The sequence below is a fragment of the Elephas maximus genome, chromosome 21 (genome assembly GCF_024166365.1).
Source record: "Elephas maximus indicus isolate mEleMax1 chromosome 21, mEleMax1 primary haplotype, whole genome shotgun sequence".
Classification (NCBI taxonomy): domain Eukaryota; kingdom Metazoa; phylum Chordata; class Mammalia; order Proboscidea; family Elephantidae; genus Elephas; species Elephas maximus.
In genome coordinates this window covers 32,377,918-32,450,006 of record NC_064839.1, presented here as the reverse complement: position 1 = coordinate 32,450,006, position 72,089 = coordinate 32,377,918, and the positions used below count along the sequence as shown (strand labels likewise).

Genomic DNA, 72,089 nt, shown 5'->3' with positions numbered 1-72,089 from the left:
TTAATTTATGATTTGGGATCACATTTCAGTCAACTCTGCCAAGTCAAAGAGTGATTTGTGAGAACACATTCTGTTGATAATTTAGCAGAACAAAAATGACATTTGAATGAAGCTGCAGAAACTTTAGCTCTGAAGGGTCCCATGGGGGGCTTGTTCAATGCAACAATTGTTTATTTACTGATTACCCTTTGGGAAAGTGCAATGTCCCTCTCGGTTGGCTTACCTGCCCTTTTTAATCTCCTTTCCTTTGTTGCCTCAGGCCCTCAAATGCTCCTTAGTTCTCTCTGAAATAACCATAATAATAATGGTAGAGGTTAGCATTTATTGAGTGCTTATATAGAACAGGTAGGAGTCCCTGGATGTTGCAAACCTGTTAAGCACTGCACTGCTAGCTGAGAGATTGGTGTTCGAACACACTCAGAGGAGTCACGGAAGACAGGTGTGGCGACCTGCTTCCGAAAGCTCACAGCCTTGGAAACCTTACGGAGCAGCTCTATTCTGCACACATGGGATCATCATGAGTTGGAATAGACTCAACAGCAAGTAACATCAACAACATAGGCAGGCACTGTGCTTATATCCTTCATCTCATTTAATATAACATTTAATATCACCACCAGTTGCTGTCAAGTCAATTCCAACTCATGACGATCCCATGTGTGTCAGAGTAGAATTGCATTCCACAGGGTTTTCAAGGCTGTGAGCTTTTGGAAGCAGATCTCCAAGTCTTTCTTCTGAGGTACATCTGGATGGGCTAAAACTATCACTCTTTTGGTCAGTGCTCAAGAGTTTAACTGTTTGTACCACCCAGGGACTCCAACATCATGTAAGTGATTTAATACAACATTCTATAGTATGTGCGCTGGTGGTGCAGTGGTCAGCAATTTGAATCTACCAGCTGCTCCTTGGAAACCCTATGGGGCAGTTTTACTCTGTCCTATAGGGCCACTATGAGTCAGAGTCAACTTGATGGCAACATTTTTTTTTTTTTATAGTAGGTAGCCATTACTACTTTTACTTTATAGAAGAGAAAACTGAAGTTCTGAGAGGTTAACTGGCTTCCTCGAGGTTAGCTATGGTAGTGGAACCGGGATTTAACCCCACAGCTTTCATAATCGCAGAGATCACAGGAAGAGTTGTTGAGATTATAAGGCGAAGAGAAAGCGTGCCCTGTGAAGAACTGGAGGAGATTGGGGGCTTTTGCCCTGGAGAAGAAGCAGCATGAGGGCTGGCTCTGTCACTTACCAGTATGTGAGCTTGGACAAGTTCTGTGTAGTCCCATGGGACTGAAAGGCAGATTTCACTTCAATTCAATGAAGGAGTTTTCTGATAAAATGAACGAAGCCCTTCCAGTCGGGGAGAACAAGGCTGCACCATTATGTGTAAGGGGTTACCCTGGAGGTTGAATTACACAGTAGCCTAGACTCCTGACTTGGTCATCTAGTGCTGCTATAACAGAAATATCACAAGTGGATGGCTTTAACAAAGTAGGCTACAAGTCTAAATTCAGGATGTCAGCTCCAGGGGAAGGCTTTCTCTCTCTGTCGGCTCTGGAGGAAGGTCCTTGTCATCAGTCTTCCCTTGGTCTGGGAGCATCTCAGGTCCAAAGGACATGCTCTGCTCCCAGCACAGCTTTCCTGGTGGTAGGAGGTCCCCCTGTCTCTCTGCTTGCTTCTTTCTTATATCTCAGAGATTAGCTTAATCTTGTAGCTCTCATCAGTATAACTGCCCCTAATCCATCTCATTTTATCATAGTGATAGGACTTACAGCACATAGGGAAATCACATAAAATGGTGGACAATCACACAATACTGGCACTCGTGGCCCAGCTAAGTGGACAGATAATTTTGGGGTACACAATTCAATCCATGACAACTCCTTCCAACCCTTAAATGGTATGATTCTGTTACATGCCATCGTTCTATTTTTGAGGCCTCAAAATATTTGGATGCAATCATACCATTGTGCAGGAATTGATTTTTTTCACGTCTTAGACATCGTTTCCTCATGATGAGATTACAGTACTGCTGTTGCTGGCACCATTAATTGAGTTTATGGTGGTAGCTGAGGGGACTGGGTGATGGATTTAAAATCTATAGGGTTTTCCCGAAGAATCCTGCTAACCTTTGGTGTATTCCCCAAATTGAGCTCCATTCTCTCCCTTTCTTTTAGCATAAAAATTAAGAGCCTGAGCATCAGAATTTGATGAAACTGGCTTTAAATTCTGGCTCTGTCAGTTACCAGTATGTGAGCTTGGACAAGTCCTTTCATTTCTCTGGTCTTGTTTCCTTCCCTAGGAAATAAAGTTTGCAACGCCCATCCTATGGGGTTTCTGTGCAGATAAAATAACATGATGCAGACAAAGCATTTGGCATAGTGTTTGGCTCATAGCATCTTATCTATAAAATGTTACCTATTGTCATTATGATGATTGAATTCATGTCAGTCACTGTGAGAGACACTTCACATTATTACTCCTGTGCTCACAATATCCCCAGAGACCTAAATATTATCTCCATTTAAAGAAACAATCCACAGGCTCAGAGAAATTAAGGCACTAGCCCAAGGCCACACAGCTTAAAGAATGACCTTTAATCTTCATTTCTTCAGGTTCAGCCCCCATGCTCTATTCTACAGAGTGCGTCTTCCATGGTAATGCTGCGTGCTTGAGGCCAGTGATTTCTCACACATGGTACATGCTGTGGAATTGCCCAAAAATGCTCTTTTTTCTGCAAGGACCAGAACTGTCATCCCCATCTTTGTTTTCTCCATAGCAAATTCTGAGCATGTCCCTTTCCTGTGCTCTGGGGTCCAGTCTCTTTGCATGTAAATCAAGAGGCTTTGAACCGGATAGATTCTACAGTTCCTTTCTCATTGTATACTGATTCTAGAATAGCACTAGGCACATAGTAAAAAACAAACAAAGAGACCAAAAAAACCCCAAATCATCGTCATTGGGTTGATTCCCAATCGTGGTGACCCTGTGTGTTACGGAGGTCTGCTCCATAGGGTTTTCTTGGCTATAATCTTTAAGGAATCAGATTGTCAGGTTTTTCTCCCACAGAGCTACTGGGTGGGTTTGACCTATCAACCTTTAGGTTAGTAGTTGAGTGCAAACCATTTCTGCCACTCAGGGTCCTAGGCACATAGTAGGTACCTCATAACTCTTCATAGCAGGACTGTGGGTCCAGTTCTAGTGGACTATGCGTTCACTTGGGTGAGGCAAGTGAGGCACCCAGGTCACAAAATTTAATGAGGCACGTACTCTCAGCGTTGTGCTCATATAGTCAGCACCAGAGAGTAGGTGCCTCTTTAAATATGCCCCCCTAGGCACCTCTCCTTCATCTTAGTCCTGGCCATTCTTCCCAGGGTGAGTGAAAGAATGAATGACTCAGTGGTCAAAACCAGCTTCATTCTCTTTCAACTCCAGTGATGTGTACAATGATATTTTAAATAACAATTGGCTGGTACTTTGAATAGCTCTGCTCAAAAAGACAGGCTTGAAAAAGGCCATTTATTCATCTGGTTATCTATTTTAGACTTCTGGGCAAAACAGCAGGGGTACAAGATTGTAAAAAATAGAAGGCATATAAAAGGGAAAAGACGAAGCAACGGTAACAACTATTAGGCTAGCCAAGGAAATAATTCCGAATAATATAGTCATTATTTGTGCAAGTGTTCCTCCCCACCACCCCCCAAAAATAGAGCAGACCAATAGAATTTTCACACTTACTTCTTTGGTTTAATTGTTTATTTGTTTCAAAATGAAATCTAATTAAAAGATTATTTTCATATGCTTTAATCACACTGCAGCTAACTGTTGGAAAATTTGCAATTAATTGATGCAACAGTTGACATAAGAATGTATTTTTTTAAAAAATAACATCACTATTTGAATACACAGAGTGAAGCAATTAGTCCTTCATTAGTTTTGAGTTATTTCAAATGCTTCGAAATACTTGTGTGTTTAATGTTTAATCATCAAGGAAATATATCTGGCAACGGTGTTAGCTCCCACATCATGAATTAAATATGGCCCCTGGGGAGTGGGGAGAGTCAGGAAGTAAAATGGCAGCCTTCCTAGTCCTGGCTGTAGGCAAATTCCTCCTTTCCCTGGGCCTTGGCACAGAGAAGCCTGTTCCTAATTCATCTGGGCTTCTCTCTCACATGTCATTTCACAAGAGTGGCTATGCATGCTATAATTGCTGATGGTGGGGTGGAGCTGACCCAGAGGGACAGCGCTTGAGTCTAGAGCCCCCTACTGGAGCGGAGGAGTTGGAACAGGATATCTGCAGCCACAGAGGCCCTTGAGGGAGGACTATAAGTTGGCAGGCTGAATGCAATATCCTGAGTCTGATGACCAGCACTCTGGGCAGAGAAAAACATCACTTTAATTCAGGAATTTAGGTATAGGTGAGGAGGTATGTCTCCACAGGCAACAGAGCTTGGCAAGGGAGTGCTATTTGGCAACAAATCTTCAGCAGTACAAAGATGGCAAGAGGCTTATTGGCAGATATGTATTGAGAGTGGTTTTAGTCCACAGGTAGGAATCAAAGAGATCTGCCCAAACTGGCAGTGACAGGTTCCTTCCCAGGAGTGTCCTTATGTCCATCAGGCACAATACATATCTGAGCCATAGGTCACATTTCCCCTGGATCAGTGGAAAACACATCAGAGGGCTATAAGCTTTCATCCTCTGGAGGCACGACCACAGGTAATAAACCAACTTTTATATGTACTGAGTTCTATACATAGATTTTCTTATTTAATTCTCCTGGTAGCCTAGTGAAGTAGACATAAATATGATCTCTACTTTTTAGGTAAGGAAACTAAGACCTAGAGAGGGGAAGATACTTATTAAACTGGAGGTGTTGCTTATGCCTACCTAGTTGGTTTGTAGGTAAAATAACATAATACATGGTTATCCCTACTGTATGGAGTTTCTGGGTGGAGCAAATGGTTAAGCGTTTGACTATAAGTTAAAAGGTTGGCAGTTCAAACCCACACAAAGGCACCTCGGAAGACAGGCCTGGCAATCTGGTTCTGAAAGGTTACAGCCTTGAAAACCTTATGAAGCAGTTCTAGTCTGCACACATGGAGTCACCATAAGTCAGAACTGACTTGACAGCAACTAAGAACAACTAATGACAACAACACGCCTGTTGTACAGAGCCAAGTGTCTTATGCAGTTTAGCTGACTTGCCTAAGGGCACGTACCTAAGGGTAAGTGGCTGAACCAGTATTCGATTCCAGTCTTTCTGATTTCAAATTCACTCAAGTATCAGTGCACGGATGTGTGTTTTCACAAATGGGTCCATGCATTTGCAGACTCAGGTGGGTGGCGGTTTTGGTGCTCCATGCTGTCATGGGAGGCTCACTCGCCTCAGCAGTCAGGGCAGCAGATTTGTGGGAGCAATGTACCTTGGGGTCCCAGACCATGTTCTTGCTTGTTGGCAAAACCAACAAGGATTCTTCAACTCAGGAATTTCAAACTATCAGAAACTTGGGACTGGGTCAATGGCAGCAAAACTAATTCCAGACCTCTCATCTGCTGATAGGACTGGGGTTACTAATATACTGGAGATGAAGAATCTCGGGGAGTGCAGGGGGCAGTACTGGGAGAAGCTGGGAGTGACCATCTGCATTTCTAAAGCTTGTGTTGACCGCGAGCAGTGAAATGATGTCTTGAGGGTCTGTGTGCCTGTCTTTCAGGTCATACACCAAGGACTTAACTCCTCTGTTCCAAGGCCTCTCTGGGCTCCATCACCAGGGTAGACTCACATGTAAGGCATGGTCCCTGTCCACAGGGAGCTCAGAGTCCAGTGGGAGAGCCTGGCAGAGACAGAAGGTCCACGATGCAATGTAGTAGGTGACTAACCAGAGATGTGGCTTCAGGGCTGAAGAACAGGGAGTGGACAGAGCTATCTACACAGGGAGCCAGAGTAGGTATGCCAGAGGGAGTAAACAAACACCTGCTCTTGAATTTTCCAGGTGGGGAGAGGCATTTTACAAGCTGAGAAACCACTTGTGCCAAGAACAGGGTATAGGAAAGGGCTATGTGGATTTGGGGACCGGTGAGTATTTTAGCATAAGGAGAATTTAGGAAATAGGGGCAGAACAAGGGGCTGAGCTAGTGGGTTGAGATCTGATTGGGAAGCCCCTGGAATTCTACCCATCCCAGGGAGCCTGTATGGCCACCTATAGCCTGCCAGCTGGGAGCATATAGAAGTTTGTAAGCAGGGAAAGAAAAAGCAGTATATTTCTCAGGAGATCAGAGTTAGAACCCATTTGTGGGGTGGCAAAAGCCCAACCTAATGGACCAAGTTACTTCCTTTCTCTTTAATAGCCACTCACTTTTATTTATTTTCATATTTCTCTTCTCCCTCCTTGTTCACAAAAGAGGGAGAAGGCACATATTCTGCATTAACTCACACAAATAAACGCAATACAAAATGATTAAATAAGTAACTGGGAATGGGGTAGGGAATAGGCTCTGTAAGAACATAGGCTCTGTGAAGTTGAAAGTTAGCACTGAGATTCCCAGAGGGCCACAGCCAAGATGGAAACAGGGTCAAGTTCCCAGGCCATACTGGCCACATGAGACAACCAAACCTGTGTCGCTTACTTTTCCTGATACAAAAAAGGAAATGCTCTAATGGATTTGCCGAAAGGATTCCTTCAACAGACATTTCAGGACTTTTTTTTTTTTTTTTAATGTGGTCAATATATAGGTAACAAAACACTGACCATTTCAATAATCTTATATAATTCAGTGACATTAATTATGTTTATCCTGCTGCTCAACCATCACCATGAACCATTCCTGAATGTTTCTGTTACCCTCAACTGAAGCTCAGTGTCCCTAAGCACTGTGTCTTCTAGGAATTTCGATAGATTATTTCTTATGGGGTCCCGTAATGTGGGCTGATGGAATTCCACTGATGCTCACTTTAGCAACAGATATTCTAAGGGCAGCAGAGCAAAGTAATGTGACCAGGCTGACAGACTTCTGACCATCTGGGTTGATCAGAGAATGAAATTTGGGCTAAGGTCATGGCTTTTATTCTTTTAACGCATCAGCCTCCTTTTTTTAAAGGGTGATTTCTTATATGCAACCCCAATATCCCACATGTAACAGACGAGACGTGGCATTCTCTGGATTGGGGTAAAGGCAGGGAATCGGTTTCTAGGGAGCCTCCAGGACACCCCCAGGAATTCCAGAGCTCTGGGGAAGATAATCTGAAAGTCTGCTGGGGTAAAGGCATGAACAGCATCTCCTTCAGGCAATATTCCATAAATATTATTTCTCATACAGTGGGTTTTGACAAGGATTGGAAGGCCAAGTGCTTGGGTGGAGATTTGCCGGGCAGAGGTTCGGAGCTTCTGATTACAGGTGATTTCACAAACACTGACAATCCCTGAGCAGTAAAGGCTTGAACTCTGTAAGCTCACCTGGTCTCCAGTTCCAGGTCTCGGAGGATCCTGTCTTCCAGAATTCCAGGCCCTGAACGTGGGTTCATGGGCCACACAGCCCCAGCGTCGGCCCTGACAGGAAGCAGTCTCACATGGACAAAAGTCTCTTAGGGCCAGGTTTGTCTAGGTCTTTTTAATTGTTTCTTGATGTGCCTTAAGCTATCATGCTGAAATGTGGTTCCCATCTCTGTTTATCTAATGTCACTGGGGGAGGTGCTTGGAGAATTGTTATGACTAGACATCAACCTGCAAACACCCTTCTCTCAGCTATCTCTCAGCACATTCTAAAACGTCTCTCTAGCTGCTCAGCAAACAGCAAGGTCTTTGACAGCAGCAAAAAAGGACTGGCCTTGGGGAAAGCAACAGCTGGTAGGTTTCCTGTGAAGCTTGCTGGACTTCCTGGAGGTCCGGTTACAGTTCACGGACATTTACTGTGCACTTACTCCATGGGTGGGGGAAGATGTCCATGGGAAGATGGGAGATACGCACTCTTAGAGGGCTCATGGTCAGGTGGTTGAGGCTAGCACACCCACATGTATAATATTCTGATGTAAAGGAGAGCCTAGTGAATGCAATTCATGGGATATAAAGTTTGTGTTGGAAGAACAATGGGAAGATCCACTTTCCCCCCTTCTCCAACCTGTTTTCTACCCCAGAGGCTGACCTGCACGAACTGCATCAATGGGCTTCACTGCTTCCAACAGGGTCGAGCCGGTGGGGAGCCCCAGGAAGAGTTTGGAGAGAAGTCAAACAGTGTAAATAATCATTTTCACCATTGTCAGTGAACAATGCTGACAAACTGGTGTCGGCCAGCCTGAAACTCCTTGGACTCATAGTTAAAAGGCAACACTATTAATCAGCACATTTCAAACCTTGGCCAGGGGTCAGTGTCATACAAATACTTTAGCAAAAGAGCCCAGGCCAATTCTAGGTTTCTGGAATTAATTCTTACAGCCAAGAGTAAAGTTGGAGTGTGCTGTGAATTGAATTGTGTCCCCCCAAAATGTATGTTGCAAATCCTAGCCCCTATACATCTGGTGGCACAGTGGATAAGCACTCAGCTGCTAACTTTAGAGGTCAGTGATTTGAACCCACCAGACACTCCATGGGAGAAAAATGTGGCAGTCTGCTTCTGTAAAGATTACAGCCTTGGAAACCCTATGCGGCAGTTCTACTCTGTCCTATAGGGTCCTTGTGAGCTGGAACCAACTCAATGGTGACGGGTTTTATTCCTGTGGTTGGAATCCCATTTGGGAATGGGTTTTCTTAGTTATATTAATGAGGCAATGTTAGTGAAGGGTGTGTCTTAACTTGATCTTTTTTGAGATATAAAAGCAGTTTAAACAAGCAGAGATGGGGAAGACAGATGCCATGCTACATGAAGATCACCAAGCAGCCAAGGAACAGAAGCTGAAAAGAGACAAGGACCTCCTTCCAGAGCCCACAGAGAGAGAAATCCTTTCCCTAGAGCTGGCACCCCGAATTCAGACTTCTAGCCTCCTAAACTGTGAGAAAATAAATTTCTGTTTGTGAAAGCCACCCACTTGTGGTATTTCTGTTATAGCAGCACTAGATAACTAAGGCAGAGTATTTATCCCCCTAACTGCTAACCTGCCAGGTCATCTCTTGGATGACTGTGTCCTTTGATTGAGGACCACTGCACCTCCCAAGGAAGTAAACTCTCTTCTGCTCTCTCTCCCTGGTTTTTGGTAACAACTTCCTCCCCTCATCCCTTTGGTCATAGGGGCGATAACAACTCTACTGCTACCAACCCCCAGATTATATACTATCCCTTTTGTACCCTACTCCATACCTCCATACCCACCCACTTCAGAAATAAACCCTCTTCGAACCATCCTGTTTTCAGTGTGTAATCAGTCTTGTTGGGATCCAGACTGATTCAAGAAGTGACAGATCAATTCCAAAACCAGGAAAGGAACTTTTCAAGAGTTGACCTTAAAGGAAAAGAGAAAATGAGTAAGGGGAGAGTAGGGTCATGGCTCAGTGGTATCTGTCTGCTTGGTATCAGCAATTGTGCTAGAGGCTTAATCTACAGCAGACCATCTAACCTTCCCAACGGCCTGAAAGGCAAGAACACACCATTAAACAGACGAGGACACCAGGCTTGGGGAGATCATCTGAGAGCACACATTCCTGCAGGAAGATTGCAGTGCGATGGATTGCTTTTGTGTGGCCTTTCTTGCCATGGTCTTTAAACTCCCACCTGACTGATTAGGTGGGACTGGGCAAATAAGGTAATTGTGGCCCACAAAGTGGATTGGTCAGTTTTGCCATCCTGCTAGACTTAAAATGAGCCATCCCAGAGGTGGGAAAGAGAAGAACTCATTACCATGAAGGGTGATCCAGGAGCAGAGCATGTCCTTTGGACCTGGTATCCCTGCTCTGAGAAGCTCCTGAAACCAGGAAACCAAGAGGGAGAACTGTAACATCAAAGATGGCAAGAAGCAGTGGCAAAGAAACAGTGGTAAGAGAGACCTGCAGGAGAGAGCATGGTGGGCTTCCCAGCCCACAGAGTAAGAAAGCTGAGTGCCTTCAAGTAGGGGGCTTGCTGGTGGAGTAGGGTGCCTCTGGGCACTTGGAGTTAGGTTCGCCCAGCCACAAAGCTACAGCTGAGCCTTTGGACCAAAGTTACTGGTGGAGTGGGGTGTCTTGGGGGCACTTATCAGCAGAGCTAAAAGAACTTTGTAACACTTCCCTGATTAGGGCCGAGACCAAGGGCCAGAGAGAGGCCTGCCTATAGGCATGGCTGAGAAGAGGCTGTCCTTCCTCCCTGACAGAAGAATTGTATCCTGAGCCTTCCTGAACCTGACTTGCAACCTGTTACTTCCCTAATAAACCCCATAATCGTGAGTATTGTCTGTGAGTTCTGTGTGGCCACTGTAATGAATTATCAAACTCAGCAGAGAAGGAGAGAGTGCCATGGGAGTGATAGTTGGTGTCAGAATTGGTAAAAATGGCAGAGAGAGGAGGCATGTCTGATCCCTACCTCAAAAGAAGCAGCCTTGGGCTGTTGATCTTGATTCCCCTCCCTCCTTGTGAAGTTAGATGAGGTCAGATGCCTTCGACATGCCATTATTAGAGACGGGACTCTCAGTCAGCTTGGCCCATTATCTCTTGTTGCTTCTCCTCAAAGGCCTGAGTAAAAGCCCAAATAACAGTGAAGGGTAGAGGGGGCAGGTAGACCTGACAAATGAAGGGAGATGCCTTAGAGACAACTGAGAAGATTAGAGGTGACCTTGGTGAGTTCTGTGTCTTAGAAGCCTAGGTGGTAATTGTTGAGAGGCAATGCGCAGTGTGGAGTCAATCAGACAGGGGTTCAAGTCTGTCATGGATTGAATTGTGCCCCCACAAAATGTGTGTCAATTTGGCTAGTCCATGATTTCAAGTATTGTGTGATTGTCTACAATTTTGTCATCTGATGTGATTTTTCTGTGTTGTAAATCCTACCTCTATGATGTTAATGAGGTGGGAGTAGCAGCAGTTATGTTCATGACGCAGGACTCGACCTACAAGATTAGATTGTGTCTTAAGTCAACTCATTTGAGATAAAGAGAGAAGCAAGCAGAGGGACATGGGGACCTCATACCACCAAGAAACAGGTGAATAGCATGTCCTTTGGACCCAGGGTCCCCGCGCTGAGAAGCTTCTTGACTAGGGGATGATTGATGATGAGGAACTCCCTCCAGAGCTGACAGAGACAGAAAGCCTTCCCCTGGAGCTGACACCCTGAATTTGGATTTGTAGACTACTTTTTTTTTTTTTTTTTAGACTCACTGGGTAGACTGTGAGAAAAAAAAATTCTTTTTGTTAAAACCATTCACTTGTGGTATTCCTGTTATGGCAGTACTAGATAACTGATACTAAGCCCTAGAAATGTTTCTTAAGTAAAAAGTCATTCAAGCTTTCACAGCCTCAGATTCCTCAGCTATAAACTAGGGATAATGGTAGCATCTTCTTCAGGGGGCTGTGATGAGAATTAAATAAGTTATGTACAGATTTGGCACAGTCTCTGGCCCATATTTAGCACTCAACAAATATTGGTTATTATCATTGCTGACAAGCAAGAGGTAGCAAATGTTGTTGTTGAGGTATCTGGGAAGAGGAGTGATACGATCAATAAGATTTTATAACATGTGGAGTCTTAGACCAGAGTGTGACCAAGATTCAGAGCTGGAAGCACACTTGACTGATCCTTTTGTCTAAGTGCCCTAATTCTTAGATTAGGAAACTGAGGCCAGAGTGAAACCCTCCCCAAAAATAATTTCCATGGAGTTGATTCTGACTCACGGAAACTCCATGTGTGTCAGAGTGGAACTCTGCTCCATAGGGTTTTCAATGACTGCTTTTTTTTTGAAGTAGATTGCCAGGCCTTTCTTCTGAGGTGCCTCTGGGTGGACTCAAACTTCGAAACTCCAAACTTGCAGTTAGCAGCTAAGTGTGTTAACTGTTTGCACCACCCAGAGTGGAGAAGAACTAGGCAGAACCAGGACTTGAACTTGAATCCTCTGCTTTTCCATCTTAGGCTCCTTTCTCCAGAGCCTCCGATTAAAATCCTTCCACTGGTGGACAGGTAGAAATTGGATGAACCCCCAAGATTATCACCCTGGGATACCCTTTAAACTTGGAACTCAAACCACTCCCAGAGGTCACCTTTCAGCCAAAATACAGACTGGTCCATAAAACAGGTAATATCACTCACGAGTACTACGCACCTCTAAATAATCATCTAAATGAAACCAAACAGTAACATTTTCCCTAGACCAAACATGAGAAGGTAAAGGGGGACAGGGAAGCTAGATTAAGGGAAATAGAACAACCAGAATGGAAACAATAAGAGTGCTGATATAGTGTGAAAAATGTAACCAATGTCATTGAACACTATGTATAGAGATTGTTAAATGAGAACTTAATTTGTTGTATAAACATTCACCCAAAACACAATAAAATATTTAAAAAAAAAAGAATAAAAAATATCCTTCCATTGATTTTCTCACCTCCAGGGTGGTGATGACTCTCCAAGATTGTAAATGCCATTGTGAGGAATATTTAAGAAAATGGTGGCAATAAGTCATGTCAAATTCATTCTTGGTAGGGAAAGAACAAGTGTTGGTTTTGTGCTGGCTGAGCAACGTACCCAGAGTCACGCAGCTCATCAGATGTAGGAGAGAAGCAGGATTAATTAAGACACCGCATTTTCTGACCTCCAAGTTTATATCCTCCCTTCTCTAGCACACTCCTTCAATCGTTTCTTAGTCGAAATTAAGAACTGAGGCTTCAGATAGAGCCACTTGCTTCACACGCTTTTACTTCCTTGCTCCAAGAAACTCTATCTGCGTGGCTGTCAGTTGTTAAAAAATGCCAAGGGACAAGAAGCCAGCATTTGAAATGTTTCATCTGGAAATGCAAACTCACACAGAGACAAATAAGGGGACAATTAATTCTTGTTTGGGGCTGAAGCTAGAGGGTTATCTGTGTCATGTAGAATTTAACAGGATTATTGTAGGGTGAGAAAGTTCATCTGGAGGGGGAAAAAACAGAGCTATACGTATTTTAATGGAGATTAAAAAAATCTAACCTTGGAGTTGTCTGATGGTTGAAATAAACATCGGCACCCCCAACAATGACAACAATTGTAATATTAACAGAACACCGTTACCTCTGAATCATGTCTTGTTTGAAGCACTCCACGTCCATTATCTCACTGAATCCTTGCAGTACTGCAAAGGACAGATTGTTATTTCTGTTTGGGTGGTTAAAGACACCAGGGCCCAGGGGGTTGAAGAACTGAGGCAAAGTCACATAAGCAGTAAATGAAATTTCAACCTCAGTCTGTGAGAGTCCAAAGCCTCTGTCCTCTGTCTCATTTCTGTCTCCCCAAAATGCCCTGGAAGCAAAACTCCCCCACTCCTACCCCCAAAAAACCAGTTGTTGCTGAGTCGAGCCTGATTCATAGCAACCCCATGTGTGCAGAGTAGGGTTTTCAAGGCTGTGACCTTTCAGAAAATTGCCAGGCCCTTTTCCAAGGCACTTCTGGGTGGGTTCAAACTATCTTTCCATTAGTGGTTGAGTGCTTAACTGATGGCTCTACCCAGGGACTTCACCCCTGGGAGTACAGGTTGTTGTGTGCCATGGAGTCGATTCCGACTAGTAGCGACCCTGTAGGACAGAGTAGAACTGCCTCAGGGTTTCCTAGGCTGTAATCTTTACAGGAGTAGATCTCTGGGTCTTTTCTTCTACAGAGAGGCTGGTGAGTTCGAACTGTCAACTTGCCGGTTAGCCATTGAATGCTTAACGATTGTGCTACTAAGAGCACAGGTAGGCTCTATAAACCAGGAGCGATATTGCCGAGGGGGACACCTGAATGGGGCAATGGCCCAAGTCGAAGTCTGTGGATTAGTTCTAGGTCCAACATCAAGCATGTCATAAGAAAAGACATGCTGAGAAGGTGGAGAATTTTCATCTAGTATAATTGTAAAGGAAATAGGTTTGCTGTTGCCTTTAAAGTTGGAATTAATGCCTTCTGAAGCGTGGCATCTTTCACCTAGCAACTGTGGGCCATATTTCCTAATTCCTTTCCCTGCCACAGATGCTCAGTGAGAGTTGACCTCAATCTGGGTATGCTGAGCTATTGACTGACTGATTGATTAATTGACATATTTGAGGCTCTGTGGTTTGGGGCTTCCAACTCAGGTTGGGAATTGATTTTAATCTTCACAGGTTAAAAACAAAAGCTATCAAATCCCTTACAGGAGATGGCGATGAAACGCAATCTTATTAAAGAGAAGCTGACAATTTATCATCTCCCAACAGCTCGAGGCCCGATTTTGTGTGTATTCTTGCCAGAATCTTAGTGTCTTGTTCAATACCTAATTTATTTGGAGTTTATTGAGGGAGGAGCCTCTTCTGCAATTCTTGTCTCCAATTTTCCAAGAGTAGTTAAGCAGAAAAAGGAACTCATGTGAAAGCACTTGGTGACTGTAAAGAATTTAGCCTGTGTGGAAACCCTGGTGGCGTGGTGGTCAAGTGCGACGGCTGCTAACCAAGAGATGGGCAGCTTGAATCCGCCAGGTGCTCCTGGGAAACTCTATGGTACAGTTCTACTCTGTCCTCTAGGGTTGCTATGAGTCGGAATCGACTGGACAGCAGTGGGGTTTTGGTAAGAGGCTGTTAAGGAGCCCTGATGGCACAGTGGTTAAACTTTCGGCTGCTAACGGAAAGGTTGGTGGTTCAGACCCACCAGCTGCTCTGCAGTCTGCTTCCATAAAGATTACAACCTTGAAATCCCTACTCTGTCCTATAGGGCCACTGGGAATCGGCAATGATTGATGGCAATGGATTTGGTTTTTTAAGGGGCTGTTGTTGTTAGCCGACATCCGGTTGGCTCCTGACTCATGGCAACCTCATGTGTTAACAGAGTAGAACCGCTCCACAGTGTTTTCTTGGCTGTAATTGTTATGTAGATTTCCAGGCCTTTCTTCTGTGGCTCCACTGGGTGGGTTCGAACCGCCAACCTTTCAGTTAGCAGCTGATCGAAAATCACTTGAGACACCCAGGCTCTCATGTAAGAAGGGGCTACATCCTGGTTTTTCTGAACCTTGTGCTGTGACAATTTTCTCCCAAAACTAACTTCTTACATTCCTTTTTTTTTTTTTTTTAAATCACTCACTCCTTTGTTTAGTGTTGTCACCTTGATTTTAAAAGTTTTTCTTTTTCTCGCCCATTAAGTTCTGAAGGGTTGTTTTGCAAAACATACTTATTGTTTAATGCATTTCACCAGCTAATTAGACCCTCAAGCAACTCGCATCAGTTGAACACTCTGGCCAATGGAAATGCTCAGCCATCTGGCTTGATCAGGACTTCGCTGGTTCAGCATTCGTCACAGGAGAGGTGGGTCTCGGGGGAGGCTGCTGGGCATGGGGGTGGGCACATGGAGTTAGTTGGACCCACCTTACTTCTTATCATTCTGGTCACAGTGATGGGTTCCGGGAAGGACACAGGGTCCAAGTATGGCCCATCAGAGCTGTCCCTGGGCTTGGTATATGGGCACTGAGAGAGAGCTCTATTTCTGCCAGCCTGGCTAAGCTGGGGGGATATGAGTGAGTCTGCTGGTGCCCACCTGTGCAGTACACGTGAAGAGAACATGCTGAAAAGCTAAGGAGGGGGAAGCAAAGCTCACAAGTGGACAGAGAGCCACGTCATAGAGAGACGCCTTAGTTCCTCATTTCTGTGACTCTCTGAAATCCTTCCTTTCTCTAAGCTGGTTTAATTTGTGTTTCTGCCACTTCCGATCAAAATGCAGGTGGCTTTATTTCTACCAGTTTACAGAGAGGTCAGCTGAGGCTCAGAGAGGTTAAGACACTTGAAGGTCGCACAAGTGGTAATTGGTAAAGGCAGGTCTGCCTGTCTCAGAGCTGCGGGAGTTGCCGTCACCCAGTCTGATACACCCTCACTTCCTTACTGGGTAACATCTGTCTTCATCTTCAAGGCTCGGACCAGATCATCAGCTACCTCTCTGATGCCACATGAAGTCCTAAGGCGGAGGGATGGGAGCAGAAGCCAGGTTAGGCTGGGGCAGGATGAAGGGTGGGTGAGTGGGAATAAAATGGAGAGAGCAAGTACAGACAGTTCTTTTGAGATGTTAGATCTGAGATAATGACGTTTTATTTTACTATTATTATTTTTTAATATAGAAAGACTTGAGTGTATTTAAATATATATTGGAACACAGGAAAAGAGGTGATAGGCAGTAGTTTTGTCTCAGATGTTTGAGAAGACGGCAGGGGATGGGATTCAGAGCCCAGGGGGAGGATTTGGCCTCTATTTGGACGGGACAGGAGAGGAGGAGGCCAGGACCCGTGTGTGTTTAGAGTGGTGGTGTGTTAGGAAGGGTGAGTGCAGGCAGGCCCATTGGGTTGTTTCCATTTTCCCTGTGAAGTAGGCAGCTGGGTGATCTGATGAAATTGGGGAGGGGGCAGAGTTGGGTTTATATTATATCTTGGTCCACCAAAACCAAAACCAAACCAGTAGCCATCGGTAGATTCCAACTCATGGTGACACCCCACGTATGTCTGAGTAGAACTACACTCCACAGGGTTTTCAGTGGCTGTTGTGTTTTGGAAGTAAATCATCAGGGCTTTCTTTCTAGTCTGCCTTAGTCTGGAAGCTCCACTAAAACCTGTCCACCATGTGTCACCCTACTGGTATTTGCAATACCGGTGGCATAGCCTTCAGCATCACAGCAATGTGCAAGTCACGCCACCACAGTGTGACAAACTGATGATGGGGGATGAGGAAATGGAGGTTCAAAGAGGTAATTTCCTAACATATCACAGTACACACAGCCGTGAGTTTCGGTCCCTTTACCACTTCCCCAGCCCTGTCATATGCCACTCACCCCAACTTTACAGAGGGACACTGGCCTTCGTGTTCCTCCAGCTACTTGCCTTGGCACATGCTGGCTCCTCTTCTGGGAAGGCTCTCTCTCCATCCTCAGCACCAGCCTTGTGCCTTTTCCATTCTCATTCATCTTTCAGATCACAGTCCAACCATTGCTTCTTCAGGGGAAGTTTTCCTGGCCCCTCAGCCCCTACTTTTATAAGTTCTCTTTTATGTAGCCTGGTTTTTCTCTTTTATGTAAGTGATTAAAATAAAAAAAAATTTTTTTTTTTATTTTAATCACAGGCTGGGAGTCCCTGGGGGGTACAAATGGTTAATGTGCTCAACTGCTAACTGAAAGGTAGGAGGTTTGCGCCCACCCAGAGGTGCCTTGGAAGAAAGGCCTGGTGATCTCCTTCTGAAGAATCAGCCACTGAAAACCCTATGGAGCACAGTTCTATCCTTACATGGGGTTGCTGAGTTGGAATCGACTAAACAGCACCTGGTAATCGCAGGCTATGGAAATATATTTATCTGCATGATTATTTTATCTATGTCATTTTCCTCCACCACCCTTGCAAGTTTCTTGAAAGAAGGGTCTGGATCAGTTTTGCTCACCATGGTATTCCCAGAACTGGCACACGGTAGGTCCACAACTTTACTGAATAAATAAATGCCCAAATGAATGCTACCATTTGCAAGAAGCAGAGGCAAGGGCACTTTATTTTCTATTAAAAAAAAAGCTTATTGTAATTAAAAGCGCACAGACTTTGAACTTAAACAGATATGATTCGCATTCAGAGCCTTCTGTTCTCCAGTTATGGCGCTTTGGGCAAAATCAGATTGGCTGACCTTTTGAGCATCAGTTCACAGCTGTATAGTAGGATAATTACTTCCATGTCGATGATACCGTCTATTTGACCGACTGCGTCGGATACATTTTGCTCCCACAGTGATTCTTGTTAAAAGCTGACAATCAGACATGCAAAACAAGGGCTGTATATGAATTTTGCAAACGTACCATTTTGGGGAAACAGGAACCAAAACATTTGAGAGAAAAAAAGAAAAGGGGAGAGAGAGAGAGGAAGGGAGTGAGGGAGGGAGAGAGAGAAGAATGCTTGACACAAAACCATCTGCTGTTGAATTGATTCTAACTCATAGTGACCCCGTGCGTTTTCAAAGCACAGCTACACTGCATGGGGTTTTAAATGGCTCTGATCTTTTGAAAGTAGATTGCCAGAATTTTCTCCTGAGGAGCCCCTGGGTGGATTTGAACCACCAACCTTTCGGTTAGTAGCTGAGTGTTTAACTGTTTGTGCCAGTTAGGGACGCCTCCCTGAGGTTGCTGTTGATTCACTCCTTACTCGTGATGACCCCCATGAGTTACAGAGTAGACCTGCTCCAAAGGGTTTGCTTGGCTAGCAGATCACCAGGACTTTTCTTCTGCAGTACTGCTGGATGGGTTTGAACCTACAACCTTTAGGTTCATAGTCAACTGCAAACCACTTGCACCATCCAGAGACTCCTACCTGAATTATGTCCTTGTTGTTAGGTGCCACACTGAGTCATTTTCGATGCATAGTGACCTGAAGTGACAGAGAAGTGCCTCACAGGGTTTTCTTGGCTGTAATCTTTTATTTTATTTTTTTTAATTTAATTTTTTAAATTGTGCTTTAGGTGAAAGTTTACAGAACAAATTAGTTTCTTATTAAACAATTAATACACAAATTGTTTTGTGACATTGGTTGCCAACCCTGCAATGTGTCAACACTTTCCCCTTCGCTACCCTTGGGTTCCCTGTTCCCATTTGTCTAGTTTTCCTGTCCTTCCCTGCCTTGTTGTCTTTGCTTTTGGGCTGGTGTGCCCACTGAGTCTCACAGAGGCTGTAATCTTTGCAGAAGCAGATTCCCAAGTCTTTTTTCCCACAGAGCCACTGGGTTGTTTCAGCTAGCAGCCGAGTGCTTAACCACTAGCACTACCAGGGCTCCTTAAAAAAAAAAAAAAAAACAAAAAACCAAACCCTGTCCTCGAGTCAATTCTGACTCATAGTGACCATATAGGACATCCATAGGGTTTCTAAGGAGTGGCTGGTAGATCTGAACTGCCGACCATAATTCTTAAGCACTGCACCACCAGGGCTCCACCCTGACACACAAAACCAAAACAAACAAACAAAATAACCCGTTGCCGTAGAGCTGATTCCGACTCATAGCAAACCTATAGGACAGAGCAGAACTGCCCCAAAGGGTTTCCAAGGAGCACCTGGTGGATTTGAACTGCCAGCCTTTTGGTTAGCAGCTGTAGCTCTTAACCACTACACCACTAGAGTTTCCTCCTCCTGACACATAGTGGCTGCTTAATAAAGCCTTTCCCTCGGCTGCGCTGGATTTAATTTCGTCCTTAGCATATTGTGCTTGGGCCCTTGTAGCTGCACACAGAACCATTTCCCAATTAGAGATGCCTCGGTGGCAGCTTGCACCTGCTGCGGTCGATGAGCGCGCACTGTGTCTGAGCAGAGAGGGGAGGCCGGGAGGACCTGGGCCTCCCTGACCTGGGCCTCACCTTCCCCTTTCCTGATGCCACTCCAGCTGGGCACCTGGCCAAAGAAACCTAAGCATTTTCTCCCCTGTGCCCACACCTCTGTGATCCCATGTGGAGACGGGCTGCCTGCTGGAAATCTGGAGTAATTCCGGTTTATTAATTTGTGCCCCTGTAATTAAACAGGCACATTAATTAGCATTTCCACTCATGTGCTTTCCTTTTCCATGTAAGAGCTGAAGCTCAGAGTAATTATTTATATGATCTCTCAATTTGTTTTGGTTCCTGTTTTCCAAAAGTAAGACTTTTGCAAAATTCATATACAGCACTTGTTTTGCATGTCTGATTGTCAGCTCTTGACAAGAATCACTGTGGGAGCAAAATTCATCAGACAGGGTCTGCGTTCTGGGTGGTGAGTAATTCAGGGCACCTATTCCTTCTGACTACTTTGCAAGGCAATCCACAACCCCCATGTACTGCCAGGGGTTCTTATTGTACATGTGTGTGTGTCCTGCATTATTTTCTTGTACGTAATAGAGACATTTAAAAAATCTTGTTGGACTATTACTCAGCTTGGCTTGGGCACCACCACAACGAAATACCATTTTGTCTTCCTAGGCTTACCAGGTCTCTGGGTGATGCAAATGGTTTGCGTTCGACTACTAAACTAAAGGTTGGCACTTAGAACCCCCCAGTGAAAGATGCCATGAAAAAAAGACCTCGTGATCTGCTTCTGTAAAGACTATAGCCAAGAAAACCCTATGGAACAGTTCTACTCTCTAATGCAAAGGTTGCCATGAGTCAGTATCGACTCAATGGCAATGGGTTAGTATTGGCTTGGAATAATGGATCCTTGCTATGACATAACCTAAGTAGCATGGTAGGAATAGTTTCAGAGCTTGATTTGGGGGCCCTCCTTGTCCAATTCTCCCTTTCACGGTTGATGGGGATACTTCCTTCCATGGGTATTTGTGGAGCATTAGTAAGCAGCTACTGTCACTCATGAAGAGACAGGCTCTGACCCTTGTCCCTAAAGCTGTCATGGCTCGCCTGGGGAGACAAGGTAAAAATAATCAACCAGCCAACATGAGATACTCCAAACACACAAGAAAAGGAACATAGAAGAAGCCCAAGTATAGTGCTGCATCGATGGCATTTACAACAAAGGACACAGAGTCCAGAAACCAGTAGACAGGGAGTATGAGAGGGAAGAAAACAACTGAAAGGAAAAGGTAGAAGGGAAGAAGGAAACGAGCATTTGTGAAGTTTCTGTTACGTGTAGACTTTGTGGACAGTTTCTCTTTCCAACCACAGCATCCTGGCAGCTTTAGTGTCCAGCCCTCAGCCTAGCCCCCATTTTACAGATGGTGAAAGCAGAGGCCCAGGTATGATTGAGTGACTCACCTGAGATCAGTCACTAGAAGGTGTCACAGGCAGGAATCAAGCCCCAACGTGTCTGGTTCCAGAGCCTACACAGCCTCCACTGTTCCGTGCAGCTGCTCCCAAGATTATTAGCATGTACTTTGAAAGCTTAGAAGTATTCACCAGCAAATCACAATTTACTGACCATCCACTGTGTGCCAAGCTTTCTGCTATAGGGTCCACAATGCACACTGCAATGTGGGGAGAGCATGGATTCGGAGTCAGAATGATATAGTCAGAGGCCTTAGGATTATAGTAATAGTAGCTAAACATTTGTTGAGCACCGACTAGGTGCCAGCCTTGTTCAAAACGTTCTACATTCATGATCTCATTTGATCTTCACAGCTTCTACCTGGGATAGGTACCATGGTTATCCCCATTTTGTAGGTGAAGAAACTGAGGAACAAATGGAAAATGGTGAAGCGGGGTGGGGGTGGGGGCGGTGGGAAATGAATGTGAGTTAGTGCTGTCATCCTGGGCCTGGGCTGAGAAGAGGCCTGTAGGGACCAAGGGATACCATGAGCTCCTGGGGGCTCGTCCAGCCGGAAGACAAATGGAACTGTGGTGTCTATGATGGGCTATCATGAGGGCCAGTGGGTGTAGGTCCCAAGGGCCCTTGTGGGAGACCAAATCCAAACGATGCTCATTCCCAGCCAACCCCAGGCAGGCCAACAGGGCAAGTGAAGCCCAGCTACAAAGCAACAGGGTGATCAGCAGAATAGAGAGGTAATCAGGTTTTAGAATCAGGCCAAGCTTGGCTAAAACCTTGGCCCACCACTTACTTAATGTGTGATCTTGAACAGGTCACTTAACCTCCCTGAACCTCTCTCTTCTATAAATTATGGGCAATGTGACTTACCTGATAGAGTTGTAATGAAAATTCCCCACGATTGTACGGAAAAGAGCCCAGAGCAGCATGGCACATGGTGGGTACTCCATAAATATTTGAGGAAGGGTGAAAAGGAAGGAAGGAATCCAGCTGAGGAATTCATGGATACCTCAAGGAGGAGATGGCATTTGAATTGGGCTTTAAAACACAGGGAGGGTTTATCTGGCTTTTATGTGATGAGCAAAGGCTGCAGATAAGTCTGGGATGGGCCTGTTCCAGGTTCCCTTTAGGGCAGGCAACATGGCCCAGAACGTTCTGGGAGGTTCTAGATGGCCTCAAGGAGATGAGAAGCGGCATGCCCCACAAGGTCTATACTTGGGTGTATTCTTTCCTGGGACTATGGTAACAAAGTACCACAAATTCGTTAGCTTAAAACAGCAAGAACATATTGTCTTACAGTTCTGGGAGCTGCAAGTCTGAATTCAAGGTGTTGTCAGAGCCATCCCCTCTCTGAAGGCTCTAGGGGGAAGATCCTTCCCTGCCTCTTGCAGCTTTTGGTAGATTGTGGTGATCCTTGGCATTCCTTGGCTTGTAGAAGCATCGTTCCGATCTCTGCCTCTGTCTTCACATGCCCACCTCCCCTCTGTATGCCTCTTTCTCTGTGTCTTTCTTCCTCTTTTATAATAACACCAGTCATATTCGATTAGGACCCACCCTACTCCAATATGATCTCATGTGAACAAATAACATCATTAAAGACCCTATTCCAAACAAGGTCATATGCAGTTTCTGGAGTCAGGACTTCAACATATCTTCTGGGGGGACACAACTGAACATCACAGTCAGTGATCCCGTTAGAGATATTTGCTGAGGACCTACTATGTGCCAGCCTCTGTGCACTCCCACCCTTCCTGTAGGACAGTCAGTGTTGGAGAGGTTGAATGACATGCCCAGGGTCAGGCTGAGCCTGGGGGGCAAAGCACAGAGGTTTGGACTCCAGGCCCTTTCATTGCATTTCACTCTTCACCTTGCAGCTCAATCAGTGGAAAACTGACCCTTCAGGACCTTGTCTCCACACTGGCTCTCAACACCCTGCACTTCAGACTGGGTCCCTGACTAGTGCTCGGAGCCGAGCTTCCTGATGAAGACATTCTCATGGCTTACAGAGGCAGCGCTTCTTGATGCCTAGGGCACAAGCCTTTCTAATTCCAATCATGGAAATAATTTGGAAGAAGGCCATGAAGGCTATCATTTATTTAGGGGGCTTTATCAACAGAGGGCTCTCTGGCTTTAATAAATGAAATGTGTTGCGTAGAGTGGGGATCACTGGGGCATGAGATGCCGCGTCTGCCCGAGAAGGGCTTTGAATAATTTACATCCGGGAAGGATATTTTATGACAGTGCTTATAATCTTCTTATTGGTTCAGAATCAACATTTACAGCAAATGTCTTTGAACTGATGTAGCTGATAAGCTTATCTCTTTATTATGTGACACGAATCAATCCGGCCCAGGAAAGGAAGGGCTTGTAGAAATGGATTCCTCTTTGGAGCTCAATATTTCATTCTCCAAAAACAGCCAATAAATAATGGGGGCCAGCTATTAATATTTCATTTGAATTAATATATTAGGAGGAGGGACTCTTCATTTGAAAGGGCGTGGGGAGGAGGCTTTAGGGCTTTGTGAAGGCGCTTTATCTGCCAGCTCCATCTGGGATTCAACCAGGGCTTGGAACTGCTCTGTTCCTGTTCAAACTCTTGCTGAGAATTTGCATTTCCAACAAGTTCCCAGGTGTTAACGCTGCTGGTTAGGGACCAATTCTGAGAACCACTAGTAGAGCAGTGGTTCTCAAAATTCATTATACATAAGAATCACCTGGGAATCTTGTTAAAATGTAGATTCTGATTCAGTATATATCTGAATCAGAAATGTAAATTCTGAGCAGGGGTTCAAACCAGAATGAACCGGTTTGAAGTCCTGGATTCAACCCAGCCCCAAGGGATGTGCCTGCTGGTGTCAGCCTTGGCCTCCTAGTGAGGCTGGGAATCAGGGACCAGGGGCTGTAGCTGTTGCAAGAGGAGGCCCTTCCAGGTGATTCGCTGAGCCCAGGAGTCTGAGTTCCCGGCAAAACAGGAAGAGAACATTTTGCTCCTATAAGCTCTGCAATGTCGGGGCCTGAAGAGAAAAGGGGCGTGAAGGCAAATGAATTACGGGCCCTAGAAGTTCAAAGGGCTGTCTGTCTGGGACAGTAAAGGGCACCACCAAAGGCCTAGGCCTAGAGGGACGCGTCAGAGTAGAACGGTGCTCCGTAGGGTTTCCAATGGCTGGGTTTCGGAAGCAGGCTGCCAAGGCTTTCTTCCGAGATGCCTTGGGGTGGACTTGAACCTCCAACATTTCAGTTCGAAGCTGAGCATGTTAACTGTCCCACCCAGGGACTCTGTCCAAGTGTGCTAATTTATGTAAATGGCTCTAGGCCATTCTATGCAAAAGCTATTTTTAATATTCTACACAGAGGGGTCCTGGCGCCCCAGGGAGGAATACTTCTACCGGGGAACGCAGACACAGGGTTTAGGAGCCGAAAGCAAAACATCCCCTGGAAACGGTGGGTTCCTCATGCTGCTAAACCAACAAGCAAAGAAGGGGTCAGTGAGCTAGGCCGAGGTAAATGACCACAAACACTTCGGTGGATTGGGCGCTGCTACATATCGGGAAGGGTTGGGGAGGGGGAGGGGGAGGGGGTTATGCTTGTAACCCAGGGGATTCACTGGGGGGGGTCTCTTCATACTCCCTTTCCCAAAGTCTTGGCCAATCAAAACTATGGCAACCTAATAAAAACAAGTGCTAAGGATTGCGAGTGGGAGTGCAGGTACCTGTGCGTGTGTTCATGTGTGCACGTGTGTGCGTTTGCGGGTGTGACTGGGTGTGGTGAGCTCAGGGGTGGAGGAGGATTGTGAGAGAAAAGACACAGGTCTGCACATGTCCTTGAGCATTTCAATTTGGGGAGCATTCAGAGATGCTGCTGGTCTGGGGTGGGGTCAGCTATGAGCAGAGGTGGGTGTGGAAGTCCTGGAGCAAGAAGAGAGAGTGAGTGAGTGAGTGGTGGAGGCTGATCTGGGGCTGGGAATCTTCTGGATTGGACATCGAGGGGCCAGGGAGAAGGAGGGCTGACAAGCAGAAGGAAAGGAGTGGGTGCTACTGCTGTGGGTCCCCACCGCCCCCTTGGGCTCCTTGTGTGATTGGTGGCTGTGAGGATTGAAGCCCTCCCTGTAGACAGCTGTGGGCTCGGTGGTGAGGCCTGGTCCCTCTGGAGCTGATCCATAACTCCTAACAAGTTTTGAGGTTTCAGAAGCACATTGGGATTTTGAGGTGACTACTGTCTCTGGAGATTCATGTAAGGATACTGGGAACAGGAGTATAAATTAGAAATTGATGCCGCAGAATCACACACAACCCCGCCGTCCCAAACAGGTGGACGGGCAGTTTCCTTAGCGTTTCCATTCGGCAGGTGTTGCTCTTGTATCTACTCCTGCTGGTCAGTGGGCAGGTAGGAGGGCTGGGAGCAAATTCAACTCCAACAGGCTTCCCTGGCTATACCTGAGGAGGTGTTTACTTCATGTAATTAAGGCCAGTGGGTTCTGAGAGCTCTTTGCCACTTTCTAATCAGAAGCATTCCATTAGGCACTGCCTTGGAGCCCTTTACTGGCCTGCTCCACCGAGGCTCAAGAGCCTGCACTGCTGGGGGCTGTGGGGAAATTCCTTCCCCAGCCAGTTGCTGCCGACTCTCTTTGATGGAGAAGTAGCTCTGCTCCTTGTGGGCCTCCTGAGTGGAAATTTGGGAAAGTATAGAGGAGCCCTGGTGGTGCAGTGGTTAAGAGTTTGGCTGCTAACTGAAAGCTCAATGTTTCAAAGCGGCTCACGGCTCTGTGGGGGAAAGATATGGCAGTCTACACAGCCTTGGAAACCCTTTGGGGGCAATTCTACTCTGCTCTATAGGGTTGCTATGGGTCGAAATTGACTCGATGACAAAGTTTTTCTTTTTCTTTTTTTTTAATAGAAACAACCAGAAGACATGGTTCACCGTACAGATCACTTGAAACACCATTGTAAGCAGACACCATTCTGGCTATCTCACCCACTCACTACTCACTTACATGTTTATTAAAATAGCTGTTCTGGGCCAGGTTCCATCCTATGCCCTAGGAATATAAAGATAAGCAGGGCATGGCTTTGAGGGGCTCCACTCAACTGCGGAGACCAAGATGGAGACAGGCCAGTGGAGTTCAGTGTGAACCACCCACCGAGAGAGAGATACAAGGAACTGGGGAACAGCAGACTCTGAATTCTGCGAGGGCACAGATTGTGTCTCTACATTCTCCACTGTGTCCTCTGAGCCTTGCCCAGTGCTGGGCTGAATAAAGTCACTACATATTTATGGAGTGGCTGCATGAGTTAATGAGTAAATACAGAAGAGATAGCATAAACACAAGAGAGGTGTCAAGGAAGGCGTTTGCAAGGGGTTGCCGTGTAAACTGAGTCTTGACGTTCATTCAGAGTTGGCCAGGGTTTGGGGGGTGGATAATAAAAACCAAATCAGTGCCATCAAGTTGATTTTGACTCATGATGACCCAATGTGTGCACATCAGAGTAGAACTGTGCTCCATAGGGCTTTCAAGGGCTGATTTTTCAGAACTAGGTAGCCAGGCCTTTCTTCCGAGATGCTTCTGGGTGGACTGGAACTGCCAACCTTTCGGTTAGCAGCCAAGCACTTAAGAGTCTGCACCTCCGAGGGACTCAGGGTTGGGGGAAAAGGGGAGATGACTCCATAGAGAGGAGGTAGCAGAGGGTGGGTGGAGGTGGACACGTTTGATGCAGATGGCACCAAGGACCCCTGCTACGGCATTGACCTTCAGTTTAGGTTGCCACGTTTGGGGCATAACTAAATCAGATTTGGAATTTGTGGGGCTGTCGGAGCGTCCTAAATGCTGATAACTGCGTGTAATTTTGATGCCATTTGATATCTACTGAACCCCTCCCTGAACGTTTTACCAAAGTAACAATTACGTGGTGTAACCTATTATTTCAGAAGCGAGGCGTACTTGCTGTGGGGAGAAATGGCTTGACAGGTCAGATGAGGTACATTTAGGTCATTCACTTGTCTCTTTTTATTAACACTAAGAAAGGGAATTCAGAGGCAAGTGTGTTTTTACTAGCTGGCCAGCAGCTTGTCTGAGTTCTCATCCTTCACTCACTTGGTAACACAGGGCAATTCATAGAATAGCTCTCAAATTCTGTGGCCTCATCTCAAGAGTGAAACAAAACAATACACCTGAATTACCTGGATAATCCTGCTCAACTCTGTCGAACGTCCCATCAATTATTCCTAAGTCAGTGGGGGGGTGAACTCAGACCTCCAAGAGTCCAAGGGTATCACCCCAAGCACATTTTTTTTTTTTTTTAATAAAGTGCTTACCTACTAACTGAAAGGTTGGTGGTTCGAACTCACCCAGAGGTGCCTCAGAAGAAAGGTCTGGTGATTTGTTTCCAAAAGGTCACAGCCTTGAAAACCCTATAGAGCACAGTTCTACTTTGCAACACAAGGGGTCGCCATGAGTCAGAATAGGCTGGACGGCAGCTGGTTTGGTTTTTGGATATAACCCATATATAAATCCAGTAAAACATACAGGCAACAAAATATTTGACATTTTAACAACTTTCACAAGTATAGTTCAGTGACATTAAGCACATTCATCATGCTGTTCAATATTCATCCTTATCTGTTCCCAAATTTTTCCATCACTCTTTATAGAAGCTCTGTGTTGTCCTTTTATCTTAAAAAAAAAAAAAATCACATGGTTTTTGTCTTCTACTCCTCTGGATAGCTGTTTGCTTTAACACAAAAACTCATGTTTTAAATGACTTATTAGTGAGTGAGGCTCACTCATGGCATCACCCCCCATAGACCTCCTCCCATACCAGATCACATAGAACCTTAGTAATGTTTTTTGTAGTAACGTTACTCGTAAATCATGATTCCCGTATTTCTCCTTCTTTTCCTTTGATTACTACTTCATTCTCAAAAGTTACTGATATAGGTTCACAAATACTACTTACCACAATATTGTAGCTCAAACACCAGAGAATCTGACAAAATTAGCAACTGTATAAACAGCGGCAGCAATGAAAGCAACAGCCTAGCTTGTAGGGTGCAGGCGAAACCACGTGATTCAGAGCTTCATTGTAATTGGGTGATAATGGCCGCTCTGACTGGAGCGCATTAGAAGGTTTACAAAATAAATTAGTGTAGAGTTTTAGCCTTATAGGTATATTGATACATGTAAGCTGGGCTTACAAAAAATGTTTTCGTTGTTATAACTAACTACAGGGATATTTTTATAAAAAATAATAGATTTCTGCTGAAACACTGACAAACATAGACAGTCATTTTGGCACCACCCCCTCTGACAGTGTAACCTGGTGAGGTCCGCACCCCTACACCCCCCTAGTGATGCCACTGATACAGTGCCTCCTCTTGGTGCACTGACTGAAAGCTCCAGCGAGCGGGTTCTGTGATGTCGCTCATACGGTCAGCATCCGGGGGCCCTGAGTGGGTGAAGAATGGATCTGCAGGGGAAATGAGGACAGTCAGCACATGGGGTAAGACTCAGTACCCCAGGCACTGAGTGAGGTCACGTCTATGCAAGTGACTGTGTGCTTGAAGCAGGAGGAGGGCGAACGGGCCTCCATTTGCTGAGCTTGGTGTACCCCAACTCACTGACTCCTTTGGACACCTGGGGAGGGAGCCATTACTACCTCCATTTAATAGGAGAGGAAACTGAGGCTCAGGAGATTGACAGCTGGACTTCCCATCAATCATCTGCACCGGTTGCAGAGTCTGTGGGCCTTTCCCGTGGGGAAAGGAAGTGGGCCCACCTCTGTGACTTCTCCCTGAGATTCTGCCTTGGGGCTGGAACCTCAAGAGTCCCTGTAGTAAGCAGTAGCTCTATGGTGGCTCCTAGTGGAGAGGGCATCAGTCCACAAATGGTACAAGAGCGCTAACATGGGGCCTGGTGGCAGGAGAGGCTGCGAGCCATGCCCTGAGGCTGGCCAGACCATGACTGAACTCAGGGCCCCAAAGTGGGGAAGGCTGGGGCTGACTCAGGGTCAGGCAGACAGAGGCCTGGGGCCTTCAGACCTGATGCCTTCAACAAGCACCAGTGAGGTGCCAGCTCTGGATACGTGTTGAGGCTTTGCCGGTGAATGGAAACGTCCCAGCTCCTCCTCCTCCTCCTCATCTTCTTTCTCATCACAACTATCATTTATTGAGCTCTTGTTAGGTTTCCAGCTTTGTGTTAAGTTCTACACGTAGATCGATGCATTTAACCCTTGCGACAACAGAGTGGGAGTGGGTATTATCACTGCCATTTAACTGATAAGGACAAAGACACTGAAGGATGTACTTGCATTTTAGCAGGAGACTCTGAGAACAGGAGGCACAGACCAGTGTGGGACCAGCACCACCATCACGATACAGTACCCGGGACACTCCAGGGTGGGAGACCAGCCCTAGACTCACCGGCTCTGTGTCCTCCGTCAAGCTTCTTTGAGTCTCGGCTTCACAGGAAACCTCTAGCTTCACGCCTGGCACATAGAGGCCCTGGGCAAATGCAAGCTGTTATTACTGCTGTTGCCTTATCATTACCACACTGTCTTTTTGTCCTCTCTCACATGCTTTTTTTCCACTCTCTCTTTTCTTCATCCCTTTCCCACCCCAAGGGCTTCCATTGTTGGCCTGGGATTCCCCTGCACACAATGTCTTGAAAAGGCTCCCTAGCCACACTGGGTCTGTTAGGTGTAGATCACTCTTACATTCTTCCTGAGTGTCCCACCCTGGACTTGGAAAAAGATCCCAGAGAGGGGTGGAGAAATGGGTCTGCAGTTGTGTTTATCCAGTGTGGCTTCCCTTCCCTCCTTCCTTCCCTCCCTCCCTTCTTCCCTCCTTTTCTTCCTTCCTCTTTCCCTTCCTCCCTTCCTAGATATATTGCAAAGTGCAGTGCATGAGCCTGGGAAAACAACAACATAACATGGAATGTTTGGATAGATTGCTGAGTACTTTCCCAACAGACTGATGTCTTTTTCCCCCTATTATACAGATATGTAAGCTGCATCTAAGAAACAGAATGTAATCAGGTCATAGAGCTTATTAGAGGGAGCCTGGATGGGTAGCAGGTCTGTCTGGTGCTGGGACCCTACTTCCTCCTTTCCACCTGTCACCCCTTTTACAGGTTAGATGTTCTTGATGCCTCCTCTTTTTGGCCCTGCTTTCTTGCCTGGTTTTTCTGAGGGTGTCACCTCTTCCTCTCCCCGCTGTCCCTACCACAAGCTCTTGAACTGTCATGGGGCTTTGGCCCGAGACTGAGCAGGTAGGGCTTTGTCCCTGTCACAGAGGCTGACCTGTGACAAGTTCCAAATAGGGCCTAAGGATGGGAGGAGGGAGAATAAAGAGAACAGTGAAGCGGGTGGGACCTTGAGAAGGAAGAAAGAACCCAGAGAGCTAGTGGAAGACGAGATTTCAGCGAAGATGCCCTGAGGAGTTCAGGACTAGATGAGGGAGAAGTGGAGGAGCCAGGGTCTCGGCCTGCCCTTGGTGAATGTGTGCTGGGGCTGACCACACGGAACAATTGGGCACACAGCAGCGTGTAATAAAGCCCTCAACCCTGTGGTGCAGACATTTTTATTAGCTCGTGCATGTACAGATGTAGCAATTTTTAGAACAGGAGAACAGTGACATATACCCTGGGGCTCCTGCCGTCAGTCAGAGCTGCAGATTCTGTATCTCAGGCTCCGGAGGGAGGAAGGGAACTCCCCCCACCTCCCCACACTGAGCCCAATCCCGCGGGGACAAGCATTGGGTCTTGGGTGCTGTAGAGCAGTGGTTCTCACACACCATCACCAGGCTCACAGGGAGAGCTTGTTCAAACACCCTGGAGCTGCTTGTTCAGTGTGTCTGGGAGGGGCTCAAATAACAAGTACCAAGATGATGCTGAGACTGGGGCCCACACTTTGAGAACCCCTGCTATAGGACTTTTTGTTTATCCTGCTTGCATATAAGAAGCTGTGTAAAAGTCTCTAAAACATACCAAAGCCTGGGCCTCATCCAGGCCAACTGAAATGGGAAGCACGGACAGTGGTGCTTTTCCAAGTTCCCCAGCTGATTCTGCTGTCAGTCCGCAAACACCACAACTAGCATCTTACTCAAGCACCCACGCTCTGATAGTAATTCTGATGCCAGGGTTGAAGATGAGTGTGTGTGTGGGGGGGGGGGTAAACAGCAAGTATATAGATATGTGTATATACATATCTGTATATGTGTGTGTAATATATATATATGTGTGTATATATATATGTGTGTATATATATATATATGTGTGTATATATATATATCCCTAACCTGTTGCCGTCAAGTCAATTTTGACTCATAGCGACCCTATAGGACAGAGTAGAACTGCCCCATAGGGTTTCCAAGGAGCATCTAGGTGGATTTGAAATGCTGACCTTTATAGTTAGCAGCCATCCATAGCTCTTAACCACTATGCCACCAGGGTTTCCATATATATATATTTGTTGTCAGGTGCTGTCAAGTCAGTTCCAACTCATATCAACACTCTGTACAACGAAACACTGCCCGGTCCTGCACTATCCTCACAATCATTGTTATGCTTGAGCCCATTGTTGTAGCCACTGTGTCAACTCATCTTGTTGAGGGTTTTCCTCTTTTTTGCTGACCCTCCACTTTACCAAGCACGATGTCCTTCTCTAGTGACTCGTCCCTACTGATAACACGTCCAAAGTATGTGAGATGAAGTCTTGCCTTCCTTGTTCTAAGGAGCATTCTGGCTATACTTCTTCTAAGACAGATTTGTTTGTTCTTCTAGCAGTCCATGTGTCTTAGGCTGGGGTCTCTAGAGAAGCAAAACCAGTAAAGCGTATAAATACATATATAGAGAGAGAGATTTATATATATATATATATATACCAAACCCAGTGCCGTCAAGTTGATTCTGACTCATAGGAACCCTATAGGGCAGAGTAGAACTGCCCCATAGAGTTTCCAAGGAGCACCTGACAGATTTGAACTGCCAACCCTTTGATTAGCAGCAGTAGCACTAAACCACTATGCCACCAGGGTTTCCTAGAGATTTATATAGAGAGATTTATATCAAGGAAATGGCTCATGTGATTGTAGAGGCTGGAACATCCCAAGTCCGTGGATCAGGATAGTGGCTTCTCTTGATTCATGTAGCCACAGGGGCTGGCAAACCCAAGATCTGCAGTTTGGAGAGCAGGGCTCTTGTTCATAGGCCGTGAAGATCGACAAATCCCAAGATCAGCAGGCAAGACTACAAGGCTTCTGATTCACATAGCTGCAGGGACTGGTGAACCCAAGAGTGGCAGGTTGGAAAGCAGGGCTCATGCTCACAGGCTGTGAAGATCCATGAATCCAAGAGCGACAGATAAGCTACTAGCACAAGTTCCAAGAATTGGAGATCAGAAGAACAGGAGGCAACTGCAGGATCTAGAGCAGGGAAAACCCAGAAGGTCCACTTATATTTTGATGCGGGCCACACGCCCAAGGAAACTTACTTTCAACTGATTGGCTACTTACAGAAGATACCATCATGGGGGTGATCATATATAAGCACCGAGAATCATGGCCCAGCCAACCTGACACACAATCTTAACCAGTCACACCATGGTATATTCAGTATTCTTCGCCAACACTATAATTCAGAGGCATCAATTCTTTTTTGATCTTCCTTATTCATTGTGCAGATTTCTCATGCATATGAGGAAATTGAAAATACTATGGCTTGAGTCAGGTACACCTTAGCCCTCAAACTGACATCCTTGCTTTTCAACACTTCAGAGAGTTCTTTTGTGACAGGTTTGCCCAACGCAATGTGTCTTTTTATTTCTTGACTGCTGCTTCCGTGGGTGTTGATTGTGGATCCAAGTAAAATGAAATCCTTGGCAACTTTAATCTTTTTTCCATTTGTCATGATGTTGCTTATTGACCCAGTTGTGAGGATTTTTGTTTTCTTTATATTGAGGTGCAATCCACAGTTAAGGCTGTAGTCTTTGATCTTCACTTTCAGCAAGCGAGGTTGTGTTAACTTCATGTTGCTGGTTGTTGATGCATCTTCCTCCAATCCTGATGCCCCGTTCTTCTTCATACATTCCAGCTTCTCAGATTATTTGCTCAGCATACAGATTGAATAATTATGGTGAAAGGATACAACCCTGAATCACACCTTTCTTGACTTTAAACCATGCAGTATCCCCTTGTTCTGCTTGAATGATTGCCTGTTGGTCTAAGTACAAGTTCCTCATAAGCATAATTAAGTGTTGTGGAATTTCCATTCTTTACAATGTTATTCATAATTTGTTACAATCCACAAGGTTGAATGCCTTTGCGTAGTCAATAAAACACAGGTAAACATCCTTCTGGTATTCTCTGCTTTCAGCCAACATCCATCTGACATCAACAATGACATCCCTTGTTCTACATCCTCTTCCGAATCTGGCTGAACTTCTGGCAGTTCCCGGCTGATGTACTGCTGCAACTGCTTTTGGACGATCTTTAGCAAAATGTCACTTGTGTGTGATATTAATGATATTGTTCAGTAATTTCTGCATTCCGTTCGATCACCTTTCTTTGGGATGGATACAAATATGGATTCTCTTCCAGTCTTTTGGTTAGCAAGGTGTCTTCCAAATTTCATGACATGGACCAATGAGCACCTCCAACACTGCATCTATTTGTTGAAACATCTCAATTGGTATTCTGTCTATTCCTGGAATCATTCCTAGAACGGAGTAGAAGTACCCCATAGAGTTTCCAAGGAACGAATGGTAAATTGGAACTGCTGACCTTTTGGTCAGCAGCCGAGTTCTGTTATATGTATATATATTCTAATTCTTTCCTTTGAGTGTTTGAGTCAGCCAACAAATACTTATCGAACATGAGTAAGTGCCAGGAATTGCGCTGGGCACTGACGATACAGAAACATATCAGCTACAGTGGTAGGCAACAGACAACAGACATCCACTGTAGTTAGTGGGGGTTTTAGTTGCAGGAGATATAGTCATAATTGGGTGGCTATGAGTCAGAATCAACTAGATAGCAATGGGTTTGGTTTGGTTTTGGTCTAACATATATGAGTAGATTATCACACAAAATGAATTCGTTCATTCTCAATTAATGCTTCTGCTGTTTGCAAAATGCCCTAGTTGCGCAGGGTCCTGTTGGGTCTGGCTAAGCAGAGGAAACAGAACTGGGTCTCCAGACAGGGAGTCAAAACTCTGAGAAGGTGGATCAGGTGCAAATGCTCCTTCAAGGTGGGAGTAGCCCACCCCTTCTCATGTTCGTACATCAGACTTATGTATTGGTGATGCCTCCAAAGACCCATCCTAAGCACTTGGCGAAGGCCATCAAGAAAGGAGAAGAGAATGGTTTGGGATTTCTTGTAAATGGAAATACAGCCAGATCAGATTAGCTTGCTTTTTTGGGCTTCTAGGGCATGTGACATAATGGTTTTGTTAACACGAGGCTAGATTCGCTAGGTAGATAAAAAGCCAAACTTATACAGTTTTCACTTGGATCAAATGAGATAACTGATGTGCCTACAATTTGGACTCTGCAAGTTCCAAGCACCTTAGTTATCAATGTTATTGTTCGTGCTGAACGGAAGGAGATGGTTCTGTGAATTCAGTCTTGGTGGGACAGCTCCCCCCCAGGGTGTGTGGACCCAGCACATACCACAGGTGGCTCAGGTGGTAGAGTGTATCCTTTGTAGGGTTGCTGGGAGGATGGAATATGGGTATAGTATCTGGCACCCTTCCCATCGCTCCCCAGCCCCAAAACACTGATCGATGTCACTGACTGTCCCTGAGAAGTCAGCTACATTGGTTAAAAAAAAAAAAAAAAAATCAGTTCTTGAGGGGAAACCTTGGCAAATGGAAACGGAATAAACCAGCGCTGGATGAGGAGGTCTAACCTGTGGGGAGAGCAGGCAAGGCTGCACCAAGGCATGCGTGCAGTTAGGTATGGCTTTCGGTTTTCTCGCTCCTCTAAGACGGGGGTGGAATTCAGCTGCCTGTCACTTGCCATATGGTTTCTGCAGATCAGTTGCTTAAAGCAAACATGTTGGTTTTCAGAGTTTCCTTGAGTGTAGATTTGTCTACCCACACAGCACTGTGAATATAGACTAATTACAAGCATACTCCAAAAATGAAAGATTCCGTGGTGGCTGATTTACAGCAGTCTTCTTTACCCCTTTCTCTGTCTGTGCCTGGAGAATGGAAGAGCCAGGCTTTCTCTGCTGGGCTTCTATGAGTCTCTGGGGCCATATGTCTTTGGAGAGAGCTGGTGAAGCTTTCTAGAGGTCCCCCAACCCCTCCCTCCAAAGCTGAGAGCATACTTAACACCCAGGCTGGAGGGAGAGGATGGTACCCCTCCATGCCCTACGGCTTCTTTTCCTAGAAGCAAAAAATAACAATGACAACGGACATTATTTAATGTGTTTATGTGTGTGTGTGCGCATCTCTGCGTGTAAAAATAGACCCAACCATTTGGAGACCTGGCCTTCTAGTCCTTGTCTGGTCACTGTTTTGCTGTGTGAGCTTGGGCAATTTCCTTCCCTCTCAGGGTCTCTATTTCTGACTCATCAAAAAACCGGATGACATGAATTGGTTTTAACATCCAATGGGCTCAAGGTATATTTACCTCGAAGTCCAGGATTTGACCCAACTAGACGACTCGATGGCACTAGTTTTTTTTTTTTTTTTTTTTTTAGAAGCATAGAAGGAGTCCCTGGGTGTTGTGATGGTTAAGCTCTCGACTACTAGCTGAAAGGTTGGTGGTTTGAACTCACCCCAGAGGCTCTTGGAAGACAGGCCTGGTGATCTGCTTCCAAAGGGTCACAGCCTTGAAAACCCTGTGGAGCAGTTCCACTCTGCACAGGTGGGGTTGCTGTGAGTGAGAACCGAGTCAATGGCAACTTAACGATAAAAACAAGGGAGGGAAGAATTTGCCTCCAACCTTACCCCCATGTAAATGGCCAACAATGTACTTGGAGACACAAAGCCTTGTATTGAAATCCCAGATCTGCCACTTAATCATCAATGATTTTTTTGTTTTAATCTGGGTTTTAGTTTTCTTATTTGTTAAGTGGGGAATGTAACAACCCTCACCTAACAATGTCAAAGGGATTAATTGAGAGCCAAAACCCACTGCCATCAAGTCAATTCTGACTCATGGCGACCCCATGTGTTACAGAGTAGAATTGCTCCACAGAGTTTTCTTGGCTGTAATCTTTATGGAAGCAAATTGTCAGGCCTTTCTTCCAAGGCACCTCTGGATAGGTTAGAACCACCAACCTTTTGGTTAGTAGCTGATTGCAAACCACTTGTGCCACCCAGGGACCTTAACTGAGAGCAGTTGTCTCTAATACTCTAGTCTGTAAACCCGTTAAGGCCTGGAACAGGTACACCCCCTCCCATTATTCATCTCCCTTCCTCAGTTTCTGGCACAATGCTTGGCACATAATGACCATTTGCTAATTATTAAATAATTAAACAAGACTTGGATTTGCGAGAGCAGCTGTCCCCATCCCTGGTGCACAGAGCGTGCTTGGTACTTGTGACTTTCCCAAGGTGTGCCATCAGTCAATGGTAGACTAGGACTATATTCACATTTCATTGATATGTGCGTACCTGCTGTGTGTGCTGGTTTTCAAAGACAGACTGTGCCCTCTCTTTTCTGAAATGAAGGCAGAGAGCTTTTTGCAGCTTCCATATGCTTTTAAGTTAATTTCTTTAGGTAGAGTTCTTTTACTTTCCTATTTTTTAAAAAAGGCAATACTCCAGAGAAATGTCTCTCTGAGTTTTGTTTCCTGTTGGACATATTAAGTTCAAGGAGCCTGGTGCCGCAATGGTGAAGTGCTCAGCTGCTAACCCAAAGGTTGGTGGTTAGAAACCATGCACCAGTGACGCAAGGGGAAGACCTGGCCATTTGCTCCCATAAAGATTACAGCCGGAAAAACCCTACAGGCAGTTCTACTCTGTCCTATAGGGTTGCAACTGTGGTGTCCCTAGACTTGGTGTCTCCCAGTGTGGTAATCATGATGTCACACCCCCACGACCACCATGGATCTCCTGCCATACCAGACCATACAGAATCCTTAGTAATGTTTTTTGTACTAATGTTACCAGTAAATCGTAATTCCTGTATATCACTCCTTCTTGTCCTTTAATACTACTTTATTCTCAAAAAAGTTATTAATATAGGTTCACAAATACTACTCACTGCAATACCAGAAAATTTGATGAAATCAGCGACTATAAAAACACCAGCCTCAACAAAAGCAACTGTGTGTGCTTGTAGCTGGTGCAGACCAAGCCACGTGATTCCAAGCATCACTGTAATTGGATAACGATGACAGCTCTGACCGGAGCACGTTTGGAGGTTCAAACAGTAAATTAGCATAGAGCTTTAGCCTTGTAGTTGTATTGATACATGTAAGCTGGGCTTACGAAAAATGTTTTTGTTGTTATAACTAACTACAGGCATATTTTAATCAAAAGTAATAAATTTCAACTGAAACACTGCACAGCATTTTATAGAGTCATTTTGGTGTCACTCCCTCTGACAGTGTCACCGGGTGCGGTTCACACTCCCTGAGCCGCCTAGTGAGGCCACTGTGTTGCTACGAGTTGGAATACCCTCAACGGCACCTAACAATAACACGAAGTTCCACGTTCTTGGGAGTGAGGACTGGGCAAACACCAGGTGAGGGGAAGTAAAGTGTCGTCTTGGAACACATGTATATATATTTATATACATCATCTTAGAGATGAGGAATCTGAAGTTCAGAGAACGTAAGTCCCTCTCCCAAGGCCTCAGGCTAAAAAGCCAGGAAAAAAATTTTTTTTCTTTTGTGCTTTAAATGAAAGTTTACAAATCAAGTCAGTCTCTCATACAAAAATTTATATACACCTTGCTCTGTACTCCTAGTTGTTCTCCCCCTAATGAGACAGCACACCACTTCTCTCTACCCTGTATTTTCCATGTCCATTCAGCCAGCCTCTGTGCCCCTCTGCCTTCTCGTTCCCCTCCAGACAGGAGCTGCCCACATAGTCTCATGTGTCTACTTGAGCCAAGAAAAAGCCAGGAATTTTTTGTTCCATGCATTTTCCGGCAATCCCATGTTGGTTATCTGCATTATTTGCCTGTAATATTTCACATATACTGTTATGAGGTCAAACTACATCATGGGTCAAGGGACCTGCCTGTGCCCTGTTCACCTACTGTTGGCCTGTTCTCCAGTGATATGGCCAGTGTCCCTAACCCTTTGCTCTCTTAGATAAATGGGTAACACCCCTCCACCCCCATTTTGAGTCTTTGCCTAGAGCAGTGGTTTTCAAAATGGTATATTCCATGTTCTTCGACAACATCATAATTCAAAGGCATCAATTCTTCTTTGGTCTTCCTTATGCATTGTCCAGCTTTCCAGGCATATGAGGTGATTGAAAATACCATGGGTTGTTAGAAGTGCAAATTCTCGGGCCCCACCTCAGACCTACTGGATCAGAAACTCTGGGGGCAAAGCCCAGGAATCAGGTTTAACAACTCCCCCAGGTGACTCTGATGCGTGGTTCAGTTTGAGAACCACTGTAAAGAAACACCGTTGTGATTTGTGGCTCCTTCCCAGCCCCAATTCCAACTGAGCCCAAGGAGTTGACATCAGTTATCAACTCTGTTTGTCTCTGCAGATCACCTAGTTTTCCAGTTTTGCTTACAAAGAAAGAGTTGGAAGACAATTTAGCAGGGTGTTTCTGCCTTCATTGGCAATGTTTGTCCTGTTCAAACCAGGTACATCTTTTATTTTTTGTTTTTGGAATTGAGTATTCTCTGCTTCATGGAGATAAAAGGGAGGAGGCACTGCTACCATATATGATAACTAAGACAGTTAATTTTTCTCTAAATGTGTTAATGTTCAAGTTCACTCTCGCTACTATCCTTTCGGTAGAGTTCCAGCAATCCAATTTGATTACAATGGAGGGAAAAAAAAAACCAAACCGAAACCCATTGCCGTAGAGTTGATTCCATATGTAGGGCAGAGCAGAATTGCCCCATAGAGTTTCCAAGGAGTGCCTGATGGATTTGAACTGCCGACTTTTTGGTTAGCGGCTGTAGCTCTTGACCACTATGCCATCAGGGTTTCCAACAATGGAGAGAAGTTATTATTTAGATGTGTGTTGTTCTGTACAAAGAAAGTGCCAGAATGTTCTGAGTGAGGTGTAAATCCTCCACTAGACCATAATTCTGGCTGGCAAAAGGGTGGGCTTGAAAGGCTTTGGAGGACAATGGCCACATAGTGTCAAAGCAGTTAAAAGGGAAAGTCCCCTTTAGTTTCGGCTCAAAGGACTCCTATAAGGATTCCAGGTCTGCTTTTATGAATACGAGATTCTAAGAAGTGTTGCAATTGTGAGCCGTGGGGGACAGTGTCACCTTGATCCTCCAATTTACCGCCACCAGCAGTCAAAAGAGCTAAACATCTTCACACACTCTTCAATCCACTTTCATTTGATCACCCAAAGAGGTGCTGGTGACAATAGGGGTGGGAAGTGACATTGATGTGATATATATATTTGCTCCAACTCAAAGGAGCAGATGCCTTTTAAGAGCCTGAAAGTGGGGGAGGATTCTAATTCCCCTCCAGCTCCCTGGCACCCCGAGGAAGTAAAGTGAGAGCTTTTCATGAGTCCGACTCTTATTTGGCGGAAGTTTCCCCTAATGACAATCAACCCTGCACCCCTCCCCCCAGCAGATCACTACCTCTTAAAGTATCATGACATCTGCCTGCTCTCAGGCAGACCCCAGAAACCCTCGGCATTTCATCCTGCATTGGTGGCTGTTCCTTTGCAAAGATTTCTTTGAATTGCATCTCAAGATGACAGCACAAACCCAAACATGGGGTAATGGCATTTTGCCGCCTGCTCTATTTAATTGATGTCTGGCTGGTTTCTCCCACCTCTCCCCAACCTCCTTCAATTTAGTTCTGGAAACATCTGCCTTTTTTATCCACCAATAGAGTCGTGAAAGGGTGGCAAACCAGTTAGATGAAATATCAAAGTTATGAATTCTGATTTAATAAATGTGCATTCGAGAGATGATTCATGGCATGTATGATGGCTCTCAATTGCTTTCTCAAACCTTTCATGCTTCATTCTGTTAGGAGCTTCAGTCAATGCCAACTGATTAATTATCACAGCACTAGTCATCTTTTGTTTAGTAAACATGTGCATGGGACCCCTCTGGGCTTGGCCATATCGAAATTTATTTTAAATGCAAGCAAAATGTTTTAAAATATATACTTTCATAAATGTGTCTAAAATTCTAAGCCAGTAGTAGATAGATAAATGTATGGATAGATGGATGGTTGGGTGGGTGGGTGGGTGGGTGGACGGACGGACGGACGGACGGATGGATGGATAGACAGACAGATAGGCAGGCGGGCAGACAGCTGCCATTGAGTTGACTCCAACTCATGGAGACCGTATATACAACAGAACAAAATGTTTCTTGTTCCTGCATCAACCTCAAAATCTCTGGCATGTTCCAGCCCATCATTGCAACTACCGTGCCAATCCATCTCACCAAGGATCTTCCCAGCTCTTTTTAGCCTTCTACTTCACCAAACACAATGTCCTCCTCTAGAGATTGATCTCTCCTGATGATGTGTCCAAAGCAAGCTGGCCAGACAATGTTCTGTCGTGATCCATAGGTTTTTCATTGGCTAATTTTCAGAAGTAAACCACCAGCCCTTTCTTCCTAGTCTGTCTTAGTCTGGAAGTTCTGCTGAAACCTGTCACCATGGGTGACCCTGCAAGTATTTGAAATACCAGTGGCATAGCTTCCAGCATCAGATCAACACGTAAGCTGCCACGGGACAACAAACTGACAGGTGGGTGGTAGAAATCAACACGTCCTCATTATTCTTTGAGCACTTCTGTACTTTCTGGCATGGCAAGATGGCCCAAACTCATCTTGTACTTCTCCTACACCAGCCCTGTGATCAGCCAGCTATTTCTCCAAGAAAACCTGGTTCCTTTTAGCAGAAGGTGGTATTTAGAAACCGAGATCTGGGCAATGGGTGTGTTCATAGCTACTGGGGTGTCATTTTTTTCTAGGCCTACTCTGAAGACTGAACTAGGAAATGTATGTATGATTATATGTATACATCTCTCTGTCTGTCTGTCTGTCTGTCTGTCTGCCTATCTATCTATCTACCTATCGAGCCCTAGTGGCACAACAGTTAAGTGCTGGCTGCTAACTAGAAGGTTGGTAGTTTGAACCCACCCACTGGGTCCCTGGGACAAAGACCTGGTGATAAACTCCAATAAAGGTTATAGCTTAGAAAACCTCATGAGGCAATTACACTCTGTCAGATGAGGTGACTATGAGTTGAAAATCGACTCAGTGGCACCCAGCGACAACAACAGCAACATTTATCCATCCATCTATCCATCCATCCGTCCGTCCGTCCGTCCGTCCGTCTATCTGCACACATACATACACACAGGGTTTTTCAACTTTGGCACTACTGATATTTAGAGTTGGATAATTTCTTGCTGTGGGGACCCACCCTGTGTATTGTAGGATATTAATGACATCCCTGGCCTGTACACACTATAAGCCGGTGTCATAGGCTGTGCCTCCCATGGGTCTTCCTTTTATGCCCATCTTTCAGGTAGGAAATGCTGAGGCTATGCTCCAAGATTCTCAAACTGTGTGTTCATGTAAAAGGTTGAGTGGTTCTTGACCTGAATCCAAGCCTATGCTGTCTCACTCCATCAGGCAATATGTTCTTTCTACCTATACCAGGTTTTTCTTATTTTGCAGGGTTTGAAAACTAAGTTTCCAGCTATCAGCATGTCTTTGTGTCTCTGTTTGACAACAGGGAGGCTCTCCTTGGCTGTCCCTTCCTGCCTGACCTCATCCTTAATAATCCTCCACCACACTGTTACTCATTCCACCCTCCATAGCAGCCCATGAGATTTGCTCTTCTTTATGGAGCCTGTCTTGGGTAGACTGCTGATATGGAAAAGGACTGGGTCTCTGGAACCCTGAAGGGTTTTCAAAGAAAGCTCCTCTCAGTTCAGGGACACCTGACCATCTCATCCAATGATGTTACTTAATCAGAAAGAGGGGGCCAGGGCTGCCAGGATACTGATTCATTCCACCCTTTATCTGAACTTGACTAGATGACTTCCCCTGTGGGCTATGCGAGTATCTTCTGGAGAATTCACAGAGACCCTCCACCCTCTGCCAACCACACTGTGGGCTGTAGGCTTCCAATGGACCTGAGGTGGGGGGATAAAGTGTATATTCCAGAAAACAAGCAGCCCAGAGAGGAAGCAGCTCTCAACTGAAATTCTACCCAAACTGCAGCTCCTTTCCCCACTCGTGGTGTGGCCTTGGGAAAGTCCCAGAACCTACCTCGTCTTCATCTGCAAAATGAGATTGAGGGTCTGGAGAAATGCAAAGGGCACCTGGAGCTTGGGAAGAATGGCAGAGGAGCAAGAAGGACTCAGTAGTTGACGTCTGGAGACCTGAGTTTTGCCACAAACCCGACCTTGGAGCAGCATCTCTCTTGCTCACGTTGTGGCCTTGTTCCTTGGAGGGTGCCTGGCACAGAGTCCAGTCCAGTCCAGTCGCCATCAAGTTCATTCCAACTCACAGCAACCCGTGTCTGTAGAACTGTGCTCCATACGGTTTGCAGTGGCTGATTTTTCAGAAGCAGATTGTCAGGTCTTCTGAGGCACCTCTGGGTTGACTTGAACTTCTAGACCCTCAATAAACACATCCTTAGTGTTGCTCTTGTTGCATGACTTGATCTCTTGAAAATCCTCGGGCTCCAGTCTTCTTACCTATAAAATGGGCATAATAACTTGAATATCTCAAGACAGTTGTGAAGGACCGAGAATGTACGGCAAGCACTGGCCTATATCTGGCAAGTGGTCAGGACGTAAGACCCAGCATTTACGTTGTTGACTCCAGGCCATCTGCTTACAAGGGGGAGCTCTTCCTGCTTCTTCATAGCTTGGGCTCAGTGCTGGACAGTGAGCAAGCTGAGAGCACGTGGCTTGTGAGGCTGAATTGTCGTCTCAGGTGACCTGTGACAAAACTGGCATCCAGGCAGTTAAGGAATTACTTCGAGGCCATTCAGTTAGAATGTCACAGAGCCAAGTTTCACAGGCTAGGTCTACCTGCATCCAAGGTAAGTGCTTTTTCCACTGCCCCTAGCTCCTCCCAGGACTGGGGCTGCTTGACTTACCTGCCAAACTGACTGTATTAATCAGGCCGACCAGTACTGGCAGGGAAATAACCACAGTGTCATCACACTCTCTAACTGTGTTTGATCCCATGGCTAACAGGGTCATTAGCAAAGGAGAGTCATGGCAGGTGTGCCTACCGTGGTAGGTGTGCCAACTGAGGGCTGCTCCAGGTCAATGGCCATTTATCATCCTCTAACCTATCTGGCCAGGATGCAGGCAATGACATCAGGTGGGGACTGGCATCAATTCCGGGGAAGGTAGACATGCTTTATAACCATCCCTGGTGCTGATCAATGCCCTCCAGGGGCTTCCTGTGGTCAGAGCCCAAAGCTGCCTGGGTCCTCTCCCAGAAACGGGCCATCTCAGTGTTCTCAGTGTCTGTACCACACCTGGCCCTGGGAGCATACTGGCATGGGCACGTTTGGTTTTGCATGCAACCCACACGCCTCCTCCTAGAAACAGCACCATCTAGACAGAATCAATTTCCCATTGACTTTCAGCTCCACCTCAGACACAGTGTGATTCTTGTCTGAGGGGTTATAAAAGCCATGGACTGTCTTATAATATAAAAGAGTTACGGAAGGAGCCCTGGTGGCACAGTGGTTATGCGCTTGGCCGCTAACCAAAAGGTTAGTGATTCGAACCCACCAGCCACTCTGCGGGAGAAAGATGTGGCAGTCTGCTTCCGTAAAGATTACAGCCTTAGAAACCCTATGGGGCAATTCTACTCGGTCCTACAGGGCCGCACCCCGCACGCCTCCTCCTTGAAATAGCACCAGCTAGACAGAATCAATTTCCCATTGACTTTCAGCTCCATCTCAGACACGGTGTAATTCTCGTCTGAGGGTTTATAAAGGCCATTGACTGTCTTATAAAAGATTAAACACTTACCTTGTGGCACGCAGTAGCTCTATCTATCATGATGCCTTTTTGACAATTTGTGGGGGTGGGGAGCTGTGGAGGGGTGGTTGACATTCCCACGGCAGGAGTCGCTCAGACAGCCAGTGCCTGCTGGACCTGGTAGGACAGAGACGTGAATGGCTCTGCTGAAGGACCCTCCTAATTCGTCCCCCAGGGGGCTTCTCTCCACTGGGAGTCCAGCTTTCCTTGCTCCATTTTGAAAACAAGTCAGGTGTGACAGGAGGTAAATCGTACTCCAGCATTGCCTGCCTTATGTACCATGCAGAGGAGACTAGATATTGTCCTATGAGGCCATGGGAGATATTTTAGAATGCTGAGCAAGAAGATGTATGGGATGGTGGGGGAGCTGGATTGGAAGGTATGAATTAGATGACTTTAGACAATGATGAAGCGCTCAGCTGCTAACTGAAATGTTGGCTGTTTGAACCCACACAGTGGCTCTGCAGGAGAAAAATCTAGCTATCTGCTTTGGTAGAGATTACACCAAGAAAACCCTGTGGGGAAGTTCTGTTCTATCACTTGGGGTTGACGTGAGTGGGAATTCACTTGATGGCACATAATAACAGCAGACAAGTTTTGAAGGCCCCAAACCAAAACCAAACCCATTGCGGTCGAGTCAATTCTGACTCACAGTGACCTTATAGGACAGGGTAGAACTGCCCTGTAGTGTTTCCAAGGAGTGGCTAGTGGATTCAAACTGTTGACTGTCTGGTTAGCAGCCATTGCTCTTAACCACTGTGCCACCAGGGCTTCTTGAAGGCCAGAACACACCGTTAGTAGTGAGATTGAAAAACGGGAAGGATTTAAAGGTATTAAGCAAGTAGAGTCAGAATTGATGGACCTTTGAATTATTGGATATGAGAATTGAGGAAAAGAAGGGAGTCAAGTATGGCGCCACATTGTTATTGACCCTTGGAGTAATTTCACTGGGAGCCAGCGTCAGATGAAGGAGTAGAGAGGGGAAGCGTAGACAGCTGTTCCAAGAGACTTGGCTTTATGAGGGTGTGGTAGGGGGATGACGGGTCAAGAGAGGGTTTTATTTTTAAGGTGTGGGACGTCTGAGCATATTTGTATGCTGAGGTTGGAAGGGGCCTTGGAGGAGGGAAAACTGGCAGTGCAGAATAAAGATGTGATAATTGATGGGCAGGCCTCCCAGAATGATGCATGAGCAGAAAGAAAGGTGGAGGCAGCATGTCTTCCCCTGAGAAGTAGGATGTGGTAATAATAGACGTGAAGACTTCTAAATTTATGGGTAATGAAGCAAAATGGTGAAGGAGATTGCACCCAGTCTCTTTCCCTCTCCCTCTCTCTTTTTTTTTTTTTAGTTTTAGGAGTTACAGTTAGAGTTCTTTTTAGGGCTAGAGTTAGGACTAGGTTAGGATAGGTTTAGGGTTAGGGTTAGGATTAGGGTTAAGATTTGGGTTAGTGTTAGGATTAGGGTTAGGGTTAAGTTAGGGATGGTTTAGGGTTAGGATTATTATTAGGGTTAAGGTTAGCTTTTAAATTAGGGTTATGGTTAGTTTTAAATTTAGGTTCAGGATTAAGATTACAGTTCAGTTTAGGGTAGTTTTAAGGTTAGGTGTGGCGAGATGCTTAGGGTTACGGTAAGGGTTAGACTTAGGGTTAGAATTAGAATCGTGGTTACTGTTAGGGTTAAGTGTTAGTACTTAGGAATAAGATCAGGCTTAGGTTTGGGTTTAAGATTAGTGTTATGTTATGGTTAGGGTCCTTTTTATATTAAATGTTGGGGTTAGTTTTAGGGTTAGGATAATCCTTAGGTTTATATTTGGGGTTATGGTTATTATTATTATTTTTAATAAGGAAGTCCCTAGATTTTGAATGTCAGGCTTGTGTACAACCTGTAGTTATGAACCAACCCTGGTAAAGCTATGATATTAAAAATTCGAGGTTCATACAATAGTTCATAATAACAAAATGGTACCATTTTGCGAAGTACATCAAAACATTTTTATTACTGTATTATTACTTTAAAGATATTTTAGTGTAACTGGGTGTGCTTCTTTTGTTTTTTATGCATAGAAATGTATGCTATTTACTAAGACAAACATTTGAGTAACTGATCTACTCTGTCCTATAGGGTCGCTATGTGTCGGAATCGACTCGACGGCACTGGGGACTGGGGTGGGGAATGTTAGATAGGAACCATACTTAACTGCTCTGACCTATGTACAAATTCGACTTAAAGACAGACAGGAAGGGAACTCATTTTTAATTCCGGACTGCCTGTAATTAATTTTGTTATCGTTGTTGTTGTTGAGAACACACACGGTAGAACATACACCAATTCAGCAATTTCTACATACAGAGTTCAGTGATGTTAATTATATTCTTCGAGTTGCGCATCCATTCTCACCCTCCTTTTCCAAGTTGTTGCTCCCTCATTAACATAAACTAACTGCCCCCTAAGTTTTCTACCTAATCAGATTCCTGTTGTCACTTTAATCCTGTATAGATAGATCTTAAAAGAGTACAATGTACACCCAATCTCTTATTATCACTTTGAGGAAGAAGCAAGCTTCTGCTGTGAGACTGGGGAGTAGAGGTGGAGCTGACGGCTCCAAAACAGTGGAGAAGGTCTATGTAGAGCAATGGAGGGAAGCTACCTGGGACCATGGTATGTATATGACATGGTTGATGAAGCCCAGGATGGAGCATGGCTTGGTCATCAGCTCCAGCATGTGGAGGGGCCCAGAGGTGTGGCAACAAGGGAAGATGCTTGGGTTGACCCATAGTTGGGGATCTGCTCAGAAGTGTGGCAGAGGAGCTAGAGGATAATTAAAGTGATGGATTATAGAGGTGGAATGAAGGAAGGTTTAAACAGGGAGCTGATATGCTTAGAGAACATTAAGGGACTGGACATTATGATAAGTTCAGAGAAAAGACATCAGATGATTAAAAGACCTGAAAAGAAATCAGCTGTGATCAGATGTTAGATTTTAAGGTTTCAGAGTCAGAAACTTTCTGGGTGACAGTAATATCCAGGGAGTGGCTGCTGATGCAGAGGTGAAAATGGTCACCAACATTATGTCAAGCATAACCGGATTTTCTTATTAAATCTCATAACAGTCCTCATTGTATGAATGAGGCAATGGAGTCACGGAGGGAAGAAAGAACTTGCTCAAGGTATTACAATTAGTTATTGTCAGAGGTGAGATGTGAAGCTTGGTGGTCTCTTCTACTCTCATCCACTACTCCTAACACCTGTAGGGCAGTGCATTGGGTCAACTCTGTGTATGTTAATGTTCCTCAGAATGATAGCAGTAGTTGGGTTCGAGAGGAGAATGATAAAATGGGTATAGTTGACCTGTACCAAAATTATGTCTGCAGCATCTGTCTACCCATACTCTAATGCTCAGTTCACATTGGCCACTTCATCTTGGCCTCAAGAGCTGATGAGCCTCCTGCTTGGCATATTCCTCACCCACATGGTGGGCTCTTAGCTTCCTGATGCAGTGGCTATATGTCTGGTAACTGAGCCTGACCTTGGCAGTCAGATCCATGTCACAGCCATCATTGGTGAGAAGCAAAGAAGGGACCAGCCTCCCATGCTGTTGCTGCCTGTTGAAGGCAAAGAACATCTCCCATGGCAAAAGCTCTGTCCAGTGGGGCTGTGCACTGACTGGGACGGTGGGTGGTTTCGGTGCTCTTCACCACACCTCTCCATTGGGTCCAGAAGTAAAGTCTGTCTGGGATTGTATTTTCCAAGAGGTGTCATTGCCCCAGACACATTTCAAATTGTGTGGTGGCTTTCTTTGAAAAAATCCTCTTAGTGCAGTCCGGATCCAGGCAAGTGATAATATAAATACTGTGGTTGTTAGCCAAGTTTGTCCAATTATCCCAATTTTTTTCCTTCTAATTTAAATCCTTTTTCCTTTCTGTTTATCCCATCATTAAGAGGTAGCATGGTGTGGGAGTAATATCTTTATTCACGTGTTAATTTGGCAGCTATTTATTTAATCATTCAACAAATATTGGATCACTGGTTTTGGAGAAAGTAGGCTGGATTGACTCCTGGTTGTGTGAGGTAGACAGGTAGGCAGCGGTCACACAATAAGATACTTTAGATATCACATATGAGCTTAGTTTTTAACCCTTAAATGGTAAGGGAGATCCATTACCATGGAAGAATTTACTAAACTCTAAGATCCTGAATTTCTTTCTTTGCAATAGAGTTTTGTATCAACTGGGCATTGGGTTAGTGAGAAGTTATTATTAAGAACCCAGTGCAGTGCCTGGCATATGTTGTCATTAGTTGTCATCAAGTTCGCTCCAACTCTTGGCAACCTTATGTATAACAGAACAAAATGTTACACGGTCCTACACCATCTTCACGACGGTTGGTATGTTTGAGCCTATTATGACTTTTGTGTCAATCCATCTCATTGTGGCATTCCCTCATTTTGGATGGCCTTCTACTTTACCAACCATGATGTTGTTTTCTAGCGATTGGTCTCTACTGATGATGTATACAAAGTACGCAAGATTAAGTCTCACCATCCTCGCTTCTGAGGAGCATTCTGGTTGTATTTCTTCTAAGACTGATTAGTTAATTCTTCTGGCAGTCCACAATATATTCAATATTCTTCACCAGCACCACAATTAGAATACAGCCTGGCATATAAAAAAAAAAACCAAAACCAAACCTGTTACCATCAAGTCAATTCCGACTCATGATGACCCCGTGTTATAGAGTAGAACTGTTACATAAGGTTTTCTTATGCTGCATCCAAACCTGTTGATTCCTCTTCCCTCAGGTTCTGGGTCTTTCTAACTGACAGGGAAATGCCATTTCGCCAGATGAACAGATACGCTGGTTGCATAGCAGTGGCCAGTAGTTGTTTTTGTGTTTTTAATCTGCATGGTAGGCACCATGTTCATGCTAATGGCAAAGGTTATGGGCAACCCTAGGTGACTGAGAGTCCAGTTAACCCAGCCAGCAGATGTAGACATTACGATTACAGCAGGAAGGGATTTTGTTTCATATCTGTGAAGCTCTGGCCTGCCTCCTTCCCCAGTTTTACTGGGCTGAAATGGGCTTGGCCAAGGGATGTGGTGAGGTTCGCTTGGCTCAGGGTTTGCAATAATCCTTGATGCTGGGATGGAACCAAGTGTGAAATAGTCCATGATGCCTTACAATTTAGGAAACTAAAATTGCATTTTTCACACCAGAGACATTTTCCACATGATTCAGGGCTATTCTCTGAGGGCAGCTTCCATTTCAGCATTTCTGGACCTGGAATAAGGTCATCGGGTCTGATGGGGCGCATTCTTGCTTTGGCTTTATGGGAAGTCAGTGTTCTGCCTTGGCCTGGCCAGAAGTTTCTGCCTGGATGCTGTATCATCTGGCTTCATGTTATGTTTCTTCTGACACATGTCATGCCATTTGTTCAAACACGAGAAGCACTGCGATTCTGTGGAAAGAGCAAAGGATTTTGAGTGAGGCTGCCTGGGGTTGACTCCCGGCTCTCAGCCTCTCTGAGTCTCTATTCAACCAACTCCTCTGACTGGTTTTGAAGTGCAATGGCATAATGCCTGTGAAAATGCCATGCAAAATGCAAAGCGCTATACAGATATTCGTTTGGGTTATGTTTATCATTATCCTTCAATTTATAGAGGAAGAACCATATTTTAATAATTGGCTGAGAGAATGTGACAGGGTTTTTCTTTTGCTAAAATTTCATTAATCTGTCAGGCCCTTTATAGAAAAGAGGAGTAAAAATCCCATTTCCCTCAATGTTTATGTACTCATTATTTACCTTTGAAAGCGGTATTTGGTTGTTCTGATCTGGTGAGTTATGAATGATAGGGGAGGTTTGAGAATTTCTTTTCAGGTTTTTTTTTTTTTTTCTAGTTTAGTTCAAAAAGTCAATGCATCATCTTCAATGACTTTAATGGAGATTAAGTGAATGAAATTCACAATATTGTCAATATTAATCAAAAAATGACATCAGATCTCTCAGACTCAATGAGTTAGGAAAGGTAGGAAAAGTCAAGGATCTGGCTTCAGGTATGCAATTGATAATTGGTCCAAGGTTTCCCTTCTGGGTCTCTGCCCCATTCACAACAGTGGAGGCATCCTGCATACTCTATCCTCATGCTCTCCTGTTTCTCTTCTCCTCAAGAATCTGTCATGACTCCCTATTGCCCAAAGGGTTCTCCAGAGTCTGGAGACTCCCTCTTGGACATTGTTGTTGTTAGTTGCTGTCGAGTTGGCTCTGATTCATGGTGGCCTTACGTGTAACAGAAAGAAAAGTTGCCTGCTCCCACGCCATCTTTATGATTGTTGGTATGTTTGAATTCATTGTTTTAACTATTGCATCAATTTACCTCATGAGTCTCCCTTGCCCCCTGCTATTTCCCACTCATGACCTATGTTTGAGTGTTTGTGGACTCTACTTTCCTGATGATTGACTGTCCACTTGCACTTTCAGTTGTTGTAGGATTAGCACCCCTGAAGTGCACCTCTGACAGAGGGCTGTCATTGAAACTTTCCATACCATTTCTAAGACTTCTAAACTTGACTCAGCACCAGCCCCATATTCTGAAGGCATCTTACCTAAATAAACCAGAGAGGAAGATCATGCTCCTTAAGACAGTGCATTGTACCGCCTTATAGCCAGTCAGAGAATCCTCACAAGATGGGATGCTTTTCAAGATGACGAGTTTCTGGTAACTAACTCTGTTGCAGTAGATCCCTATTGGGAACAATTGTTCCCTTTCTGTGCCTACTTTTGTTTGCTGCATACATACGGCATCTGTCCCATAGACTGAGCACGTTGGGGTGTATTTGACTCTGTGTAATCACATAGCTTCTATCACAGTGTTCATACAGAACACATCCTTTGTTATGGATTGAATTGTGTCCCCCTCAATATGTGCTAAAATTCTATCCCCGGTACCTGTAAATATGACCCTGTTTGGAAATAGGGTTTTTGTTTTTGTTTTTTCATTACGTAGCCAAAAGGTGGGTGGTTCAAAATCACCCAGAGGCACCTTGGAAAACAGACCTGGCAATCTGCCTCTGAAAGGTCACAGCCTTGAAAACCCTTTGGAGCTTTTCTACTCTGACACACACAAGGTTGCCATGAGTTGGAATCAACTTGATGGCAACTAACAACAACAACCAGTATAGGGTGGTTCCTAAACCTAATCACTTCTGAGTTATAAAAGAAGCAGAAAAGACACATAGGCACACATGGGGAGGATGCTATATGAAGACAGACACACACGTAAATGCATCTACAGGCCCAGGAGTACCAGGGATTGCTGGCTATGAGAAGCTGAAATCGACAAAGAAGGACTTTACCTTAAAGCCTGAATTCAGATTTCTAGCTTCTTAAACTGTGAGCAAATAAATTTCTGTTCTTTAAAGCCACCCACTTGTGGTAATTTTTGTTACTGCAGCACTAAGGAACTAATCCACTCTCAGAGATGGGGAGTAAGCACCCAATTTCTCAGATTTGTTATGGGAATTGAACTAATGTTGCTCCTTGATGTGCCTCTACCCGACACAGGCCCTGGGCAGTTACACTTCTTATGTATCAATTTCTTATGAACCCATAATTCTTTGAGCACATCCTATATGCCAGGTACTGTGCTAAGAACTGGAAAATCAGAAACTTGGTCTTACCCTTGAATAGTTTTCAGTTTTGAGTGGGAGGAAAACACAAAAATAATAGAAATAATGCTGGAGTTCTATTATCTGGTTTCATGATTGGGGAAACCGAAGAATGCCTATGGATGGCTCAGACACATAGGCACCTCTTTCTGCAAAAGTTCAAGTAAGGCATGTCATGGCATACCCACAAGGAATGGGAACAAAAGGCCATAGATTAACACAATTTCATTAGCTGGGCAGAGAAGACCAGGAAGCCAGACTCAGCCCTACTCAACTCCCCTTTTTCCTAAGATCCTCAGGATTCACATGAAAGCAAGCCTTGAAGCCTGCCTTGTCTTGGCATCTCTCACGCCTGAGATGTGTCTCAGATTTCTCCCTCTCTGGACATAGGATGTGTGTAGGGAATTCTAAGCCATTTAGTGCTGCTGGAAGCTGAAGACATCAGAGTAGCTGGAGATGAGACTGAACCCTTAGGTAGGTCCCAGGTTATAAAAGGCCACATTGATATCTGTAAAGAGTTTCTTTTTTGTCCTATGATTTGGAATTGTCTGTTCATCAAAATCACCTGTGGAGCTTCTAAAAAGGCAATGCCATGGCTTTGTGCCTAGACAGTGGTTCTCAATGGAGTTGGGGGCAGTGAGAATGTGATTGGCAGTGCCACAGGAAAGCCAGGGTTCTAGGTCTTCCAACTGTGGTGTACAGATTGGGAGGACGATGGGATCTGGGTATCGCGTACCTGCCAAAGTACATTGGAATTAGGTGGGCAGGCACTGGGTTTTGGTTTTAGGTTACTAGTGATGGAGAGTCTTTGTAGTCACACAGGAATAAAAGGTTTTCCTGAGAGACAAGCATCATTCGCAAATTTTTACATGGTCTTAGGGGTACCATAACAAACAGGGAAAACAGTAGAATGTTCAAACAAATCCCAAGAATAAGGAATCACTTCTTGAGGTCACTCACACCTTCCCTCCATTGGTTCCTATTGTGTCCCTTGGAGTTGGCAGAATGAGCCAGAGTCCATGAAGCTTGAGGCCTCTTTTAGCTGAAATTAGTAATCAATAAAATATACAGTCAATAGACATGGAAGAAAATAAATAGTCACACAAAGGTGACCAACCCTAATTTAATGAGAGTGATTCATCACTGAGCAACAATTATAGGTTACATTTGGACGGAATAATTACTAGGGTAAATACGTTTAATGTTCAAAAACACAAACGCTGATTATCCGGTGAGGAAAGTATTAGGAAACTCATTAAGAAATATGTTTTTGTCCTTGCATTGGCCTAAGCATCACAATTAGCATCCACACCCACATAAAATGCAAATGTAGTTGTAAAACAAATTTTGAAAATTGAGTCCCTCAAGCTTTCTGGTTTCCATGCCAACTGGGTACATTTGATGTCACTTGGATTTTGGTTGCATGAAAAATACTTTTGTTCTAGAACGTACTTCCATTGCTTCCTAAAAATGTAGCCGACACTTAGTACTTTGTGTGTGAAAAATAAAGCTCTGTTGTTTAAGCCTCTCTTGTGAGACTTTGTGGCAGCTTCTGTGATCTTCTTGTAGACTTCTGCCATCTTTGTGGAATCGCCCTCTCAGCAGGTCTTTTCTCTCCTGCCTCATCAAGGTCTCTGCCTGAGTTCATATTCACACCTTTTCTCATTCCCCCTCCTCCCAAGCCACTGACCTTCTTTTCACCCCTAAACTTCTTGAAGTGGCTGGCGTACTTGCATTCTTGGTCTTCTAATACCTTTCCCCTTCTCCTTCTCTTGTAATATGACCTCCACCCTCTATTGTCACCCCCCTGAGAAGCCTTTAGAAATGTCCACATTGGCAAACACATTTCAGCTCCCCTCCTCTCCTCTCCTTAGTCCTCCTTATATGGTAGGACTGGGCAGCATTTTGTTCTTTTATGTGTAAGGTTGCCATGAGTTAGGGCTAACTGGACGGCAACTAACAACAATCTAGCACTCTTCAAACCCAAAACCTATTGCTGTTGAGTAGATTCTGACTCATGGCAACCCCACGTGTTATAGAGTAGAACTGCTCCATGGGGTTTTCTTGTCTGTAATCTTCATGGAAGCAGATCGCCAGGCCTTTCTTCCAAAGACATCACTAACTGGGTCAAATAAACAAGTTCAAGGTTATTTAGATACACTCTTAAACTCCTTTCCAGAAAGTGTGTACCCATTTGTATTTGCCTCACCATTGAATGAGAGTACCTGTTTCCCTACAGCCTTGCCAGCTTTGAGTTTTGTAATTTTTTATTAAAAACTCATTGCCGCCGAGTCAGTTCCGACTCATAGTGACCCTATAAGACAGAGTAGAACTGCCTCATGGGGTTTCCAAGGGGCAGGTGGTGGACTCAAACTGCTGAACTTTTGGTTAGCAGCCGAGCTCTTAACCACTGCGTTACTAGGGATCCTATTTTTTTTATTAGTCTTGGCCAAATTAAAGGACAAAGCATGATGGCATTCCATTATTGGTTCAGCCTTATTTCTTTAATTATCCAAGAGATTGAGCAATTTTTCTCAGGTTGATTGGTAGTTTCCATTTCTCCTTTTGGGTCTTATCTTTAACCTTTATGAATTAATTTTTTTTGTTGTTTTCCCTGGGCAAATTCATAAATCAAAACAGTCAATTAGTCAGACTTGCATTCCCTTCTTGCTCACAATCTGCATAGTTCAGACTCAACCCAACAAGAGTTTGCAGATGGAGTGCCTGTTATTTCATTTATATGTGCGTATGTGTGCACGTACATGTACCACATATACATACACCCATTGCCATTGAATTGATTCTGACTCATAGCATCCCCACAGGGTTTCCAAGGCTGTAAGTCTCTACAGAAAGAGACTGCCACATCTTTTTTCTGCAGAGCTGTTGGCGGTTTCCACCTGCTGACCTTTTGGTTAGCAGCCGATCGCTTTAACCGCCGCGCCACCAAAAACCAAACCAGTTGTCATTAAGTTGATTCCAACTCATGGCAACCTCATGTGTGTCAGAGTAGAACTGTGCTCCGTAGGATTTTCAATGGTTGATTTTTTTTTTTTTTCCAGGAAGTAGATCTCCAGGCTTTTCTTCTGGATTGCTTCTGGGTGGATTTGTACCTCTATCTTTTTGATTTGCAGCTGAATGTGTTAACCATTTGCATCACCCAGAAGTCCACATATACATATACAAGTACACTCAATTTAAAGTGTGTGTCAGTGTTTAATGGGGAAGGTTGGGAGCTACAGCTTTAGTAAGAGCATGCTCAAGCTGAGCCAAGAAGAAAGACTGTAAATCAAAATTTACATTTACTGTTGCTTTATAAATCCCTGAAAATTAGGTTCTGGACTCAGCATAATAGAAAATGGACTGGATTTTAGTGGTAGCTCCTGGTGCACTTAAAATTATATGTTGGAAAGCCTTCTGGTCTCTGAGCCCTCCGCCAGCCGCTTCCGCTCTCGGATGAAAGGATAGAAGCTGGTATTTTAGGGTTTAAGTGACGTGATTCTGCGAGTTTCTTCAAAATCCGTAATGCTATATTTATGCCACTTCCTGAAGTGGTAGGTTTTTGCAGCTAAGAAACGAACACGTGACCAGCATTCTCTTCCTCAGACATTCGCATCTATTTCTGGGGTCTGCACGGAGGGCCTGTTCGGGGCAGGGAGGGTTCCTTGGGAAGCAGCCAAGGCTTCCAGACACAGATCTTCCTGGAAGTGCTACCTGGGCCCTCACGAAACCACTGGAACCTGTGGATTCACGAGGTGGGTATTGTGGTGGCAACACCGACCACTGTGTTTATCAGGTCGCAAAGCCAGGAGACTGAAGGTGGAGGGACATGCAAATCTATTTTATGGAAAAGATGACTGTATTCAATAAACAAAGTTTATGAAAGTGCTCCCAACGTTGATGTTCCAATAGGCTGTATATCTCTCCCTCTCGCCCACCCTGTCTCCTGCTCCCTTCTTTCCCACTCTCACCCTGTGTGCCTTCTCTTGCTCTCACTCTTTATTCTCTTCTGTCCCCTTATTTTTTCCAGGAAGCAGTGCTGGTGGCCACCACAGACCAAGCTCGTCTGCTCCTGGCCTTCACACCCTGTCTTGATGCAAAGGGGACACACACTCTAGTCAGGAGTTCTGTCCCTGTCCCAGCTATTGGCTCAGCATTTCCCTCCACCCTGCTCACTTGCCTTTTACCCCAGCTCTCTCTGTCCTAGCTGTTTGACCCCGTCCCTACCTCTGCCTGTGCCTGCCTTGCCCTAGGCCCTCTTCCTGTCTCAAGCCCTTTCCCTGTGGCCAGGGAGGCTCAATGACTGGGATACTCTGATTACCACTAACACCAGTATTATTCCTATTACTACCACTAGTACTAGTACTACTACTATTACCATTACTACTAGTGGTAACTTGCTACTTGCTACTCCTATTGCTACTACTGCTACGACTGTGATTACTGGTATAACCACCAGAATTACTAGCATTACTACTATGATTAGTAATTCTACTATTACAATTACTAGCAGTGTGACTACTATTTGCTCCTCTTCTTCTTTCTGCTGATAACAAAAGCTTGAGTGATTGAGTACTTACTCTGTGTGAGGACCTGGGCTAAGCCCTTGCCAGCTTTACCTTATTCAATTTTTTTAACAACCCAGTGAGATTTATGATACAGTCTTTGTCCAAAAGCTGATGGCCCAAACCACATTACGGAGTAAATATAAGCAGCCCTCATCTGTAAGAGAAGGGGAGGAGGTGGAAACTGGTGAGATACCAGCTGGTTTCCGTGGGTCATAAAATGTACTCATGTGTTTAAGTTTTGGATTAAAAAAAAAAAGAGTCTAGCCTGTGCTCATTGGATTTTATGCTTAGGTTGTTCTCTCCAGTCAGGTCCCGGCCAATGCACCTCATGCAGCCGCCACCCATCTGTCATTAGAGGCTTGTGATTTGCTATAATCTGAACACACTTTGGTGGGGCTTCCAGACCAAGTAAGACAAGGTAGAAAGGCCTGGTGATCTGCTTCAGGAAATCAGCCAATGAAATCCCTATGGACCACAATGGTTCAGTCCACAACCACTCATGGGTATGGCTTAAGAAAGTGTTTCATTCGGTTGTGCATGGGGTCACCATGAATTGGGTGCCAACTCAATGGCAGCTAACAACAAAAAAATGTTCTCCAATAGAAGAAGAAATACTAATAATGTTAATAACATTACTGTTACTAAGAAGAGCAGCACGTATTTTTGAGTTTATTCTGTACCGGGTTTTATGTGAGAGACTCTGCCCAAGCTGTCTTCTTTAACTCTCATGCTGACCTGGGAGATAGTTCCTATCACTCCCATTTTACAGATCTGGAAGCTGAGGCTCAGCGAAAAGGTGTCACCTCCAGTTGGAGACCGGGGGTCAGGTGTGAACCCGGTCCTTCTGGATCTTGCTCTCTGCCCCCTCCCCCTCCAGCATGGGGCCTCTGCCACAGAACTAAAATGTAAATCAAAACATAATTGGCTTTGTGCGTGCAGCTTAGATAAGATTTACTTTTGAAGAATGACTTTGTGTTCTAACCCAGCAGGCCCAGCTCCATGCGGCCCACTTGCACTTAATAACGGCCAGGGAGCGCGGCCATAAATATTGCAAAAGATGCGGCTTGAACGAAACGCCCTATGAACCGTAATAAACCCCCCGTGATTAATTCCAGAACGCGCTCTGTTCATATTAGACCTGCAGTGGCTTCCCTGATGAGATCAATACAGCGTGGCGGAGTGATCCTAATAGAAGTGTTATTGTCTTTTAATCTTCGGGAAAATGCCAACTTCTTGAATCCGTCACCAGGCTGCCTGCTTTATTTTCTCGGTACAACCTTGAAGGCAGTTGTTTTCCCTGAAATGAAGATACATTAGAGTCTTTTCAAGGATTTATCAATAATAGGACCTGGTCCTTCTTCGCGGGACCTACAGCTAAAAGGCACATTTGTATGCGGCAAGTCAGAGCTGGTTGCGGTGACCTTTGCTGTCAGCTGCTATTTTCCCAGCAGACAAATGTCTCCGGAGAGTGAGTGGTAAAGACAGATATTCTGGAAAGGGAGACAGGGAAGCAAGAGGGGGGAGAGAAATAACACCAACAACAAACAGCCTCGGGAGGGTGTTAGGAAGCCAGGCGTGTTCCCTGTTGAGGACTCGGGTGGCAGAAATGGCTCTCACGGCCGGAGCAGCCAGCTGACACCTTTTTCATTGCTTCCACAGGTCTCCAGGGTCTGGAGCGTGGTGGAACTGTCTGTGAGCCATGGTGGAAAATGAAATGCCACTGCCCTGGAGTGAGTGTCTTGGCAAGAAGGAAGAAAGACAAGTATCTCTTAGTCTCCTGCCTCAGGGGATGCTGGACCGTGGACCACAGGAAAAGGGGAGGCTGTGGATGAGTGATTTGACCGCAGCTTTTTTTTTTGGTGAGCTCCTCCTCTGGGAGGTGGACGTCAGTGGGCCGTGCCTGTTGGAGGTGAAAATGAACTAATGCATCAGTGACAATGCTGGGAAACCCTGCAACAGGTGTCAGCCACCATTCCTATGTGTGCCTTAAACCCTTACTGGTGGGTTCTTCTGAGTTTTAATGGAGGTGCCACAAAGGCCGGAGTGGACAGCCACACACAAAAAAGCCAGCTTGAGTGCAAGGGAGGGAAGAGAAATCCTCAATACCTTCCTTTTTCTCCCCCTGCCGAAAGGAGTACTCATAGCTCTAAATGACAGCTTTGGAAGAACCGCCGGCATCTCTGGTTCCACCCCTTATCTTGTACAGAAGGGGAAACTGAGACCCAGGGTGGTACCAAGACCATTCAATGAGGAAAGAATAATCTTTTCAAGAAATGATACTGGGACAACTCTATATCTGCCTGTAAAAGAATGAAGTTGAACCCCTACCTCACACCATATACAAAATTAACTCAAAATAGATCAAAGATCTAAATGTAAGAGCTAAAATTATAAAACTTTTAGAAATAAGAAAGAAAAAAAAAGATTTTTCTTTTTATAAATCTTTGTGACCTTGGGTTATTCAGTGCTTTCTTAGATATGACGTCAAAAACACAAGCAATGAAAAAAAAATTATATAAACTGAACACTGTTGAAATTAGAAACTTCTGTGCCTCAATGGACACCATCAAAAAAAAAAGTGAAAACAGAACAACCCACAGAAGGGAGAAAATAATTTCAAATCATATATCTCATAAAGGACCTTTATCTAGAATATATGACAATTATTACAACCAAATAACAAAAAGACAACCCAATTAAAAATGGATAGCTATCTCTCCAAAGAATATATACAAATAGTCAATAAGCATCTAAAAGCATGTGGAGACCTCATGCTGAAGATTTCAATTTGATAAGGAGGGTGGGGATGGTTGGCATTCAGGATTCCACTGATATCTGCTCACTAATTTATTCCGCAGCTCAGCTGGCATAGAGGACCAAGGTTGTGGTAGGCATTTAATAGCTGCAAGTTTGTTGAATTAAAGCTTGAACAAGTGCATAGTTGAGAGTTCTACTGTAACCAATAGTTGAGTCTTCAAGACCATGTCTTGGTCATGAACCATGCTGTCCGGTGAAGCTGGAGTCCTCATCAGCAGACTGGGCCGATGGGTGATGGTGAAGGTTTGCACATGAGCTGTGAGTGAAAAGACACATTTCCAGGGCCAACCCTTTTGCACAGTGGTTGTTTGACCTTGGAAAAGTCATGCCGGGACAGAAGTGTCAATAATAGTCGATGTTCAATGATGAGAGGCAGTGAGGAAAGTGTTCTAGCGGCAGTTGAATTATTTACAAGAGTCAACATTCGCCGAACACCCAGTGTTAATCAGAGATTGCTCACACATTGGCACCACAGATGCAAAATACTCCTTTGCATGCCCTATACCCTGTGCTCCTTATTAAAAGAAAATTAAAACTAAACTAGGGCTTGTAGTAACTAACGTGTGATGCTATTAAATTACTACTATGAAATGCAGTCCCAAAGCCCCTTGAGTTTCCTTGTATTTGGTGGGGGGTCTAGATTAGTAGAGGCAGTATGAAATGGGGGTTAGGAGTCAGGCCTAGTCACTTAATCCTGAGCTTCAATTACCCCACCTGTCGAGTGAGGCATAATAAGAATACCTTTGTCAATTACTTTGTGAATTAAAATAAAATAATGCACTGACAGGGATCACAATAGAAGGTCCCAAACAGAGCAGGAGAAAAACAGAACAAAATTCAAACTCACAAAAAAAGACCAGAGTTACTGGTCTGTTAGAGACTGGAGAAACCCTGAGAGTACGGCCCACAGACAGCCTTTTAACTCAGTACTGAAGTCACTCCTGAAGCTCACCTTTCAGCCAAAGATTAGACAGGCCTATAAAATAAACAATAACACATGTAATTAACCATGTATACGAGACTAAATGGGCACACCGGCCCAAAAGCAAAGACGAGAAGGCAGGAAGGGACAGGAAAACTGGATGAATGGAAATGGGGAACCAGAAGTCAAGAACAGGAGAGTGTTGACTCATCGTGGGATTGGCAACCAATGGCACAAAACAATATGTGTATTAATTGTTTAACGAAAAACTAATTTGCCCTGTAAACTTTCACCTAAAGCACAATTAAAAAAAAAAAAAGCATGGTAAATCTCCATGATTTGTAGACCTAGTGTTCAAAAAACATTGCTGCTGTTATGGGCATGATGATAAAGCATCATCCAGGTTACCTTCACATATATTTATCTCCTTAGAATAATAAAATTCCCATTTGATAGATGCAGCAAATGGAGCTCAAGAGATTAGATCACTTCTGCAGGGTCTCACAACTAAGTGGAAGAGTTTGGGTTTGAATGCCATATTTCTGGTCCCTTCTATCATCTTCCCCCCTGCTACTCTCAATACCTCAGAGAAGGAGTAAGTATCATGGTAGAAGCACAGCCTGGGTCTGGTGAAGGACTTAATTGTCCAGTGTTTCATCCCAATTACTGCTCTCTTTCCAGGTACCTCTGTTCTTTGAGTGGAACTCCTCTTGTTGGAGGGTAAGCCAGGAGGCATCTTGGCCAAGATGCTGGGTAATGGAATTCATAATTACTTGTGGTTTACAGTGTGGGTGGATAATTCTTCATTAGTCAACATCACCCTCTCTAATGGCAAGATGGTGAGCTGTAAATACCACCAGCAAGCACTGTTCTGGATGCCAACTTCTTTGTGTATAGAATGATGATCTTGGTTTCCTTCCGGTTTACCATCAGACTAGTGCAGGCCAGGGGGCTTGTAGTTCTCCACTCCCATCCTTATCAAGCTCTTTCTGCACTTAGTGGTTTGTGCCCAGGTTCTTGAAAGAGAACTGCTTTTACTCCAGGTTTGGCAATTCAGGATTGGGTATCAGTGATGCACCCTAGAAGTATAGGACCATCATTACTCATTTTTGCAAATGACTGAACTACAGCTTCAAGAAGCAACTTGTTCAAGCTTACACCGTTAGCGGGAGGTAGGATGTATGCTGAGTCCGTGCTGCTGGCCACAATGCTACACTGCCTCATGGATGAGGGATAACAGGGTCTTGTTTGACAAACCTCCATCACCTCTCTCTTCGGGACTGGACCTGGGCTCCTTGTCTTGGTTTACGGTTGGTTTGGGTATATGGAAGAGAGAGAGAGACTCTTTCCCATATACTCTGGGAATTCAGATTTAAAGGCTGAAAGAATTGGTGTTTCCCAGCGTGGCAAGGGGGGGAAATGTCCTCTGGGCAGAGCAAACCGTTTAAGGGCAGGCACAGCTTTCTGTTCCAGCACGTTTTCGCCAAACAGTTGGTTATCAGGTGCCTACTCTGCCTGATGGTACTGGGGATGGAACCACAGAGGCAAACTGGGCCCAGTCCCTGTTTTGGAAGGTCCCAGAGCCCAGGAACTCCTGGAATTACCTAAGCCCTGACTCTACTTTCCCCCATAGTTATTGGATTTGGTGGTACCTTGCCCTATCAACCTATGAGCCTCAGCTCCTCGGCTCTTTCCAGCTCCTAAAGGGAGCATGGGACATCTTGCCCCAAGTGCCAGGATAGGGTCTTGACATGCAATTGACATCAGGAATGCAGAGGAGAGGGGACTGATGGGCCTGGAAGGCATCCAAGAGAAGGTGGGGAATGAAAGGGCCCTGGAGGGTTGTAGGTAGGACTTAATTCTGACTAATGGCTGCTCATGGGCCTCTGATGTGATGAACTGCACTTTCTAGAAGACACCTGGGACACAGAGGTGCCTAGTAAATATCAGTGGAATTAATGAATTGGATTAAAAAAAGGATTTATTCTGGACAAGAGAAGGACAGAGTGCTTTGTGAGAGAAGGAAAACCTCTAATAATAATAATAACAATGGCCGCCATTAACGGGGCACTTACTATGCATTATTTTACTTAACTCTCCCATTAATCCTTTTTTCTTTTTTAATCTATGTTTTATAGCTGAAGAAAGTAAACCCAGAGAGGTTAAGAGACTTCCCCCAAGGTCACACAGCCAGGAGGTGGGAGAACCAGGAGTCAATCCTTCGGTCCAGCTCCAAAGCCTCTGTTCATTATAGGGACATGTTTTCTTTGCCCTCCGCCATGACTCCAGAGAAAAGTCAATTTTCAGCGGTGGTGGTTGTTTGCTGAAAGGAGCAATTCCTTTTCCTCCATCTGCAATTTTCCTCCAACTAATTGCAAATTAGTGGTAATTTCAAATGAAAAGAGGGATCCTGTAGGCCATCCATTCCTGCTTACCCAGCAAGGCCCAGGGCCTGTGACAGTCCCGTCGCCATGGCAACCCTGCCCGGAGATCCTTGGACTCAGAGGCTGGACGCTCACCCTCTGGGTTAGCCTGTTTCTCTGCTCCAATGTCCACGGTACAGGCCCCGAGTTTCAGTGCTTAAGAAGACACCACTCTTCATACCACTCACTTGGATCCCCTTGGTGATTTCCTAATTTGGGAGTTTAAAATAAAAAAAATTTTAAAAAAGAAGTTTTCTTTTAAAAAAGAAAAAAGTTGTAACAAAAGAAACGTAGCGCTGTGAACTGCAGACTGAAGTAAAACTGCGTCTCTCCCCTAAACCACAGGGAAATCGTTACCGTGCTCACGGTAACTGCTTCGGTCTGTGAAGCAGGCTTTTCGGCTGAGAGACCCTGCGGATGTAGAAGGACTGCCTTCCTCTGGGTTGGTGGAAGATGTGTGATGGGAGAGCCCCCCTTCGCCCTAGCCCCAGTCCGGAAATGCGTCCCCAGTCGGTGGACCCAGGTCCCAGAAGGCAGAGGACCTTTGCAGAGCATTGCTTTATTTATTTATTTGTGGGTGCGTGAGTTCTCAATACATAACAAACATTGGCTGTTTACCTACTACGTGTCGGACTCTGAGGATAAAACATGGCCCCTGCTGCTAAGTAGCTGGCAATCTAGTGAGGGAGGCAGATGCCTGATGCAGGGATCGGTCTCCCTCTACCCTGGAGGAATGAGAGCGGCCTCCCAGGACTCTCTTTTCCTGTCCCCAGAGGTTTCTTTGGAACTCATTCTACTTGAGTGGGAATCATTTCATTTCCCAAGGAGCATTAGCATTCTGCATGACGCAGGCCCAAGAGGACGGTGGGGAGGAGGGCTGTGGAAAGCAACAGCACAGGGAGGACCTGTAGAGCCCAAGGCTGTACGGCTCATGCCCTGGACCTGTGTCACCTCTCTGTGCCTCCTCCATAGAGTGGGCGTGACACAGTTGTGCCTCATCTGTAAATGGGATCACACAGTGCCTTCCTCAGGGAGCTGCAATGAGATGATGCTGGTAAAAGCCATAACAGGGTGCTTGGTACATGGGATGTCCTCATCCCCCCGACCCCTCACCCGGTTTTGGTATAAATAGGTTGAGGCAACATAGAGCCAATGTTAGCAGCCTAGGAGAAGATCTTAACACACCGCAGAGGAGACCATGTGAGCTGCCCCTTCATCTTCTCAGAGGACGAAGCTAATAGCCCACGTTTATTGGGGGCTTAATATGTGTCAGGCACTGTGTTAAGTACTTTGTGTAAATATTTACTTCACATGCTCACAATTCTGACAATACAGGAGTGACTGGAACACAGAGAGGTTAGCAGCTCATCAATGATCACACAACTAGCAAGTAGCTGGAATTCCATTTCTGGAGATCTGTCTCATGAGCTTGGCTCATCACCATTGGACTACATGTGGGGATGCAAATGGTTAAAGCACTCAGTTGCTAACGGGAAGGTTGAAGGTTCAAGTCCACCCCGAGGTGTCTTGGAAGAAAGGGCTGGTGATCTACTTCTGAAAAATCAATTACTGAGAGCTATATGGAGCACAGTTCTACTCCAGCACACATGGGGCTACCATGAATTGGAATAGACTCCGAGGCAACTGGTTATAACGAGGACACTTCCTTTAAAGCACCCCCAAATCTAGGTGACTTGAATCGGGGCATGGTTTACTCAGGAAAGAGGTCAACTGAACAAAGCATGGATTCTCTTCCTCCAAAATACTAATAAAAATCAAAGCTCTGAACTTTTTTTTTTTTTTTTAAGGAAGGACAAGGGAAGGAAAAAAAAAAAAAAAAGAAACCAGAGATGAGATTTGTGGCCAAGCAATCTGCTGAAACAAATCTTTCTTCACAAATGGGGTTTATAGTTCAGGAAAAAACAAGTACACACACTGAATAGCCACATTTAGGATTAATTAGAGGAAAAGTTTTGCCTGTGTGGCACTCAGGGTACTTGTATTTGCATTTCTTTTTTCAATTGGATCAGGTTTGCTAAAAGCAGACAACAATTGCAGCAGCCATGAGAGTGAGACAGAGCAGTTTCCTGAATATTCCCATTCTGGGTTTAGGATGACTTCGTCATGCGCTGCTGGAGGGAGAACCATGCAGGTGGGACCTTTGTGTCTCAGGTCTCTGTCCGGCCATCGGAGGGGCCTCCTAGTGGAGGTACAGGTGGCTGGCCCTTTCCTGTTCTCTGAATGAAGATGTTCTTACCTGGGCTGGGTAAATGTTTTCTCACAGATCTAGTCTGGGTCTTCATACTCACTAGGAATCCATATCCCAGAGTCACAGACTCCTTGGGATTTGCCATTAGTCTTTGGGAGTCATTTGTCCTCACAATTTCCCCCAAATCATTAGTCCATAATAAAAGACCTTTTGCACTTATTTATACCTCTTTGGGTTTAACCCCTTGGAACTGCAGTGACCTTGAAGGTTCAATGTGGATAATAGTAGAGTCGATAGGCTTACTGTGAGGAGTAAATGAGGTGGCTTATGGCATCCCTGGCAAAGGACCTGGCCTGGGAGTGGCCCTTGGTGCATGCCACTCTCTTCCCCTTAACAATTCTGTTTGTGTGAAGCAAGGAGGAAGGGTCCTTCATTTTTTCCTTGTTTAAAACCCAACAGCAGTCTTCTGGGGGCTTGGGAGAGGAACCAGGAGCTTACTATCTCTTCCCAGTATTGTATTTCTCCTTTAGTCCTCTAACTTCCAAGGGAATAAACTTGCCACAGTCATAATAAAATTCCTAAGGACTACATTTCCAACAATCGTGATGATAGTTATTATTATTAATGATAAGTCAGAATCGACTAGATGGCACTGGGTTTTTTTTATCATAAAAAAAGGAAAAATTTTATCATACCTACCATTTATTTCGTGTCTGCCAAGTGCCAGCTACTGTGTTAAACACCAAATTTCTAGAATATAGAAGATAATTGATAAGTACTTATAAAGTGAATGACTGAAGTGATTTGTCATACTCAGAACTACTGTCTGTGCAAGGAAGCCCTGACTCATGGTGACCTTATATACAATGAAATGTTGCCTGTGTCCTGTGTCATCCGTATGATTGCCAGCATGTTCAAGTCCATTGTTGTGGCTATTGAGCCAGTTCATTTCACTGAGGATCTCTCTTACCTTCGTTGGCCCTCTGCTTTACCAAACATGATGTCCTCCTCTCTTGATGATGTATCCAATGGACAATGTTCTGTTGTGATCCATTAGGTTTTCATTGACTAATTTTTGGGGTAACCCTGTTGATATTTGAAATACTGGTAGCATAGCTTCTAGCATCACAGCAACACACAAACGACCATTGTATGACAGACTGACTGACTGATGGGTTGTGGACCCCAATTATACAGATGAGGAAATAGAGGCTCACAAAGATTAATGACTTCCAGGTGAAGGCTACCACAGAGTTAGCATTCAGTAGTCAGTCCATACATGTCCAGAGCCTTTTAGTGAGTCAGAACACAAAACCCCTAACCCTTTACCTTCACTGCTCCCCAGGAAAAGGTCTGCTCTGAAGGAGTTGGCCTTGACTTGTAATTTATTTGCAGATCCCAGTCTGCGGGATTGATTCGGAATTTATGATGCACACTCAGGCCTTCCGTGACTTGTGCTCCTGGAATTTCATTAGGCCGACCTGTAATTGTTGTGGTAAATGTTTACACATCTATAAATTATTATTAGGCAAGCAGGCAAGGTCAACCGTTATCTTTTAAGGTGCTGGGAATAGACTTGGGAGATTTCCCAGCAGACAAAGGGGCTGGGATCTGATTAATTACGACCCGTGTTAGTGTCATATTGACAACACTATTTCTTGCTGTTAATTTTGAAGCCCCAAATGGGTCATCTTTCGTGAGCATGAAAAATTATCACTCTTTTACTGATTGTTTTGCAAGTGATTCAATTTTATATCACTAATGGCTATTGATAGCTGATCTTTTTAGTCAGGAAGCAAAGCCCAAGATACCTTTGAGGTTTCAGGCTGAACCTTATTTTACTACATTTTCTGTTCTGTGTTTAGACTAATGCCTTTATTTCCAAACCATTTACTTTATTTGGCATCATATACTAATTGTAAAAACAGTGCAGTGATAACATTAAAGAAACACAAATGGAAAAGAACTACATGACATGCACTAATTTTAAAAACAGTGCAAGAATAACATTCAAGGACACAAATGGAATAGACCTAACTAACCTAACTAAACATACACTGTGTGTCAGGCGTTTTTATACATCATATTACCTAATGCAACAATCACATGAGATGTTGTTGTTGTTAGGTGCTGTCGAGTCGATTCTGACTCATAGTGACCCTATGTACTACAGAACGAAACACTGCCCAGTCCTGCATCATGCTCACAATCATTGCTATGCTTGAGCCCATTGTTGCAGCCACTGTGTCAATCCATCTCATTGAGGACCTTCTTCTTTTTCGCTGATCCTCTACTTTACCAAGCTTGATGTTCTTCTCCAGGGGTTGATCCCTCCTGACAACATGTCCAAAGTATGTAGGACGCAGTCTCGCCGTCCTTGCTTGTAAGGAGCATTTGGGTTGTACTTCTTCCAAGACAGATTTGTTCGTTCTTTTGGCAGTCCATGGTATATTCAATATTCTTTGCCAACACCACAATTCAAAGGCGTCAGTTCTTCTTCAGTCTTCCTTATTCATTGTCCAGCTTTTGCATGCATATGATGCTACTGAAAAGACCATGGCTTGGGTCAGGTGCACCTTAGTCTTCAAGGTGACATCTTTGCTTTTCAACACTTTAAAGAGTTCTTTCACAGAAGATTTGCCCAATGCAATGTGTCTTTTGATTTCTTGACTGCTGCTTCCATGGGTGTTGATGAAATAGGTATTATTATTCTCATTTGCAAGTTGTTGAAACTGAAAACCAGAGCTTAAGTTACTCTTCCAAGGTTCTCTGGCTAGGATAACATGATGTCAGGCTTACCAGGCTACATTCCTTGCCCTTTTCCCTATACATTTAAGGTTAGCGCCGAGAATCACCTATCCAGGTTCTGAGAGCCATTTTGAAAGGTGAAAAAACTAGTTGCATGTTTACTGGGTTTGAGGGTCACACTGATCGCTTACACAAAGCCCTCGGCAATAACAAAACCACCAGGAGCAATACAGCCTTAACCACAGCCCTCGGTTCTTGGGACATAGGAAAGAGCTGTGTGAGCTTTGTAACCTTTGGATTAAAACAAACAAACAAATAGTTGCTTTTGAGTTGATTCTGACTCATAGTGACCCCATGTGTATAAGAGTAGAACTGTGCTCCGCAGGGTTTTCAATGGCTGATTTTTGGAAGTAGATCACCAGACCTTTCTTCTGAGTGCCTCTAAGTGGACTCCAACCTCCAACCTTTTGGTTAGCAGCCAAGCGCTTTAACCCTTTGCATCAAGAGGGTATTCCACTTGACGATTACCCTCCTAATACTTAATGTTCCCAAATTTCCATTCTTTTCCAATTCCTTTCCTATTCCCTTCCTTCTTCCACCCCTGCCCCCCTCCAGTTCCCTTCCTAATTTCACCTTTAATCAGAAAGTCTTTGTAAATCAGGCACATAGTAAGTGTGCCTTAGTTATCTAGCTGTGCTATAACAAAAATACCACAAGCGAATGGCATTAACAAACAGAAATTTATTCTCTCACAGTCTAGGAGGCTGGAAGTCCAAATTCAGAGTGCCAGCTCCAGGGAAAGACTTTCTGTCAGCTCTGGGGGAAGGTCCTTGTCATCAATCTTCCCCTGGTCTAGGAGCTTTTCAGTGCAGGGACTGTGGGTCCAAAGGACGCACACTCTTAGCTCTGCTTTCTTGGTGGTATGCGGTCCCCCTGACCCTCTGCTTTCTTTTCTCTTTTATAGCTCGAAAGAGATTGACTAAAGATACAACCTAATCTTGTAGATGACTCCTGCCTCATTAACATAACTGCCTCTAATCCTGCCTCATTAACACCATAGAGGTAGGATTTATAACACAAAGGAAAGTTACATTAGATGGCAAAATGGTGGACAATCACGCAATACTGGGAATCATGGCCTGGCCAAGTTGACACACATTTTGGGGGGACACAATTCATTCCACAACAAGGTGCTTCACAAAATCTACTGGAGGAATAAATGAATGTGAGAATTTCTATCGCTACCCTAAGGAAGTTTACAGACACAGTCACTGTCAGTGTGTGATTGCCTGCTTTTATCTATTACTATAACCTAAGCCTATTTCAAGTTCCTAATTTCTCTTCATTTTCTTTTTAGATCATTTCACTGATAGGAAGAGGTGGGTAAGAGAATGGCTTCTGCCCTATGGAAAACTAAATTGGAAGCCAGTAGTTTCTAAAGCCACAAAAAGAGTTAAATAGAACCTCTGATGACTGTAGCTTCAAAGTCCATAACTCGAAACCAAAGTGTCCCCTCTGTACTTTGGGAAAGTCTGGGATATGCTCCCCTGGCTCCCTTAGTTAAACTAGGGACAGTCAGCCCCCAGAGGGTTATTACTGGCATTTAAGCTTTTCTGTCCGGAAACACTGAGGCAGGCTCTTTCTACTGCTCTGTCTGCCTCATGGGGCCTCTCCTTATTAGTGAGAGAATTGCAAGGTTGGGCTCATTAGTCTAGCTTCCTCTTTCTTCTTCCTGCCTACCCCTTCTTATCCAGGTCATCCCTTAAAGGATAAATGTCCTTTGTAACCCAAAATGCAAGACTTACATCAGCAGATGAATACTCAGGTTGTACTTACAGTCGCTGATTGCCCACTGTGTGCCAGGACCTTTCACATTTTATCACCCAGCGAAGAAATTTTACTCAGTCCAGCTCCTACTGTCTGTCCATTGCTTTGTGGAAAGCTATGGAGATTTGCAAAAAATGAATGGCCTGGAATCAACCCTCCAGATCCTTTGGTCTGATGAGGATGGAGCTAGGCAGGACCTTCAAGAAATGGTGAAGGCCAAAGAGATATTGCATGACTATAGAACAATACTGTTGTTCTCTTATATTACGTCCAGAATAAGTAAGGGTCCCTACATTTAAGAAAGAGGTGATCTCACTGTGTATGTAAAAATTAACAGCACTAAATCTTTTATAAAGACCTTTCTTGGACCCTTCCTACTTGCTATATATAAGAGAGTCCCACGTGAACAAGGCCCTATTTAGGCTCTATCCTGGAAGAGCTTGCTCGGTTTGCCAACTCTGGTCACCAGCATCTTGACTCCAAATATTCAAGCTGCCCACTTGCCTTAGCAATACCTAGAGATGTTTGTTATTGTTGTTAATTGCTGGGGAGTTGGCTTCAACTCATGGCGACCTTACTTATAACAGAACGAAAATTGCCTGGTCTTGGGCCATCTTCATGGTCATTTGTATGTTTGCATCCATTGTTCGGGCTATCGTGTCAATCCATCTCATTGAAAGTTTCCCTTGTTTTTGCTGACCACCTACTTTACCAAACATGATATCCTTTTCTAGTGATAGGTCTTTCCTGATGATGTGTCCAAAGTAAGTGAGCTGAAGTCTCACAATCTAAAGAACATTCTGGTTTTATTTCTTCTAAGACTGATTGTTCATTCTTCTGGCACTCTTGGGTAATTCAATATTCTTTGCCAACACTGAATTCAAATGCATCAAATCTTCTCTCTTCCTTTTTCATTGTCTAGCTTTCACAGCACATGAGGCAATTGAGAAGACCATGGCTTGGGTCAGGTGTACCTTAGGCATCAAAGTGACAACTTTGCTTTTTAAAACTTTAAAGAGGTCTTTTGCAGCAGGTTTGCCCAATGCAGTACTTCATTTGATTTCTTGACTGTGGCTTCCATGGACATATTTCTTGGTCTAAGTAGAATGTAATTGTTGACAACCTGAAGTTTTCAATGTTCATTAATTAGGACCCTCTAAAAGCAACCCAAATACTAACTGAGAGGATTAAGTTCACTTTATGAAATTTACTGAAAATTAACTTACAGATATTCATCTGCCTGACTGGCTAGTTTGCTATATACAGCCAGAATGTGGGTCTGGTTTAACAAGCAATCCCTCCTCTCCAGGCCCTGGGGTCACCTTTATAGGAATGACAGTGGAGATGTCCAGGTACTGAGCAGCTCTATACCTTCTTATCCTCTCACGTGGTTCTTCATTCTTAGCCCCTGACTGCACCCTACAGCTAATCCCAGGAAAGAAGGTGGAGGCCGTTCAAACAAAAGGCTAAAATGGAATTTACATTTTAACCACAGGTTGCAGGGATCCAACTGCTCCTTAGCACCATGGTGTTGCTAGGTGCCATGGAGTCAGCTCTGACTGGTAATGACCCCATGGATAACAGAATGAAATGTTTCCTGCTCCTGTGCCATCCTCACAATAGTAGGTTTGTTGGAGGCCGTTGTTGCAGTCAGTGCATCAGTCCATCTCATTGAGGGTCTTTCTCACTGATGCTGTACTTTACCAAGCATGATATCCCTCTCCAGGAACAGGTCCCTCCTGATAACTTGTCCGAAGCACATGAGATGAAGTCTTGCCATCCTCGCTGCTAAGGAACATACTGGCTGTACTTCTTCCAAGACAAATGTGTTTGTTCTTCTGGAAGTTCATAGTATATTCGATAGTCTTTGCCAGCACCATAATTCAAATGGGTCAATGAACCATGGAAGACTGAAAACTAAGTACGTCCTCATCTGTAGGACAAACCGTCACTTCTTTCTTGGCGTCAGTTTCTTTAACAGTTTTATAGCAAGTTCCCTTCTTCACTTCCTTTTCCAACACTTAGAGCCCTCATTTCCAAAGTGTAGGGGCAGAGGGTCTCCTAACAACCTTTGAGTTCTTAAATGCCTCATCCCTCCTCCCTCTCAGCCCTGGTAAGCATCAAGAAGCTTTGGTCTCTATACTTTGCCTATTTCACATAAGTGGGATCATATAATATTTGTCCTTTTTGATGGACTTACTTAACTCAGCATAATGTTTTCAAGGTTGATCTGTGTTGCAGCATGTATCAGAACTTCATTTCTCTTTATGGCTGAGTATGCCATTATATTTTGAGGTGCGTGGTTTTCATGCTTTTAAAGAAGTTTAATACAATTTTGGTTAAGCACTAAGTATGTCCCTTTCCTTTGTCTTTGACAAAAGCCCAAAGCTTCAAGTCATGGGGATTTTAATCCCAGAATAACCTCCACCTCCTTGCTTTCCGTGACAATGCCTTACACCTAGGAGGTCAGGCCAATCAGAGCAATGAGCCCAGAAAGCATTGAGATGGAACTTGGAGGTAATTATTTCTTCTTCTTTTCAGTAGATTCCTATTAGTCTGTTAAAGGTTTGCATTTGCAGAGGGCTGTGTGTTCTGCATGTAACTCAGCTCACCTCCTGAGTCCCTGGTGGTGCAAATGGTTAAGCGCTGGACTATTAGCTGAAAGGCTGGTGGTTCAAATCCACCCAGAGGTGCTTCAGAAGACAGGCCTGGTGATCTGATTCTGAAATGTCACAGCCTTGAAAACCCTATGGAGCAGTTTCACTCTGCACACATGGGGCCATCGTGAGTTTGAATTGACTCGATGGCAACTGACTACAACCTGTGCTCCAGGCCCGAACCTGAGTGCAGTCACCAAGCTCATCAAGACCAGCAGTTCCTTCCTCGCCTTTCTACCCCCGCCAACCAGTCACCAAGGGCTGTTCACTCCTCTTCATACGACCTCCTGGATACTTCTTG

The 72,089-nt window shown here is 44.6% G+C and overlaps 1 long non-coding RNA gene across 1 annotated transcript; it reads left to right on the top strand.

The window, feature by feature from the left end:
• Positions 1-11,752: 11,752 nt before the first annotated feature.
• On the top strand, positions 11,753-58,519 carry LOC126064918 (uncharacterized). The gene is made up of 3 exons (XR_007514682.1): positions 11,753-12,180; positions 15,273-15,382; positions 57,845-58,519. It is a non-coding gene; the product is annotated as an uncharacterized LOC126064918 (long non-coding RNA).
• Positions 58,520-72,089: the final 13,570 nt, after the last annotated feature.